Raw genomic sequence first — 72,089 nt, 5'->3', positions numbered from 1 at the left:
AATTACCTTTACATTTTTACACGGATCTTCAGCGATACTTCTGAGATACAGATTGAATAGAGCTCTGAGTAAAATATGGGCATGGATTTTAATTGATAACAAAGTCTAATGGGAAAGAAACTAGTCTGGCTGAAAACGTCAATTACAGATGAGCCCGTCTCTAACGCTGCATTAAGAGTGAATAACACTTGGTTTAGAGCATGTTAAAGGAACAATCTGGGATATTAGACACCACAACTTGATAGATGTTCCTGTTTGTTAGTCTGCTCACTCCGCACAACAGAACCAGACCTTCTTTTAATGCGTTGTCATTCAGTCTACGAGCAGAAAGAGTTCCATTTCCGTGGAGGAACAGGATGCCTTTGTTGAAGATCTTTTGCTAATTCCCTCTATTGGGTTGACACAATCAGTACCAGTGTGTCTTAAGCTCCAGGGAAGAGAACTGACTATGGTCCCAGTGTGAAGATTGTTACAGGCTGCACATAACATGTGTTGTGGAATGGAACTATGTCAGGACGCAAGGCAATCTAATCTTCACTACTTTGGCTGATGTCATAAGGCTGTCATAACTGCTACTTAAGGATGGACAAATAAATATACTCAAACTATAGGGGATAACCTTACCCTGGCGCAGGAGGCCTAGCTTTCTATAGGGGATAACCTTACCCTGGTCAGGAGGCCTAGCTTTCCATAGGGGATAACCTTACCCTGGTGCAGGAGGCCTAGCTTTCCATAGGGGATAACCTTACCCTGGTGCAGGAGGCCTAGCTTTCTATAGGGGATAACCTTACCCTGGTGCAGGAGGCCTAGCTTTCTATAGGGGATAACCTTACCCTGGTGCAGGAGGATAACCTTACCCTGGTGCAGGAGGCCTAGCTTTCTATAGGGGATAACCTTACCCTGGCGCAGGAGGCCTAGCTTTCTATAGGGGATAACCTTACCCTGGTGCAGGAGGCCTAGCTTTCTATAGGGGATAACCTTACCCTGGCGCAGGAGGCCTAGCTTTCTATAGGGGATAACCTTACCCTGGCGCAGGAGGCCTAGCTTTCTATAGGGGATAACCTTACCCTGGTCAGGAGGCCTAGCTTTCTATAGGGGATAACCTTACCCTGGTGCAGGAGGCCTAGCTTTCTATAGGGGATAACCTTACCCTGGTGCAGGAGGCCTAGCTTTCTATAGGGGATAACCTTACCCTGGTGCAGGAGGCCTAGCTTTCCATAGGGGATAACCTTACCCTGGCGCAGGAGGCCTAGCTTTCCATAGGGGATAACCTTACCCTGGTGCAGGAGGATAACCTTACCCTGGCGCAGGAGGCCTAGCTTTCTATAGGGGATAACCTTACCCTGGCGCAGGAGGCCTAGCTTTCCATAGGGGATAACCTGGTGCAGGAGGCCTAGCTTTCCATAGGGGATAACCTTACCCTGGTGCAGGAGGATAACCTTACCCTGGCGCAGGAGGCCTAGCTTTCTATAGGGGATAACCTTACCCTGGCGCAGGAGGCCTAGCTTTCTATAGGGGATAACCTTACCCTGGCGCAGGAGGCCTAGCTTTCTATAGGGGATAACCTTACCCTGGTCAGGAGGCCTAGCTTTCTATAGGGGATAACCTTACCCTGGTGCAGGAGGCCTAGCTTTCCATAGGGGATAACCTTACCCTGGTGCAGGAGGCCTAGCTTTCTATAGGGGATAACCTTACCCTGGTGCAGGAGGCCTAGCTTTCTATAGGGGATAACCTTACCCTGGTGCAGGAGGCCTAGCTTTCTATAGGGGATAACCTTACCCTGGTGCAGGAGGATAACCTTACCCTGGTGCAGGAGGCCTAGCTTTCTATAGGGGATAACCTTACCCTGGCGCAGGAGGCCTAGCTTTCTATAGGGGATAACCTTACCCTGGTGCAGGAGGCCTAGCTTTCTATAGGGGATAACCTTACCCTGGCGCAGGAGGCCTAGCTTTCTATAGGGGATAACCTTACCCTGGCGCAGGAGGCCTAGCTTTCTATAGGGGATAACCTTACCCTGGTCAGGAGGCCTAGCTTTCTATAGGGGATAACCTTACCCTGGTGCAGGAGGCCTAGCTTTCTATAGGGGATAACCTTACCCTGGTGCAGGAGGCCTAGCTTTCTATAGGGGATAACCTTACCCTGGTGCAGGAGGCCTAGCTTTCCATAGGGGATAACCTTACCCTGGCGCAGGAGGCCTAGCTTTCCATAGGGGATAACCTTACCCTGGTGCAGGAGGATAACCTTACCCTGGCGCAGGAGGCCTAGCTTTCTATAGGGGATAACCTTACCCTGGCGCAGGAGGCCTAGCTTTCCATAGGGGATAACCTGGTGCAGGAGGCCTAGCTTTCCATAGGGGATAACCTTACCCTGGTGCAGGAGGATAACCTTACCCTGGCGCAGGAGGCCTAGCTTTCTATAGGGGATAACCTTACCATGGTGCAGGAGGCCAAGCTAATCTCACAGGCCAAATGAATCCTAGCTTCTTCGTCACCAGGTCTGATGAATGTGGTATCCTCCTTGACATGCTGCACTATTCGGCAGGTAGCTTAGTGGTTAAGAGCATTGTGCCAGTAACCGAAAGGTCGCTGGTTCTAATCCCCGAGCCGACTAGGTGACAAATCTGTTGATGTGCCCTTGAGCAAGGCACTTAACCCTAATTGCTCCTGTAAGTCGCTCTGGATAAGAGCGTCTGCTAAAATGACTAATTATATTCTATATTTCAGACTTCTCCTGAGAGGAGAGAAGTTAACTGAGTTTAGCAACACCACCACCAGGCCCCGTGCAGTACGTCCCTTAATGGCACCCTGTCCCCTATGTAGTGCACTACTTTTCACTAGAGTTACATGGTCCCTGGTCAGAAGTAGTGCACTACTTAGGGAATAGGGGGCCATTTGAGACACAGACTGTACTCTTCGGACCGGGGGGAGTCGGTGTCGGACCTACACTCTAAAAAATGCTGGGTTGTTTGGTTGATCCAACTGGACCCAACTGCTGGGTTGTTTGGTTGACCCAACTGGACCCAACTGCTGGGTTGTTTGGTTGACCCAACTGCTGGGTTGTTTGGTTGATCCAACTGCTGGGTTGTTTGGTTGACCCAACTGCTGGGTTGTTTGGTTGATCCAACTGCTGGGTTGTTTGGTTGACCCAACTGCTGGGTTGTTTGGTTGACCCAACTGCTGGGTTGTTTGGTTGACCCAACTGCTGGGTTGTTTGGTTGACCCAACTGCTGGGTTGTTTGGTTGACCCAACTGCTGGGTTGTTTGGTTGATCCAAATGCTGGGTTGTTTGGTTGATCCAACTGCTGGGTTGTTTGGTTGATCCAACTGCTGGGTTGTTTGGTTGATCCAACTGCTGGGTTGTTTGGTTGATCCAACTGCTGGGTTGTTTGGTTGATCCAAATGCTGGGTTGTTTGGTTGATCCAACTGCTGGGTTGTTTGGTTGACACAACTGCTGGGTTGTTTGATTGACCCAACTGCTGGGTTGTTTGGTTGATCCAAATGCTGGGTTGTTTGGTTGACCCAACTGCTGGGTTGTTTGGTTGACCCAACTGCTGGGTTGTTTGGTTGATCCAACTGCTGGGTTGTTTGGTTGATCCAACTGCTGGGTTGTTTGATTGACCCAACTGCTGGGTTGTTTGATTGACCCAACTGCTGGGTTGTTTGGTTGATCCAACTGCTGGGTTGTTTGGTTGATCCAACTGCTGGGTTGTTTGATTGACCCAACTGCTGGGTTGTAGGTGTTCGGTCACTTAGTTGAGTTGTTTTCTTGAAAAAAAATAGCAAGGTTGGGTTATTGGTGCTGGGTTATTGAGATATGACCCAGTGGGTTAGATCAGAAGTCTGGAGGCATAGTTTAGTAGGGTCGTGGCTTTCAGATAGTTATTTCTAGCCACCCGTGAGAGTAAATGTCATTCCTGTTAATCTGTTGTGTTGTATAGTTCTCACATGTTAAGGTCAAACATTTACATTATTGTACCTTCAATGAGGCTTACAGAAGTGTAAAATGCACAAAATATATATTTGCAGTATGTTAACTTACCATGATGAACAGGAATGACATTTACTCTCACGGTGGCAAAGAAGAGCTATCTGAAGCCATGCCTCTAATAAGCCACGCCTCTTTGTAGATCCTTTTTAAAAGAAACATCCCGGGAGTTTTTTAAATTCTGGCTAGCCATAATATATTGTTAAAATTGTGTTGATTCAACATGTCAATCAGGTGTAGTAGCTCAGGAATAGCTGGGGGCCCTGAGGAGAGAATTGAGAACCACTGATTTAGTCAACAGTTCTCAATTGACACAAAGCCATACGTGAGTCTTTCACAAGACACTATCACTGGCCATTGTCATATTTAACATGTAATGACATAACACAACAGATTAGATCAACTGGAATGACACTCACATTCACCGTTGCACAAAAAGAGCTGTGCTCAAACCACGCCCCAACATTCTAATTAGCCACCGCCCCTGCATTTTAATTGTCACTAAAAGAGCAACGAACCATTTTGTGAACTGCAAAGAACCATTGAAGGACTCCACATAGAACCCTCTTTTCCTAGTGTGTAGCATAGCCTACATACAGCTAATCACCAGTCACCAATCAGTGTGGTGGAGCTAGGGGTTTACTGTACAGTGTGGTGGAGCTAGGGGTTTACTGTTCAGTGTGGTGGAGCTAGGGGTGGAGCTAGGGGTTTACTGTACAGTGGGGTGGAGCTAGGGGTTTACTGTACAGTGTGGTGGAGCTAGGGGTGGAGCTAGGGGTTTACTGTACAGTGTGGTGGAGCTAGGGGTTTACTGCACAGTGTGGTGGAGCTAGGGGTTTACTGTACAGTGTGGTGGAGCTAGGGGTTTACTGTACAGTGTGGTGGAGCTAGGGGTTTACTGGACAGTGTGGTGGAGCTAGGGGTTTACTGCACAGTGTGGTGGAGCTAGGGGTTCACTGTACAGTGTGGTGGAGCTAGGGGTTTACTGTACAGTGTGGTGGAGCTAGGGGTTTACTGTACAGTGTGGTGGAGCTAGGGGTTTACTGTACAGGGTGGTGGAGCTAGGGGTTTACTGTACAGTGTGGTGGAGCTAGAGGTTTACTGTTCAGTGTGGTGGAGCTAGGGGTGGAGCTAGGGGTTTACTGTACAGTGTGGTGGAGCTAGGGGTTTACTGTACAGTGTGGTGGAGCTAGGGGTTTACTGTACAGTGTGGTGGAGCTAGGGGTGGAGCTAGAGGTTTACTGTACAGTGTGGTGGAGCTAGGGGTGGAGCTAGGGGTTTACTGTACAGTGTGGTGGAGCTAGGGGTTTACTGTACAGTGTGGTGGAGCTAGGGGTGGAGCTAGGGGTTTACTGTACAGTGGGGTGGAGCTAGGGGTTTACTGTACAGTGTGGTGGAGCTAGGGGTTTACTGTACAGTGTGGTGGAGCTAGGGGTTTACTGGACAGTGTGGTGGAGCTAGGGGTGGAGCTAGGGGTTTACTGGACAGTGTGGTGGAGCTAGGGGTGGAGCTAGGGGTTTACTGCACAGTGAGGTGGAGCTAGGGGTTTACTGTACAGTGTGGTGGAGCTAGAGGTTTACTGTACAGTGTGGTGGAGCTAGGGGTTTACTGTACAGTGTGGTGGAGCTAGGGGTTTACTGTACAGTGTGGTGGAGCTAGGGGTTTACTGTACAGTGTGGTGGAGCTAGGAGTTTACTGTACAGTGTGGTGGAGCTAGGGGTTTACTGTACAGTGTGGTGGAGCTAGGGGTTTACTGTACAGGGTGGTGGAGCTAGGGGTTTACTGTACAGTGTGGTGGAGCTAGGGGTTTACTGTACAGTGTGGTGGAGCTAGGGGTTTACTGTACAGTGTGGTGGAGCTAGGGGTTTACTGTACAGTGTGGTGGAGCTAGGGGTTTACTGTACAGTGTGGTGGAGCTAGAGGTTTACTGGACAGTGTGGTGGAGCTAGGGGTTTACTGTACAGTGTGGTGGAGCTAGGGGTTTACTGTACAGTGTGGTGGAGCTAGGGGTTTACTGTACAGTGTGGTGGAGCTAGGGGTTTACTGTACAGTGTGGTGGAGCTAGGGGTTTACTGTACAGTGTGGTGGAGCTAGAGGTTTACTGTACAGTGTGGTGGAGCTAGGGGTTTACTGTACAGTGTGGTGGAGCTAGGGGTTTACTGTACAGTGTGGTGGAGCTAGGGGTTTACTGTACAGTGTGGTGGAGCTAGAGGTTTACTGTACAGTGTGGTGGAGCTAGGGGTTTACTGTACAGTGTGGTGGAGCTAGGGGTTTACTGTACAGTGTGGAGGAGCTAGGGGTTTACTGTACAGTGTGGTGGAGCTAGGGGTGGAGCTAGAGGTTTACTGTACAGTGTGGTGGAGCTAGGGGTGGAGCTAGGGGTTTACTGTACAGTGTGGTGGAGCTAGGGGTGGAGCTAGGGGTTTACTGTACAGTGTGGTGGAGCTAGGGGTTTACTGTACAGTGTGGTGGAGCTAGGGGTGGAGCTAGGGGTTTACTGTACAGTGTGGTGGAGCTAGGGGTGGAGCTAGGAGTTTACTGTACAGTGTGGTGGAGCTAGGGGTTTACTGTACAGTGTGGTGGAGCTAGGGGTTTACTGTACAGTGTGGTGGAGCTAGGGGTTTACTGTACAGTGTGGTGGAGCTAGGGGTTTACTGTACAGTGTGGTGGAGCTAGAGGTTTACTATACAGGGTGGTGGAGCTAGGGGGTTACTGTACAGTGTGGTGGAGCTAGGGGTTTACTGTACAGTGTGGTGGAGCTAGTGGTGGAGCTAGGGGTTTACTGTACAATGTGGTGGAGCTAGGGGTTTACTGTACAGTGTGGTGGAGCTAGGGGTTTACTGTACAGTGTGGTGGAGCTAGGGGTTTACTGTAGTGTGGTGGAGCTAGGGGTTTACTATACAGTGTGGAGGAGCTAGGGGTTTACTGTACAGTGTGGTGGAGCTAGGGGTTTACTGTACAGTGTGGTGGAGCTAAGGGTTTACTGTACAGTGTGGTGGAGCTAGGGGTTTACTGTACAGTGTGGTGGAGCTAGGGGTTTACTGTACAGTGTGGTGGAGCTAGGGGTTTACTGTACAGTGTGGTGGAGCTAAGGGTTTACTGTACAGTGTGGTGGAGCTAGGGGTTTACTGTACAGTGTGGTGGAGCTAGGGGTTTACTGTACAGTGTGGTGGAGCTAGAGGTTTACTGTACAGGGTGGTGGAGCTAGGGGTTTACTGTACAGTGTGGTGGAGCTAGGGGTTTACTGTACAGTGTGGTGGAGCTAGTGGTGGAGCTAGGGGTTTACTGTACAGTGTGGTGGAGCTAGGGGTTTACTGTACAGTGTGGTGGAGCTAGGGGTTTACTGTACAGTGTGGTGGAGCTAGGGGTTTACTGTAGTGTGATGGAGCTAGGGGTTTACTGTACAGTGTGGAGGAGCTAGGGGTTTACTGTACAGTGTGGTGGAGCTAGGGGTTACTGTACAGTGTGGTGGAGCTAAGGGTTTACTGTACAGTGTGGTGGAGCTAGAGGTGGAGCTAGGGGTTTACTGTACAGTGTGGTGGAGCTAGGGGTTTACTGTACAGTGTGGTGGAGCTAGAGGTTTACTGGACAGTGTGGTGGAGCTAGGGGTTTACTGTACAGTGTGGTGGAGCTAGGGGTTTACTGTACAGTGTGGTGGAGCTAGGGGTTTACTGTACAGTGTGGTGGAGCTAGGGGTTTACTGTACAGTGTGGTGGAGCTAGGGGTTTACTGTACAGTGTGGTGGAGCTAGGGGTTTACTGTACAGGGTGGTGGAGCTAGGGGTTTACTGTACAGTGTGGTGGAGCTAGGGGTTTACTGTACAGTGTGGTGGAGCTAGAGGTTTACTGTACAGGGTGGTGGAGCTAGGGGTTTACTGTACAGTGTGGTGGAGCTAGGGGTTTACTGTACAGTGTGGTGGAGCTAGGGGTTTACTGTACAGTGTGGTGGAGCTAGGGGTTTACTGTACAGTGTGGTGGAGCTAGGGGTTTACTGTACAGTGTGGTGGAGCTAGGGGTTTACTGTACAGGGTGGTGGAGCTAGGGGTTTACTGTACAGTGTGGTGGAGCTAGGGGTTTACTGTACAGTGTGGTGGAGCTAGAGGTTTACTGTACAGGGTGGTGGAGCTAGGGGTTTACTGTACAGTGTGGTGGAGCTAGGGGTTTACTGTACAGTGTGGTGGAGCTAGGGGTTTACTGTACAGTGTGGTGGAGCTAGGGGTTTACTGTACAGTGTGGTGGAGCTAGAGGTTTACTGTACAGTGTGGTGGAGCTAGGGGTTTACTGTACAGTGTGGTGGAGCTAGGGGTTTACTGTACAGTGTGGTGGAGCTAGGGGTTTACTGTACAGTGTGGTGGAGCTAGGGGTTTACTGTACAGTGTGGTGGAGCTAGAGGTTTACTGTACAGGGTGGTGGAGCTAGGGGTTTACTGTACAGTGTGGTGGAGCTAGGGGTTTACTGTTCAGTGTGGTGGAGCTAGGGGTTTACTGTACAGGGTGGTGGAGCTAGAGGTTTACTGTACAGTGTGGTGGAGCTAGGGGTTTACTGTACAGGGTGGTGGAGCTAGGGGTTTACTGTACAGTGTGGTGGAGCTAGGGGTTTACTGTACAGTGTGGTGGAGCTAGAGGTTTACTGTACAGTGTGGTGGAGCTAGGGGTTTACTGTACAGTGTGGTGGAGCTAGTGGTGGAGCTAGGGGTTTACTGTACAGTGTGGTGGAGCTAGGGGTTTACTGTACAGTGTGGTGGAGCTAGTGGTGGAGCTAGGGGTTTACTGTACAGTGTGGTGGAGCTAGAGGTTTACTGTACAGTGTGGTGGAGCTAGGGGTTTACTGCACAGTGAGGTGGAGCTAGGGGTTTACTGTACAGTGTGGTGGAGCTAGGGGTTTACTGTACAGTGTGGTGGAGCTAGAGGTTTACTGTACAGTGTGGTGGAGCTAGGGGTGGAGCTAGGGGTTTACTGTACAGTGTGGTGGAGCTAGGGGTTCACTGTACAGTGTGGTGGAGCTAGTGGTGGAGCTAGGGGTTTACTGTACAGTGTGGTGGAGCTAGGGGTTTACTGTACAGTGTGGTGGAGCTAGTGGTGGAGCTAGGGGTTTACTGTACAGTGTGGTGGAGCTAGAGGTTTACTGTACAGTGTGGTGGAGCTAGGGGTTTACTGTACAGTGTGGTGGAGCTAGGGGTTTACTTTACAGTGTGGTGGAGCTAAGGGTTTACTGTACAGTGTGGTGGAGCTAGGGGTTTACTGTACAGTGTGGTGGAGCTAGGGGTTTACTGTACAGTGTGGTGGAGCTAGGGGTTTACTGTACAGTGTGGTGGAGCTAGGGGTTTACTGTACAGTGTGGTGGAGCTAGGGGTTTACTGTACAGTGTGGTGGAGCTAGGGGTTTACTGTACAGTGTGGTGGAGCTAGAGGTTTACTGTACAGTGTGGTGGAGCTAGGGGTGGAGCTAGGGGTTTACTGTACAGTGTGGTGGAGCTAGGGGTTTACTGTACAGTGTGGTGGAGCTAGGGGTTTACTGTACAGTGTGGTGGAGCTAGGGGTTTACTGTACAGTGTGGTGGAGCTAGGGGTTTACTGTACAGTGTGGTGGAGCTAGGGGTGGAGCTAGGGGTTTACTGTACAGTGTGGTGGAGCTAGGGGTTTACTGTTCAGTGTGGTGGAGCTAGGGGTGGAGCTAGGGGTTTACTGTACAGTGTGGTGGAGCTAGGGGTTTACTGTACAGTGTGGTGGAGCTAGGGGTTTACTGTACAGTGTGGTGGAGCTAGGGGTTTACTGTACAGTGTGGTGGAGCTAGGGGTTTACTGTACAGTGTGGTGGAGCTAGGGGTTTACTGTTCAGTGTGGTGGAGCTAGGGGTGGAGCTAGGGGTTTACTGTACAGTGTGGTGGAGCTAGGGGTTTACTGTACAGTGTGGTGGCACATTGTATTGGTACCCTTGCTGAAAATGGGAAGGAAAGATTTAGAGCCCTATGGGATGAGTATAATAATTTATTATAATCCAAACCAAATCATATAAGAACCTATTTGTGCTCCAAGTGAATGGGTAGGCATACGCAGCTTTTATGTTAATTATTAAACATTGTCATTGTAACTCACATTATTAAACCTGCTTTTGTCTCAAGTTTGTTCCATGTATTAAACAATACAATGTTGGATTAAGTTTAATACAAGTTGTTTGGCATGTCAAGATACAGTTTGTGGAAATAACATATCTGGAATTATATACATCAACAAAAAAAAAGACATGTTTACCTCATTCCTCTGAAGTTGCAAGAAGTTGTTGAGATGGTTGGAGTTGAGCGCAGTGCTCAGGTCGACAGCAGCAGCGCACGGCTGTTTGTAGTTGTTCAGGTCGGGTGGAGAACTCTCGGATTCCGGTCTGAACGCATCGAAGGCATTGGTCTGGTGGGTGTCATTGAGGGACGTATAGAGCCAGTTCAGTAGTTGTGCTGGTTGGTACACAGCGGTACCCGTGTCTATGGCAGACATCATGTTGATCTTTGGAAAAGGAACGCACAGCGCGTCCTTGAGTTGAAGCTCCACCGTTATTTCTGCAGAAGCCCAACCAAATCACCTAAATATATATATGTTTTTTTTTAAATCATTCGACCTCTTCAAGCTGATAAAAAATGTAAATCCTTGCGTTCACCTCAAAGAGCTCTATGGGACTCCAATCCCTGGTTTATGGTCACGGGAGAACCGTGGTGAAGGCATGACAGGGCGAAAAGTGTGTGCCAGTCAAAACATTCGTGGACTCCCTTCCAGTACTATTCACAGCAGGCCACAGCAGGGATGAGCTCATTGCATATTTTCTCTCGGTCATTGGAGTGCGTCATTACGAATATAGGAGGTCCGATGCTTGGAGGATATGAATGGCATCGGCCTATTGCCGAGGAACAGTATCCCAACAGCAGTAATAATAGTAATAAAATACTAGTACTGAAGTAGTAATAAAATACTAGTACTGAAGTAGTAATAAAATACTAGTACTGAAGTAGTAATAAAATACTAGTACTGAAGTAGTAATAAAATACTAGTACTGAAGTAGTAATAAAATACTAGTACTGAAGTAGTAATAAAATACTAGTACTGAAGTAGTAATAAAAGTAAGTCAATTAATTTGTTGTAGGTCTGTTAGCCTAATCTTGCATTTCATATTTACACACCACTCGAAATGATCGTTCAAAGTGTGTCTCTTGAGTGGCACAGTAAGTTAGCCATTCGCATGACTGTGTAATAAAGGTGTTATATCAAATCCCCAGTATAAAATGTTCATGTAAATTAGAACTTTGCTAATTAGAAGAAAAAAACGTGTGACATTGGAATATACTGGAATAAACTTTGGCAAATTGCAATGAGTGACTTAATAGGTCTACCTCAAAATCAAATAAAAATCAAATTTTATTGGTCTCATACACATATTTAGCAGATGTTATTGCGGGTGTGGCGAAATGCTTGTGTTCCTAGCTCCAGCAGTTCAGTAGTATCTAACAATTCACAACAATACACACAAATCTAAAAGAATGGAATTAAGAAATATATAAATATTAGGACGAGCAATGTCAGAGTCTGGAGTATAAATATATATACAGTGAGGGAAAAAAGTATTTGATCCCCTGCTGATTTTGTACGTTTGCCCACTGACAAAGACATGATCAGTCTATAATTTTAATGGTAGGTGTATTTGAACAGTGAGAGACAGAATAACAACAAAAAAATCCAGAAAAACGCATGTCAAAAATGTTATAAATTGATTTGCATTTTAATGAGGGAAATAAGTATTTGACCCCTCTACAAAACATGGCTTAGTACTTGGTGGCAAAACCCTTGTTGGCAATGACAGAGGTCAGACGTTTCTTGTAGTTGGCCACCAGGTTTGCACACATCTCAGGAGGGATTTTGTCTCACTCCTCTTTGCAGATCTTCTCCAAGTCATTAAGGTTTCGACCCTGACGTTTGGCAACTCGAACCTTCAGCTCCCTCCACAGATTTTCTATGGGATTAAGGTCTGGAGACTGGCTAGGCCACTCCAGGACCTTAATATGCTTCTTCTTGAGCCACTCCTTTGTTGCCTTCGCCGTGTGTTTTGGGTCATTGTCATGCTGGAATACCCATCCACAACCCATTTTCAATGCCCTGGCTGAGGGAAGGAGGTTCCCACCCAAGATTTGACGGTACATGGCCCCGTCCATCGTCCCTTTGATGCAGTGAAGTTGTCCTGTCCCCTTAGCAGAAAAACACCTCCAAAGCATAATGTTTCCACCTCCATGTTTGACAGTGGGGATGATATTCTTGGGGTCATAGGCAGCATTCCTCCTCCTCCAAACACGGCGAGTTGAGTTGATGGCAAAGAGCTCCATTTTGGTCTCATCTGACCACAACACTTTCACCCAGTTCTTCTCTGAATCATTCAGATGTTCATTGGCAAACTTCAGATGGGCATGTATACAGTGAGGGAAAAATGTATTTGATCCCCTGCTGATTTTGTACGTTTTGCCCACTGACAAAGAAATGATCAGTCTATAATTTTAATGGTAGGTTTATTTGAACAGTGAGAGACAGAATAACAACAACAAAATCCAGAAAAACGCATTTGTCAAAAATGTCGTTTCTCTTTGCTTATTTGAGCTGTTCTTGCCATAATATGGACCTGGTCTTATACCAAATAGGGCTATCTTCTGTATACCACCCATACCTTGTCACAACACAACTGATTGGCTCAAACACATTAAGAAGCAGTGGTGTAAAGTACTACTTAAGTAGTTTTTTGTGGTATCTGTACTTTACTTTACTATTTATATTTTTGACAACTTTTACTTTTACTCCACAACTATCCTGATGAAAATAATGTACTTTTTACTCCATACATTTTCCCTGACAACCCAAAGTACTCATTACATTTTGAATGGTTAGCAGGACAGGAAAATTGTGAAATTCACGCACTTATCAAGAGAACATCCCTGGTCATCCCTACTGCCTCTGATCTGGAGGACTCATTAAACACAAATGCATCTTTTGTAAATAATGTCTGAGTGTTGGAGTGTGTCCCTGGCTATGCGTAAATTTAAAAAACAAGAAAATGGTGCCGTCTGCTTTGCGTAACATAAGGAATTAGAAATGATTTATACTTTTACTTCTACTTTAGATACTTAGCAATTAGATTTACTTTTGATACTTAAGTATATTTAAAACCAAATACTTTTAGACTTTTACTCAAGTAGTATTTTACTGGGTGACTTTTACATTTACTTGAGTAACTTTCTATTAAGGTATGTATACTTTTACTCAAGTATGACAATTGGGTACTTTTCCCACCACTGTTAAGAAGGAAAGAAATTCCACAAATTAACTTTTAACAAGGCACACCTGTTAATTGAAATGCATTCCTGGTGACTAACTAATGAAGCTGGTTGAGAGAATGCCAAGAGGTTGCAAAGCTGTCATCAAGGCAAAGGGTGGCTATTTGAAGAATCTCAAATATAAAATATATTTTGATTTGTTTAACACTTGTTTGGTTACTACATGATTCCAGATGTGTTATTTCATAGTTTTGATGTCTTCACTATTATTCTACAATGTAGAAAATAGTCAAAATAAAGAAAAACCCAGGAATTAGTAGGTGTCCAAACCTTTGACTGGTACTGTACAGCAATAGTTGAATAGGATAGGACTTGACTAGAATACAGTATATACATATGAAATTAGTAAAACATTATGTAAACATTATTAAAGTGACCAGTGTTCCATGTCTATGTACATAGGGCAGCAGCCTCCAAGGTGCAGGGTTGATTAACCAGGTGGTAGCCTGCTACAAAAGTATTACCACAGAGAGGGGCAAGCACATTTAGCCTGTACAATATACTAGAAAATAACAGTCGACTCACCATACAATTAAATACTTTCATTATAACTCCAGAAGTTGCATTAAAATTCTTGACTCAAGTTTCAGAAGCCTACTACTTCTCTCTCACTCATGAGATGACTGCCATCTACTGTTCATGTCAAGTATTGTAAAAATGTACAGATGGCATCGGATAAAAATTGATTTGAAATGTATTCAAAACGCATCGAAATGCCTGGTAAATTATATGTAAAGAAATACTGAATGTATACATGTTATACATCCTACATATAGCTAACCCCAACCAAGGCTAAATACTAGGCCTACATGGCAACAAAACCACAATGCAACTACAATGCAACTAATCCTTCCAGTTGTTACATGACTGTTCAGAATCTGCAGAATATAAAGAGCCACTAGGCTGTATTAAGAAAGGGGTCAACATGGTGCCCTCCATCACACAAGAACACAAAGGGACACACACACACAGAATTAACTATGTTTATTCAAACAGTCTTTCATTGACAGAAATTGTCTCAAGGCTTTTTTTTTTTTTACCTGTCTCCTCCCCTTCATCTACACTGATTGAAGTGGATTTAACAGGTGACATCAATAAGGGATCATAGCTTTCACCTGGATTCACCTGGTCAGTTTATATCATGGAAAGAGCAGGTGTTCCTAATGTTTTGTACACTCGTTGTACATGGGGCAGTCTCTAAGGTGAATCAAACCCTTTCCAATTACCACAACCCTTGTTATTATTCATTCTGAATCGGATATCAAAAGAACCAGATACAACAACTTCAATGGGGTGGCAGGTAGCCTTGAGGTTAAGAGTGATGGGCCAGTAACCTAAAGGTTGCTGGTTCAAATCCAAAAGCTGACTAGGAGAAAAATCTGTTGATGTGCCCTTGAGGGAGTCGCTTAAACCCTAGTTGCTCTGGATAAGAATGACTCAAAAATAAACATGCTCTGTGTTTTAGTGAACTACTATAGCAGGGCTGAGCGCTATGCAAAGAGTGGTTACAATGTTTTTAAATATTAATTTCACTTTATACTCTAAGACTTTTCTACATTGAAACCAAGTCCACAATGTTAAGCAGTGGGTTTGAAAAAATTTATTAAAAAAAGACAGGTTTCAATGTAGAAAAGTCTTACATTTTATGTCATAAAACCTATTATTTGTTAATCTGATTACAGTGCTCTTCTGCAATTATTCATTGTGTAAGCTTTATGTAAGGCAGGGTTATATTTACCGCTATACACAGTAGACAGTAACAAGACAGGGTTACATTTAACACTATAGACAGTAGACTGTAACAAGACAGGGTTACATTTAACACTATAGACTGTAACAAGACAGGGTTACATTTAACACTATAGACTTTAACATGACAGGGTTACATTTAACACTATAGACAGTAGACTGTAACAAGACAGGGTTACATTTAACACTATAGACAGTAGACTGTAACAAGACAGGGTTACATTTAACACTATAGACTGTAGACTGTAACAAGACAGGGTTACATTAACACTATAGACAGTAGACTGTAACAAGACAGGGTTACATTTAACACTATAGACTGTATCAAGACAGGGTTACATTTAACACTATAGACCAGGGGTCTTCAATTCCGGTCCTGGAGGGCCGAAACACTTCAGTTTTTTATTTATACCTGGTAGTTAATTGCACTCACCTGGTGTCCCAGGTCTGAATTAGCCCCTGATTAGAAGGAGAGGATGAAAAACAGAGGTGTTTCGGCCCTCCAGGACCGGAATTGAAGAACCCTACTATAGACTGTAACAAGACAGGGTTACATTTAACACTATAGACTGTAACAAGACAGGGTTACATTTAACACTATAGACTGTAACAAAGCAGGGTTACATTTAACACTATACACAGTACACTTTGTAAGAAAGTGTTTTTTGAAATGCGTAAGTCATAAAACCAGTAACCTTGTGTTGTTGTCCTGGTTCCCTGGCGCTCACTGTAGGAACTGATATCCCGTAAAATCCATGTATGCAATCATTAAATCAACTACTTTCAGCATTTTCATTGAAAATAATATCCCCCTTTTCATGAAGTAGATTTTATTGAATGGCACTCATTCTATTACACTCCATTCTAACCAAACCTGCATTACCAGTTCATATCAGTAGGTGTCACTATGCACTAGCTAGTCGAAAAAGACTGCTGCCTGTCTCTATTTGTGAAGTTATGTGGTGCTAGAATCCATCAATTCTCTCTTGCTGCATTAGCCATCCATCTGCTATGTTTGGACAAATGTGTTCCTATTGTCTGAGTAGACTGCTCTGTGGCAGAACTTGTAGATTTTTTACTTTTAAGACAGTGAAATTTGCACCACAAACATTTGTGAAACATCACCAGCAGTGGAAATCAAATAATATGCCAACAAACGTTATGGACTAACAAACTGGCTGCCTAACCTTTTTCAGGAACTTCAGTATCCCTTGGCTTTGGGTAGCAGCAGCAGATCGTTTCATCTTATTTATCCTGTGCCAAACACCATTTATTCAGTGAGTCAAAATTATTAACGTTAGCTGCTGGCTGCATGATTGCGAAAAATAGAGAGAGAGAGAGAGAGAGAGAGAGAGAGAGAGACTGAGTATTACCCACGAAGATCTCCTCCACCGTACGAGCCCAAGGGGGCGCAAAACCGGACAGGAAGATCACGACGTGACCCACCCCTCCTAGAGACGGCATGGAAGAGCACCAGTAAGCCTGTGACTCAGCCCCCGTAATCTGTCAGAGGCAGAGAATCCCAGTGGAGAGAGGGGAACCGGCCAGGCAGAGACAGCAAGGGCGGTTCGTTGCTCCAGTGCCTTTCCGTTCACCTTCGCACCCCTGGGCCAGACTACACTCAATCATAGGACCTACTGAAGAGATGAGTCTTCAGTAAAGACTTAAAGGTCGTGACCAAGTCTGCGTCTCTCACATGGATAGACCATTCCATAGCAATGGAGTTCTATAGGAGTAAGCCCTGCCGACTGGGGGTGCGATGGAGTTCTATAGGAGTAAGCCCTGCCGACTGGGGGAGCGATGGAGTTCTATAGGAGTAAGCCCTGCCGACTGGGGGAGCGATGGAGTTCTATAGGAGTAAGCCCTGCCGACTGGGGGTGCGATGGAGTTCTATAGGAGTAAGCCCTGCCGACTGGGGGTGCGACGGAGTTCTATAGGAGTAAGCCCTGCCGACTGGGGGTGCGATGGAGTTCTATAGGAGTAAGCCCTGCCGACTGGGGGTGCGATGGAGTTCTATAGGAGTAAGCCCTGCCGACTGGGGGTGCGATGGAGTTCTATAGGAGTAAGCCCTGCCGACTGGGGGTGCGACGGAGTTCTATAGGAGTAAGCCCTGCCGACTGGGGGTGCGATGGAGTTCTATAGGAGTAAGCCCTGCCGACTGGGGGTGCGATGGAGTTCTATAGGAGTAAGCCCTGCCGACTGGGGGTGCGACGGAGTTCTATAGGAGTAAGCCCTGCCGACTGGGGGTGCGACGGAGTTCTATAGGAGTAAGCCCTGCCGACTGGGGGTGCGATGGAGTTCTATAGGAGTAAGCCCTGCCGACTGGGGGTGCGATGGAGTTCTATAGGAGTAAGCCCTGCCGACTGGGGGTGCGATGGAGTTCTATAGGAGTAAGCCCTGCCGACTGGGGGTGCGATGGAGTTCTATAGGAGTAAGCCCTGCCGACTGGGGGTGCGACGGAGTTCTATAGGAGTAAGCCCTGCCGACTGGGGGTGCGATGGAGTTCTATAGGAGTAAGCCCTGCCGACTGGGGGTGCGATGGAGTTCTATAGGAGTAAGCCCTGCCGACTGGGGGTGCGATGGAGTTCTATAGGAGTAAGCCCTGCCGACTGGGGGTGCGATGGAGTTCTATAGGAGTAAGCCCTGCCGACTGGGGGTGCGATGGAGTTCTATAGGAGTAAGCCCTGCCGACTGGGGGTGCGATGGAGTTCTATAGGAGTAAGCCCTGCCGACTGGGGGTGCGACGGGCATAGACACAGAACAAAAAGACTGAACAACTGGGTCGCGTCTCTGGTAACCCAACGAACGACCAGCCGGGTTGGGTAGCAACCCTAGATTTGTGTCGGGACTATATCTTGTGAAAGGATGAAATAGTACAAATAAATACATCAAAATACATTTTAATGAAAATATTTAAAACATTATATGAATATGTTGGTAACCCGTTGTAGAAAAGTGATAATGCCCTCGAAGCCGACTTCGTCTCGGGCCTAACAACATCCGTGCCAATATATCCTCCAAACACCAGCTTCTCGGGCATTATCACTTAATTAAAGAACTTGTTGTGCTTCACCTTAAGGCCAATGTTTGCTTTATAAATATTACTTAAGGTTCTGAATTCAGAAAAACATGGCACAAGGCCAATAAAATTACCCGTGGTATAAAACAACAAAAATATGTTTGGAGATTTTATTTACCAATATGAATAATCTAATATTAGAATGAAACAATCAAGGCCTTTAAACACTTGGACAATAAATATAAAAAGTAAATGTACTGTATTTCATTGTGTCTGACAGAGATGACATTACTCCAGTTAGGTCATTTATTTATTTATTAAGTGGTTCCTATACATTGCGTCGTGTTATAGCTGATACTTTGGTCTATAAAAACATATATTTCAAAGGTTATTGTTAGAAAAATGTGTGAAAAAAAAGTTGTGATTGTCCCAACTTTTAAGAATCACTGAATTCATTTTTTGTTTTGCCATATTGTTGTACCTTGCCTGGAGGGAGTGTCAAATCAAATCAAATTTACATTTACATCATTTAGCAGACGCTCTTATCCAGAGCAACTTACAAATTGGTGCATTCAACTTATGATAGCCGGTGGGACAACCACTTTTTTTTATGGGGGGTGGGGGAAGAAGGATTACTTTTATACTATTCCAGGTATTCCTTAAAGAGGTAGGGTTTCAAGTGTCTCCGGAAGGTGGTCAGTGACTCCGCTGTCCTGGCGTCGTGAGGGAGCTTGTTCCATCATTGGGGTGCCAGAGCAGCGAATAGCTTTGACTGGGCTGAGCGGGAACTGTGCTTCCGTAGAGGTAGGGGAGCTAGCAGGCCAGAGGTGGATGAACGTAGTGCCCTTGTCACATGCATCGAATACAACAGCTGTAGACCTTACAGTGAAATGCTTACTTACAAGCCCTTAACCAACAATGCAGTTTTAAGAAAAATACGTTTTAAGTAAAAAATAGATAAGTAAAAATAAAGAAATAAGAAAAATAGAAGGAAAAAAATAATAATTAAAGAGCAGCAGTAAAATAACAATAGTGAGGCTATATACAGGGGGTACCGGTACAGAGTCAATGTGTGGGGGCACCAGTTAGTCGAGGTAATTGAGGTAATATGTACAGTGGGACAAAAAAGTATTTAGTCAGCCACCAATTGTGCAAGTTCTCCCACTTAAAAAGATGAGAGAGGCCTGTAATTTTCATCATAGGTACACGTCAACTATGACAGACAAATTGAGAAAAGAAAATCCAGAAAATCACATTGTAGGATTTTTAATGAATTTATTTGCAAATTATGGTGGAAAATAAGTATTTGGTCACCTACAAACAAGCAAGATTTCTGGCTCTCACAGACCTGTAACTTCTTCTTTAAGAGGCTCCTCTGTCCTCCACTCGTTACCTGTATTAATGGCACCTGTTTGAACTTGTTATCAGTATAAAAGACACCTGTCCACAACCTCAAACAGTCACACTCCAAACTCCACTATGGCCAATACCAAAAGAGCTGTCAAAGGACACCAGAAACAAAAGTGTAGACCTAAACCAGGTTGGGAAGACTGAATCTGCAATAGGTAAGCAGCTTGGTTTGAAGAAATCAACTGTGGGAGCAATTATTAGGAAATGGAAGACATACAAGACCACTGATAATCTCCCTCGATCTGGGGCTCCACACAAGATCTCACCCCGTGGGGTCAAAATGATCACAAGAACGGTGAGCAAAAATCCCAGAACCACACGGGGGGACCTAGTGAATGACCTGCAGAGAGCTGGGACCAAAGTACAAAGCCTACCATCAGTAACACACTACGCCGCCAGGGACTCAAATCCTGCAGTGCTAGACGTGTCCCCCTGCTTAAGCCAGTACATGTCCAGGCCCGTCTGAAGTTTGCTAGAGTGCATCCAGAAGAGGATTGGGAGAATGTCATATGGTCAGATGAAACCAAAATATAACTTTTTGGTAAAAACTCAACTCGTTGTGTTTGGAGGACAAAGAATGCTGAGTTGCATCCAAAGAACACCATACCTACTGTGAAGCATGGGAGTGAAAACATCATACTTTGGGGCTGTTTTTCTGCAAAGGGACCAGGACGACTGATCCGTGTAAAGGAAAGAATGAATGGGGCCATGTATCGTGAGATTTTGAGTGAAAACCTCCTTCCATCAGCAAGGGCATTGAAGATGAAACGTGGCTGGGTCTTTCAGCATGACAATGATCCCAAACACACCGCCCGGGCAACGAAGGAGTGGCTTCGTAAGAAGCATTTCAAGGTCCTGGAGTCTCCAGATCTCAACCCCATAGAAAATCTTTGGAGGGAGTTGAAAGTCCGTGTTGCCCAGCGACAGCCCCAAAACATCACTGCTCTAGAGGAGATCTGCATGGAGGAATGGGCCAAAATACCAGCAACAGTGTGTGAAAACCTTGTGAAGACTTACAGAAAACGTTTGACCTGTGTCATTGCCAACAAAGGGTATATAACAAAGTATTGAGAAACTTTTGTTATTGACCAAATACTTATTTTCCACCATAATTTGCAAATAAATTCATTAAAAATCCTACAATGTGATTTTCTGGATTTTTTTTCCTCATTTTGTCTGTCATAGTTGACGTGTACCTATGATGAAAATTACAGGCCTCTCTCATCTTTTTAAGTGGGAGAACTTGCACAATTGGTGGCTGACTAAATACTTTTTTTCCCCACTGTACATGTAGGTAGAGTTAAAGTGACTATGCGTAGATAATAAACAGAGAGTAGCAGCAGCGTAAAAGAGGGGGTGGGGGGGAAATGCAAACAGTCTGGGTAGCCATTTGATTAGCTGTTCAGGAGTCTTATGGCTTGGGTGTAGAAGCTGTTAAGAAGCCTTTTGGACCTAGACTTGGCGCTCCGGTACCGCTTGCCGTGCGGTAGCAGAGAGAACAGTCTATGACTAGTCTTTGGCAGTTTTTTGGGCCTTCCTCTGACACCGCCTGGTATAGAGGTCCTGGATGGCAGGAAGCTTGGCCCCAGTGATGTACTGGGCCGTATGCACTACCCTCTGTAGCGCCTTACGGTCGGATGCTGAGCAGTTGCCATACCAGGCAGTGATGCAACCAGTCAGGATGATCTCTATGGTGCAGCTGTATAACTTTTTGAGGATCTGAGGACCCATGCCAAATCTTTTCAGGCTCCTGAGGGGGAATAGGCTTTGTCGTGCCCTCTTCACGACTGTCTTGGTGTGCTTCGACCATGATAGTTTGTTGGTGATGTGGACACCAAGGAACTTGAAGCTCTCAACCTGCTCCACTAAATCCCCGTCGATGAGAATGGGGGCGTGCTCAGTCCTCCTTTTCCTGTAGTCCACAATCATCTCCTTTGTCTTGATCCCACTGAGGGAGAGGTTGTTGTCCTGGCACCACACGGCCAGGTCTCTGACCTCCTCCCTATAGGCTGTCTCGTCGTCTCCCGTCTGGACTATTGCAACTCGCTGTTGGCTGGCCTCCCTGCCTGTGCCATTAAACCCCTACAACTCATCCAGAATGCCGCAGCCCGTCTGGTGTTCAACCTTCCCAAGTTCTCTCACGTCACCCCCCTCCTCCGCACACTCCACTGGCTTCCAGTTGAAGCTCGCATCCGCTACAAGACCATGGTGCTTGCCTATGGAGCAGTGAGGGGAACGGCACCTCTGTACCTTCAGGCTCTGATCAGTCCCTACACCCAAACGAGGGCATTGCGTTCATCCACCTCTGGCCTGCTGGCTCCCCTTCCTCTGCGGAAGCATAGTTCCCGCTCAGCCCAGGCAAAACTGTTCGCTAATCTGGCACCCCAATGGTGGAACAAGCTCCCTCACGACGCCAGGACAGCGGAGTCACTCACCACCTTCCGGAGACATTTGAAACCCCACCTCTTTAAGGAATACCTGGGATAGGATAAAGTAATCCTTCTAACCCCCCCCCCCCCCAAATTGTAAAGTGGTTATCCCACTGGCTATAGGGTAAACGCACCAATTTGTGAGTCGCTCTGGCTAAAAGCGTCTGCTAAATGACGTTAATGTGCCCTTGAGCAAGGCACTTAACCCTAATTGCTCCTGTAAGTCGCTCTGGATAAGAGCGTCTGCTAAATGACTAAAATGTAAAAAAATGTAAATGTCGTTGTCGGTGATCAGGCCTACCACCGTTGTGTCGTCAGCAAACTTAATGATTTTGTTGGAGTCGTGCCTGGCCATGCAGTCATGAGTGAACAGGGAGTACAGGAGGGGACTGAGCATGCACCCCTGAGGGGCCCCTGTGTTGAGGATCAGCGTGGCGGATGTGTTGTTGCCTACCCTTACCACCTGGGGGTGGCCCGTCAGGAAGTCCAGGATCCAGTTGCAGAGGGAGGTGTTTAGTCCCAGGGTCCTTAGCTTAGTTATGAGCTTTGAGGGCGCTATGGTGTTGAATGCTGAGCTATAGTCAATGAATGGCATTCTCACGTAGGTGTTCCTTTTGTCCAGGGGTGAAAGGGCAGTGTGGAGCGCAATAGAGATTGCATCATCTGTGGATCTGTTGTGGCGGTATGCAAATTAGAGTGGGTCTAGGGCTTCTGGGATAATGGTGTTGATGTGAGCCATGACCAGCCTTTCAAAGCACTTTATGGCTACAGACGTGAGTGCTACGGGTCAGTCGTCATTTAGGCAGGTTACCTTTGTTATGTGGGCAGCTTGTCTCTCCCTTTTCTGTTTCCCTTCCTCCTTGTTTTGTCCCCTCTTTGTCTGTTGTATCTGTATGTGTGTTTGTCCCCATTATGTTGGTGCGTCTGCCGGTGTGTGTCTGGAGTGGATCGGGGGCCGTGCTCAGGATCTGCCTCTCCTGTGCAGCTGCGGGTTGTTTCCAGTGATTCCTGCCTACGCAGCTGCATCCTATTCTCTCATCAACCTGCACTACTAATTCCTGGGCATGGCTCTCCACCGGCGCCAGATCGTTGTTCTTACAGCGGTAACTTGGCTCACCAGTAGAGTTAAATTGTCTTTGTCTTCAGCCTGGCTCTTTACTCTCCTTAACCTGTCGTTTGTTTTGTCTTCAGTTCAGACATACCTCCCAACCTGCCTGCCTGCCTGCCTGCCTGCCTCAGCCTCTCCTTCCTCCGGAGCCGACTAGCCCACTCTGTTCCTTTTCTTCAGTTGTTTTTGGACTAAGACAAATTGAACTTTTATAAAAATAATTTTTGTTTCTTCCACTCCCTTAGTCGTGTTTTGTTTTTCTGAGTGCTGGGTTTAACCCTAGCGTAACAGAACGATCTGGCCATGGACCCAACAGAGAAACAGCACGGGGCAAACCAAGACAGCTTCCAACAAGCTATCCAGGCTCAAGGAACGTTGCTAGGACAGCATGACCAATTGATTCGGACTCTTTTGGAAAATAATCATCAACTGCTGAACCAGGTGACTCAGTTAACAACACAAGTCTCTAAATTGTCTGTTATCAGTTCTCCATCTCTCTCTGACCCCCAGTTTGATGCACCCCAAGTTGTTTCCTCTGACATTATGCAGGCTTCGTTCCACCGGGAACCCCCTGTCACGTCGCCTGAACCGTTCAATGGAGAATTGGACAAGTGCCGGGGATTTTTGCTTCAGTGTGACTTGATTTTTCGGCAGAGACCACTGTCGTTTTCTACTGATTCCTCTAAGGTACATTATGTTCTGGGGCTATTAAGAGGGAGAGCTCTGGTTTGGGCTGAGGCTGTGTGCTCAAATCAAACTTTGACTGGATTGACTTTTGCTGATTTTTCTGCTAAATTGAAGACTGTTTTTGACCATCCTGACCATGTGGGTAATTCCTCCAAGATACTTTTTAATTTGAGGCAGGGTTCTAACAGTGTGGCTGAGTACTCTATTGAGTTCTGGACTTGGGCAGCGGACTCCAAGTGGAACAATGTGGCACTTCAAGGAGCATTTCTAAACGGTTTGAATGAAGCCATTAAGGATGAACTGGCTGCTCGTGACGAGCCACATGATTTACATTCTCTCGTTTCCCTGTCCATTAAGCTAGACAACCGGTTGCGGGAGAGGCGTCGGGAGAGAGGCGGTCGGCCACATCTAGGAGGACGAGTTCCCCAGCCTTCAACCACTCGAGTCTCGCCTCCCCGGAGCCGGCAGCTTCTTGTTCCTGATCCCATCCCGAGCACAGAGGAGGAACCAATGCAAGTGGGTCAAGCTCGACTACCTCCAGCAGAGCGGCAACGGCGCCTCCAGGCGGGTGAGTGCCTGTACTGTGGAGACGCCACACACATTCTGGCTACATGCCCTAAGCGACCAAAAGACAAGGCTCGCTCGTAACGGTGGGTCTACTTGCGAGCCCAGAGTTAGATCCTGAACCCATCATTCCCCGATTACAAGTACCTGTAACCTTACGTTTCCAGAGTCATTCCCTGCCACTCTCAGTTCTCATAGACTCAGGTGCAGAAGACAACTTTATTAGCCACCAGTTCGTTACACAAGCTCGTATCCCCGTGGAGCCACTACCTACCCCCATTCGAGTCACAGCCCTTGATGGGCGCCTCCTCGCGGAGATAACTCATCAAACCACCCCCGTTTCCCTAGTGATTTCTGGCAATCATTGTGAAAGCATTCAGTTAAGAGTTATGTCTGGCTCAGCTACCTCCCTAGTCCTTGGCTTCCCCTGGTTGGCTCTTCACAACCCACAAATTGATTGGACACGTCACACCATTTTCAGTTGGAGCACTAACTGCCATTCAGAGTGCCTTAGGTCAGCGGTTCCCCCCACTAAGTGTAACCCAACTCATCCCTCAGCTCCTCCCGATCTGTCATCTGTCCCCAAAGAATAACATGACTTAGCTGAGGTTTTCAGTAAGGACAAGGCTCTGTCTCTACCACCACATAGGCCTTATGATTGCCCTATTGAACTGCTTCCTGGTGCTCCCTTGCCCTCTAGTCGCTTATACAATCTGTCCCGACCGGAAAGAGAGGCAATGGAGCAGTATATTGGTGATTCTCTGGCCTCGGGCATAATCTGTCCCTCGTCGTCTCCTTTGGGTGCAGGTTTCTTTTTCTTTGAAAAGAAAGACAAGTCGTTACGCCCCTGTATCGATTTCAGGGGTTTAAACAACATAACTGTTAAAAACAAGTATCCCCTTCCACTCATCAACTCAGCTTTTGAACCTCTGCATGGCGCCACAGTTTTCTCCAAGCTCGACCTCAGGAACGCTTATCACCTTGTCAGAATCCGAAAGGGAGATGAGTGGAAAACCGCTTTCAAGACTCCACTGGGGCATTTTGAGTATTTGGTCATGCCCTTTGGGCTCTCAAACGCCCCTGCTGTATTCCAAGCCATGGTGAACGATGTTCTTAGGGATTTTTTGAACCGTTTTGTCTTTGAATACCTGGATGATATTCTTATTTTTTCCAAGTCACCCGAGGAGCATGAGTCACACGTCCGTCAAGTCCTTCAACGGCTCTTGGAGAATAAGCTGTACGTCAAAGCAGAAAAGTGTGAGTTCCACAAACAGTCTACATCGTTCCTTGGTTTCATCATTGAGAGCGGGCAGGTGAAGGCGGACCCCGAGAAGATCCGGGCAGTGACGGAAATGCCCACACCCACCACCCGTAAGCAACTTCAACGATTTTTGGGCTTTGCTAACTTCTACCGTAGATTCATTAAGGGTTTTAGTAAAGTGGTGGCACCCCTTACTAGACTCACGTCCCCAAAAGTCCCTTTTCTGTGGTCCCCTGAGGCGGAGCAGGCGGTAGGGGTTTTGAAGGAACTGTTTTCCACCTCCCCCGTGTTGATACACCCCAATACCTCTCTGCAGTTTATTGTGGAGGTGGACGCGTCTGACTCAGGTGTGGGAGCAGTCCTCTCCCAGCGCTCCCCCACTGACCAAAAGCTTCACATTTTTACATTTACATTTACTTAGCAGACGCTCTTATCCAGAGCGACTTACAGGAGCAATTAGGGTTAAGTGCCTTGCTCAAGGGCACATCGACAGATTTTTCACCTAGTCGGCTCGGGGATTAGAACCAGCGACCTTTCGGTTACTGGCACAACGCTCTTACCCACTAAGCTACCTGCCGCCCCTGTGCTTTTTTCTCCAAGAAATTGTCACCCACAGAACGGAATTACGACGTTGGAAACCAGGAACTGCTGGCGGTCAAGCTAGCACTGGAAGAATGGCGGCACTGGCTGGATGGAGCTGAACTGCCGTTTGTGGTCTGGACAGACCACAAAAACTTGGCTTACGTCCAAGCCACTAAGAAACTCAACTCACGCCAAGCCAGATGGGCCCTGTTTTTTAGTAGGTTTAATTTTATTCTAACATACAGACCGGGGTCAAGAAATGTTAAACCAGATGCTTTGTCCCGCCAGTTTGCTGACCCTTCGGAGACCAGCGAGCCTGAGGCAGTCCTACCTTCCTCATGCGTCGTGGCGGCAGTACAGTGGGAGATCGAGTCTCTTGTGAAGACTGCACTTGCCACGGACCCGGGACCGGGTGATGGACCTCCCAACCTACTCTTTGTTCCCGAGACGGTCCGGTCTCAGGTGTTGCAGTGGATTCACACCTCCCGTTTTGCTGGTCACCCTGGGATGAGACGCACGTTGACGCTGCTTAAGAGACATTTTTGGTGGCCTTCAATGGAAACTGACGTTCGGGCTTTTGTGGCAGCCTGTTCAACCTGTGCTCGGGGCAAAGCCTCCCATCAGTCCCCTTCGGGGCTGCTGCTACCCCTCCCAGTTCCCAGCCGTCCCTGGTCCCACATAGCCATGGATTTTGTCACCGGCCTACCCAAGTCTGAAGGTAATGATACTATACTTACCATTGTGGACAGATTCTCTAAATCTGTTCACTATATAGCATTACCAAAATTACCGTCTGCCAGTGAGACAGCGGACCTCCTAGTCCAACATGTATTCCGTCCCCATGGAATACCTGTGGACATTGTATCTGATAGAGGCCCACAGTTTACTTCCCGTGTTTGGAAGGTTTTCTGTTCTGCTTTGGGTGCTTCCGTTAGTCTGTCCTCAGGGTTTCATCCCCAGACCAACGGTCAAACAGAAAGAGCCAATCAAGACCTCGAAGCAACCCTTCGTTGTGTGGCTGCTCAACATCCATCATCCTGGGCCAAACATCTGCCTTGGATAGAGTACGCCCACAACTCCCTCACCACCTCTGCCACCGGCCTTTCACCCTTCGTAGTAACCATGGGTTATCAACCCCCTCTGTTTCCTGCTCAGGAGAAGGAATTGGCTGTTCCTTCGGTTCAGGAGAACCTCCGCCGCTGCCAGAGAGTGTGGAGCGACGCTCGGGAAGCGTTGCTTCGGACCACCGACAAGAACAAGATGACAGCGAATAGGAGCAGGACTCCCGCACCTGTGTTTCATCCTGGTCAAGAAGTTTGGCTGTCATCAAAGAACGTACCTCTTCGTACCAAATCACGCAAGCTGTCTCCTCGGTACCTGGGTCCGTTTGTGGTGGAGTCCATCGTTAACCCCGCTGCGGTTCGTTTGAAGTTGCCTTCAGCCATGAAGATTACACCCTACTTTCCACGTCTCCCAACTGAAACCTGTGTCCTCCAGCCTTTTGTGTCCGCCGGCAGATACACCTCCACCTGTTCGCCTCATTGACGACCATCCGGCCTACACCGTCAGTAGGCTCCTGGACTCTCGGAGGCGGGGTAGGGGTCTCCAATACCTAGTCGATTGGGAAGGTTATGGACCAGAGGAGAGGTCTTGGGTCCCTAAGCGTTTTGTGTTGGATCCTCAGCTGATCACGGACTTCCATCACGACAACCCTGACAGGCCTGGTGGGTCGCCAGGTGGCGACCATTGAGGGGGGGTACTGTTATGTGGGCAGCTTGTCTCTCCCTTTTCTGTTTCCCTTCCTCCTTGTTTTGTCCCCTCTTTGTCTGTTGTATCTGTATGTGTGTTTGTCCCCATTATGTTGGTGCATCTGCCGGTGTGTGTCTGGAGTGGATCGGGGGCCGTGCTCAGGATCTGCCTCTCCTGTGCAGCTGCGGGTTGTTTCCAGTGATTCCTGCCTACGCAGCTGCATCCTATTCTCTCATCAACCTGCACTACTAATTCCTGGGCATGGCTCTCCACCGGCGCCAGATCGTTGTTCTTACTAGAGCGGTAACTTGGCTCACCAGTAGAGTTAAATTGTCTTTGTCTTCAGCCTGGCTCTTTACTCTCCTTAACCTGTCGTTTGTTTTGTCTTCAGTTCAGACATACCTCCCAACCTGCCTGCCTGCCTGCCTGCCTCAGCCTCTCCTTCATCCGGAGCCGACTAGCCCACTCTGTTCCTTTTCTTCAGTTGTTTTTGGACTAAGACAAATTGAACTTTTATAAAAAGAATTTTTGTTTCTTCCACTCCCTTAGTCGTGTTTTGTTTCTCTGAGTGCTGGGTTTAACCATAGCGTAACAACCTTAGTGTTCTTGGGCACAGTCAAACCATGAAACAAGTCTCAGAAGTGCCAGAGGAGCCCCACTTTCAAACAACATCTGTTTCAACATAAAGGAAAACTGTTGTCCATAGGGAGGATTTAAGATTGTCATTGGGAGTTTTTTTGGTCTTATTAAGTCATAGATTATGGAAAACTAACCTAAGCACTACATATCTTACCGCATAACGACGCCATCTATTTTCTTTTGTGGGTCACAAAGCAATGCACAATTTTAATGAGACATTTAGGAAACAGTTTTATGCTTTATCAATTTATTACATTAATTACATTACTATACTGATCAACATAATATTTATTAAACAAAACATTAACTACATTACTGTATTGATCAACAAAATATGTATTCAACAAAACATGAATTACATTACTGTACTAATCAACTAAATATGTATTCAACTAAACATTAACAACATATGTATTAAACAAAACATTAACTACATGACTGTCAACAACATATGACAACAGATGATACATTTCCATTGATCATCCTTGAGATGTTTCTACAACTTGATTGGAGTCCACCTGTGGTAAATTAAATTGATTGGACATGATTTGGAAAGACACACACCTGTCTATATAAGGTCCCACAGTTGACAGTGCATGTCAGAGCAAAAACCAAGCCATGACGTCGAAGGAATTGTCCATAGAGCGCCGAGACAGGATTGTGTCGAGGCACAGAACTGTTTGGCTGCATTGAAGGTCCCCAAGAACACAGTGAAGAATAGTGAAGGCTGGCACATTTTCTAAATATACTGAACAAAAATATAAAAACAACATGTAAAGTGTTGAAATAAATAAATTAATAAAAGATCCCAGAAATTGTACATGTGCACAAAAAGTTTATTTCTCTAAAATGTTGTTCACAAATTTGTTTACATCCCTGTTAGTGAGCATTTATCCTTAGTCAAGATAATCCATCCACCTGACAGGTGTGGCATATCAAGAAGCTGATTAAACACCATGATCATTACACAGGTGCACCTTGTGCTGGGGACAATAAAAGGCCACTCTAAAATGTGCAGTTTTATCGCAAAACACAATGCCACAGATGTCTCACGTTTTGAGGGAGCGTGCAATTGGCATGCTGACTGCAGGAATGTCCACGAGAGCTGTTGTCAGAGAATTGAATGTTCATTTCTCTACCATAAGCCACCTCCAACGTTGCTTTAGAGAATTTGGCAGTATGTCCAACCGGCCTCACAACCGCAGACCACGTGTAACCACGCCAGCCCAGGACCTCCATATCCGGCTTCTTCACCTGCGGGATCGTCTGAGACCAGCCACCCGGACATCTGATGAAACTGTGGGTTTGAACAACCAAAGCATTTCTGCACAAACAGTCAGAAACCGTCTCAGGGAAGCTCATCTGCGTGCTCGTCGTCCTCACCAGGGTCTTGACCTGACTGCAGTTCGGCGTCGTAACCGACTTCAGTCGGCAAATGCTCACCTTCGATGGCCACTGGCACGCTGGAAAAGTGTGCTCTTTGTGGATGAATGCTCTGTTTCAACTGTACCGGGCAGATGGTAGACAGCGTGTATGGAGTCATATGGGTGAGCGGTTTGCTGATGTCAACGTTGTGAACAGAGTGCCCCATGGTGGGGTTATGGTATTGGCAGACATAAGCTACGGACAACAAACATAATTGCATTTTATCGATGGCAAATTGAATGTACAGAGATACCGTGACGAGATCCTGAGGCCCGTTGTCGTGCCATTCATCCGCCGCCATCACCTCATGTTTCAGCATGATAATGTATTGCCCCATGTTGCAAGGATCTGTAAACAATTCCTGGAAGCTGAAAATGTCCCAGTTCTTCCATGACCTGCATACTCACCAAACATGTCACCCATTGAGCATTTTTGGGATGCTCTGGATCGACGTGTACGACAGCGTGTTCCAGTTCCCACCAATATCTAGCAACTTTGCACAGCCTTTGAAGAGGAGTGGGACAACATTCCACAGGCCACAATCAACAGCTTGATCAACTCCATGCGAAGGAGATGTGTTGTGCTGCATGAGGCAAATGCTGGTCACACCAGATACTGACTGGTGTTCTGATCCACTCCCCTACCTTTTTTTTAAAGGTATCTGTGACCAACAGATGCATATCTGTATTCCCAGTCATGTGAAATCCATAGATTAAGGCCTAATGCATTTATTTCAATTGACTGATTTCCTTATATGAACTGTAACTCAGACAAATCTTTGAAATTGTTGCATGTTGTGTTTACATTTTTGTTCAGCGTACATTCAGAACAAGAGGTACACTTACTTAGTAATGCTACACTACAGACTAAATAAGGTTTTTCTATATCAAATAGGTGCATTTTGATGTTTTGGCCCTTAAAACCATGTAACAACAAATCCTGTAAAGACCATACAATGCAAACAATTATCCTCAGAGAGCTCTGGATGCAGACTCTGTTATCGACCTGCGGTTGGGGCAACTCCCGGACATTACCTGGATTAGTTGGTGTGAAGAGTGTTGTGAGTTTTAGCGTTCCCATTGGGCAGAATTCTCTGAATTTATGCCATCATGGCTGATTGAACGTTTGCAATAGGGCTACATGAGTGGTGAGTTTTGACATTAATAGTTCCATTTTAATGATTTGATTCTTTAAACATTAGATTTTCTCTGATTTTGGGAGTCAAATATGAGGTTACCTAAAATAAAGAAACACATGCTGTTACCTCAGAATGATGATAAATCTCCCGTTGTTATCCTCCTAGATACTTCTGTGATCCCTGTGAAAATAACCACTGCTTATAACTATAAGTTAACTATAACTATAAGAAATCTAAGGTGTGTCAAATAAATGATATCCAGCTCAGGGCTCCAGCTCAGGGCTCCAGGTCAGGGCTCCAGGTCAGGGCTCCAGGTCAGGGCTCCAGCTCAGGGCTCCAGGTCAGGGCTCCAGGTCAGGGCTCCAGGTCAGGGCTCCAGCTCAGGGCTCCAGGTCAGGGCTCCAGGTCAGGACTCCAGCTCAGGGCTCCAGCTCAGGGCTCCAGCTATGCATTAGGTTTGCTAACTTTCTAGCTTCTTGGTTACAGCAGAGACATTCAATCCAGTCCTGGATCAAGATCTCCGTTTCCCTAATTGTTTTGTGCCATAAATAAATAAATATACAGTATACCCCAGTATGGTACAGAAACAGTATGACAATCTGAATACCGCCTAACCCTAGTGTTATCGTCACTCAAAGACCCTTCAGGTAAAATAACTCCTGATTTTTAAGCATTTAAAGTTAGTGCGTAAACACTGAGCTATTACCCTCATTGCTGACATGAATCCAGATCTGTCTTGTTTAAAGCTCAACCAGTACGTCTGAGTAACATAAGACAGTGATAATAGATGGAATAATGAGAGATAGAGGAATGTATTACAGCAAATAGAAATGACCAAAGCAGTGCAATGGCATGAACAGACTACAAATCATGTACAGATCAAAACAAGACCAAGTGTTTTACATACTTAGAAAACTGTTAACGGGACCTCAACTGTTCTGGAGTCCAAAGATTAGAAGACGTGGAGACGACAATCACATAATTTGAAATGATCTGATGTACAGACGTAGAGGGAAGAAGGAACCTGAAATGATCTGATGTACAGACGTAGTGGGAAGAAGGAACCTGAAATGATCTGATGTACAGACGTAGTGGGAAGAAGGAACCTGAAAGCAAAATGAATCAGATGAAAGAGATGAAAAGTGAAATGCATCAAATTGAAAAAAGAAAGGGAATCATACAGATACGCTGGTTTAAAAGTTAACTTTCGTCCTGATTAAAATCCAATAAATAGCTTACATTGTACAGTAAATTCAATTGAAAAAAACTTTAGATTAAAATAAAATGTGCAATTATGCTTCCTGCCACAATGCTCTGCAGGCAGCGTGACGCAAGTAAACAATGATCATTTTACCATCTGTGTGTTCATGGTCTCAAAAGACAGAAATTAAAGACATTTAGCAGAACAGCGTAATAGATAAGAGATACATTTTAAAGTGTCATCAAATACCTTTATTTGCTTTTGGCTGTCAGTTACTGTCTCTTCAGGGATGTTGTGGCGGGAAAATCCTGAGGGCCAGTTGAGATGATGGGAGGCATGATTTTCATAACCTAAGCACGAATGCAAAACCAGCTAGCATAACGGCCGCAATATTTCACTAATGCAAAAGACACATAAACTGTGATCACAATTAGTCCAATTTTAAATAGACGGCAAGATTTGTGAATTGTAACAGAGTTTGTCAACAGCATGATACAGGTGGCGCACGCAAAGGCAGATGCAAGGGGCGCTATTCAGAACGCTCGTCTTTTTATCTCACCGTTGTTTGTTCACAGCGTGTCTTTGCATGAGGAAAAGGTTGCCCAAGGTGCGTTTCAAAGTGTGTCCAGGTCTCTCTTGCAAAAGCGATTTGTCTCAATGTGCTGTGTTTAGGGTTGTGGATCACGGTCTCCTCTTTCACTCACCCCATCAGGGAGCTCACGTGCCTTGGTTGAGGGAAGACATGGTCTCAGCCCTGGGGGGAGCAGTGGAGAACGCATGGCAGTCTGACATTCTATGGAGTTCAAGGTGAGTCCATATGTTGAAGTACATCAAGCAAGACTCAAATACATCCATAGCACAGACACATACAAGACAGCTGGGAATGGGAGCCTTAACAATGTCACTGAGGGACACGGTCTGGTATGTTCAGATCTAGAAGCTAATTACAGAGGCTCAAGGCTGAAGCTAGGCACAGGTGTGAAGTTGTGGGAGTCAAGGGGGCTCCTACAGTTTACAGGAGAAAATACAGGGCATTAACCCCATGCACACACAGGTCTCGAAGGAGCTAACTTTCTTTCCAGTTATGTCAACCACCACATTACAACCTCGTAGACAGCTTCACACTTTCACTGTCTCGAAGGAGGTAACTTTCTTTCCAGTTATGTCAACCACCACATTACAACCTCGTAGACAGCTTCACACTTTCACTGTCTCGAAGGAGGTAACTTTCTTTCCAGTTATGTCAACCACCACATTACAACCTTGTAGACACAGCTTCACACTTTCACTAATGTCTTCTCACATCCACCGTTCCAATAATCACATTATTGTGTGCATATAATCATACACAATGTCTGTTGCAATTGAGACCCCAAAAAACTATTTCTGAATAATAACCTTGCCTGGGACATTGTGGCACGCAGGTCAAAACGTTTGTTACTCACCTGATATTGTATTGACCACCAAATAACGTAATAACTTAGTACATTATCCGGGAAACAGTTACATATCAGTTCAACCGTTTTATTAAATTAACTGGCTTTTTATGACATTATCCGATTTTATTACATTACAAAATAATAAGTTATTACATTACCCGGGTTTTATTACATGATAAAATAAGTTTATTACATTATCCAGTGTTATAACGTTATCCATTGTCAAAGGGCAGGATAATGTTGACGTTGGCCTAATTTAAACTATACATATACCCTTATGATCGTCTAGAACTTGTTCATATCAGTGTTGTAACCAGGCCTTAAGACTGACTTCATGTAAACATTAAACAGAGGATGCTATTAAACTATAGAAAAGGCTATTTATCAAGGTAGCTTTAGTGGTTAAGAGCGTTGTGCCAGTAACCGAAAGGTCACTGGTTCTAATCCCCGAGCCGACTAGGTGAAAAAAATCTGTCGATGTGCCCTTGAGCAAGGCACTTAACCCTAATTGCTCATGTAAGTCGCTCTGGATAAGAGCGTCTGCTAAATGACTAAAAATGTAAATGTAATTGTTTCAAATGGGATATTGTCTTTTGAAGGTGAACATGTTAACTGGTATGTGTCATGGTGGAAGCAGATGCATAACGCACCTAATGCACTCAAGCACATTGTGGTCAGTTGGAATCCAAGAACAATTTGACAGGTTTATCTTTGTCCTCAAGGATAAAGGAAAGGAACAATGACGCATAAACAAGATGGGGCCTAGGGTTATACTTACCGTAGCTGTTGCTCTGTGACAATGGAAAGGACCGTGACCTTGCCTTGGCGAACAAAGGAGGACAGCTGCAGTTGTCTTGCAATGATTTCAGTATACGCGTCAGATTTTTTTTTTTTTAAACCTTGTTTCTATTGAACATTGCCATACTAATAAAGGCATTTTTTATGAATTGTATGAAGAGAGCCTTGGTCCTCCTTTCATTATGATGAACAATTCACCCCTTTTGACCAAAGAGCACCTTCTGTCTACCAACATCTACTACTGTGTACCTTGGTAGCGCTTCCCTTCCTCCTCTTTCTATTACACAGTATAATTGGTATGAATAGTACGGGGGCAAGAAACAACCCAACACCTTTATACTTGCCTTTCTTCTTCTTTCTTACTAGCACAGATTTGCCCGATTAGCTGCTTTATTGAGGAAAGTTTGACTTACTATGACTGTGGTTGTCAGACTTAAGTAAGTGACTTTGAACAATAGCGTCTGCTAAATGACTAAAATGTAAATTAATCTGCACACCGAGTTCAATTCGGTCCTAGCAAGTACTGTTGATTTGCCGCACCTGGAGGAAAAAGGTGTGCTGTCCTGAATGTTGCACTTTATAGAAAATGCTTCAAGAGAATCATACATGTTCTACTTAATATATATCTATCTGCATTTATTAAAAAGCACAATTATATGATAAAACACAATCAACATGAGATTCTCAATCTCTCCTTGCGCAAACATACATACCGTACATGAATGTACATTGTGTCTGAGACTGACCCGTGGAGGAGGGTGCTAAAACGGGATCCGAAATGTTGTCAACACGAAGTCATCTCATAAAGTGACAGTCCAAATTAGGAGTTACGCACCCTGGGTTTTTTTTTGTTGTCCCCTCCTCTGTCCTCATTGATAGCCCGTCTTCTACACACCTCTACTTCCAAATACAGATATTTTTAAAATAATCGGAGTAACTTTTGCAAGGCCCTTGTCCATATAGGGCTGAACAACACCCTTTATAAAGAGGGATGCAGGGTCTGGAGAGAAACAGACCAGGGAGACAGAAGGCACCGGACTGTCATCCTAAAGGTAAGCACATAGAGGCAGTCTGCAACAACTATGATTCCCACAAGGCACAAATCAGCAAATACACAGCTGGTCAGGTGATTGATGTTGGTCTTTGTATTTGTCTATTTCATTCTCAGTAGAGATCCTTTCCACCAAACTCTTCCAAGAGGTGACCACTGACCAACAACCGGTAAGGATCGTTAACTTCCACACTAAGGTTGTAGAGTGTAGACACTCTCTTGACTAAGGCACAGGCCTACATATATATATTTAAAGTCATGGGATGCATTTGCTTGGTTATTTAAGTTATTGATGTGAAAACGTTTTTTTATAGGGTTTTACAGCAGTACATTTTGCCTTAACTGCATCTGCAATTAACTGAATTTGGGCCATCAAAAGTCTGACCGTAATTAAGGTGATTTAATTCGTAATTAATTACACAAGAGCATGTGTTGAGGATTGAAGATTGCAGTCTCTCTAGCTTGAGATGAACTTGTTATTCAGCCAGGATACCAATTGAGAATCCCAGCCTAGAGTAACACTTTACTGAAGCCAAACAAATATTATTAAGACATGATCATTATGCATTATAAGACTTGTCATAAGTGACTATGAACTGCTTATAATATATAAGTATCGTTGCGAACGGCGGGGCAGGGAAGCAAACCCGGGCCGCTGGTATGAAAGGCAAACACCCTACACATCGTGCTGATAGGGTTAACTCACTTAAGAGGGAATTGTAACATGGCTCATATTAGTGAGGGTCGTTACACTGCCCCCTCCGAACAGGAAAGGCGCATCCCAGGGCTTCGACCACATCAGCCCCTTCCGAACAGGAAAGGCGCATCCCAGGGCTTACACCACATCAGCCCCCTCACACATCTGTCCGTGCGTTCCGATGGCCTCATGGCTGACATCCCACTTCTAACACCAATGTTAACCTACTTGGTGGGAATTGTAACGTGGCTCATATTAACGAGGATTGCTACAGTATCCTCTTACAATAAGCCAGAGCTATTACCAGTCATTTAGAACCTATTATAAATTGCCACATAGAAAGACAACATATATGTTATAAGTTGATTTATGAAACATTGTAAGGCTCATACATATAACAGTAATAATAATACATTATAACTGTACACCATAATTCATTCACACAAAATAAACCATGTCAGCATCTGTGAAATGCAAGCTCATGCAAATCTCATTCAAAATGGAATTTGCTTATACAGTATTAACTATTACCTAATGATTCTAAGACTAAAGGTCTAATCCCTGTGAAGTAAATAAACTGTCTTCGTTAGCAGTAGAAAAGTACCATTTAATGAATGTACTCAACAAAATCACATTGTCATGACGATATAAATGGATGGATGTGTTCTAAACAAGTATGCCCGTGCCATCTATTGGCTGATTTAGTATGCCCGTGCCATCTATTGGCTGATTTAGTGATCCGGAGTTCAGGTCATTGTTTTTAAAAGCGTTATGAAATGTGATAGTGTGTTATCCCCTGTCTCCAGTGACGAGCACCTTGTACTGTAGGTATGACGAGTTCCTTCACAATTTCCTGATTTCACAGACAGACCACTTAGAAGTTTTAAAGAAATAGTTATTTTACCCACTGATGGAACATAGGCTTTTCACCAAATTGACAGGAGTTTCATGATTGCTTATACAGTTTTAACTATTACCTAATGATTCTAAGACTAAAGGTCCAATCCCTGTGAAGTAAAAAGTAAACAATCTTCTTTAGCATGTATTCAACAAAACCACGCATTTAGTGTGAAACAAAACAAAAAGGACCATCAAACTGCTGATCAATTCAGACTGCACAAGATACATACTATTTCAAACTATCCTGGAAACACAGTTTTCACTATTTCATTCAACAGATCATTTTCAGGATTTACCAACTAATGCTAATGTCAGAATGGGATATTTTGGAATGAAACTGTGGATGTATGTAGATATTTTCTGTTCCTCCCTGTACAGATTTCAGGATGGGGGACATGGCGATGGAGGAGTTCGGGGCGGCAGCTCCCTTTCTGCGTAAACCAGACAAGGAGAGGATGGAATGCCAGACTAGACCCTTTGATATAAAGAGGGAGTGCTATGTGCCTGACCCTGAGGTTGAGTACGTCAAGGGCACAATCACCAGCAGAGACGGGGACAAGATCACAGTCGATACGGAGTACGGGAAGGTAAATATATCAAGAAAATGTTTTAAACATGGATAGACAACAGGAACAATATGTACTCTATATAATGATTTATCCATTGTACTTTGAATATAAAATGAACCAAACTGTGGAAATGTAATTTACTTTCAGACTGTTGTCGTGAAGGAGGTCGACTGTCATCCCCAGAACCCGCCAAAGTTTGATAAAATTGAAGACATGGCGATGTTCACCTTCCTGCACGAGCCCGCTGTGCTGTTTAACCTCAAAGAGCGTTACGCAGCCTGGATGATCTACGTAAGTAATAACCTGCCCGCTGACATCTCCATTATATCAAAACATTGATTCAAATGAATATAATTTTAAATCTGCACCTCTCTCGTCTTCCACAGACCTACTCAGGGCTGTTCTGTGTCACGGTCAACCCCTACAAGTGGCTGCCAGTGTACGATCAGTCTGTTGTCACTGCGTACAGAGGCAAGAAGAGGACTGAAGCTCCTCCTCACGTCTTCTCCGTCTCTGACAATGCCTACCAGTACATGCTGTCAGGTAAAATGCAACTGCTGCTTTCTAAGTACATTGAAAACATCAAACTATAGTTGGAAAATGACGTATGCTATTTACTGATATTCCTTTTCTTTCAACAGACAGGGAAAATCAGTCTGTCCTCATCACGTAAGTACATCAACCAAAGGTTTATATCAATTTGAGTCTATTTACAATTAGGAGAAATGTCGTAAACAAACAATATTTATATTTCCAATCGCAGTGGAGAATCCGGTGCTGGAAAGACTGTGAACACCAAGAGAGTTATCCAGTACTTCGCCAGCATTGCTGCTGTTAGCGGAAAGAAAAGTGCAGCAGAAGAAAAAAAGGTAAACAGAACGTTCGTCCCAAATGAAACACACTTCCTGTTGACAAAATCAATGAGATATTCATTACAGAGATGTAACACTGTGTGGGTGTTGGTTTGTAGGGGACCCTGGAGGATCAAATCATCCAGGCCAATCCTGCCCTGGAGGCTTTTGGTAACGCCAAGACCATCAGGAATGACAACTCCTCCCGATTCGTACGTTTTTTTCCCTCTTGTTTGAGAACACGTCATTATTATAAAATCACCCCATTACCTTGTGTATATGGGCGCATTAATTAATATGTTGGTAAAATCTCATAGGGTAAATTCATCCGAATTCATTTTGGAGTCACTGGGAAACTTTCATCTGCTGACATTGAGACTTGTAAGTAAAAGTTCAATTTGATCAGGTTTGAACAAATCTCTTTGATAACAGATTCATAAAATACACATGTCATTTTTCATGCTTATCAGATCTTCTGGAAAAGTCACGTGTCACTTTCCAGCTCAAGGCTGAGAGAGACTACCACATCTTCTATCAGATCCTGTCCCAAAAGAAACCGGAGCTTCTAGGTGAGTATTAGAACATTCAACTAGGTACTGAACACTATAAGTTCAGTGTCTCTCAACCTCAGGTCTGTGGACCAGCACCAGTCCTTGGGATGTTACTGATCTTTGTCAGTAAATTATCTGCCACAGTTTTCAAAAAAAAGGTTGAGAAACACCGCATAGTAAACAGTACCATAAACTGTGCTGTTCAAATCTTTTCAGAGATGCTACTCATCACCAGCAATCCCTATGACTACGCCTTCATCTCCCAAGGAGAGATTACTGTAACTTCCATTAATGATGCGGATGAGCTAATGGCTACTGATGTAAGTAAATGTTAATGGAAATTTACATTTATCTTGACTTGTTCATCTGTCCAACTTTCTCCGCAATACAAAAAAATTTACTATTATCCGGAACTAGGATGCCTTCGATGTGCTGGGCTTCTCCCAAGAGGAGAAGAACGGCATTTACAAGCTGACTGGTGCCATCATGCACTATGGCAACATGAAGTTCAAGAACAAGCAGAGGGAGGAGCAAGCAGAATCTGACGGCACCGAGGGTGAGCGCTGAGGATTTAAAACCTCTCACTTTAATATACAATCATCTTTGAAAATTCCGACGGTCAGAATGCCTCCTCCCAACCATAAAACCTCGCCTTTCCAGATGTTGACAAAGTTGCATATTTGATGAGCCTGAACTCTGCTGACCTGATCAAGGCGCTGTGTCACCCAAGGGTCAAAGTAGGAAATGAATGGGTCACCAAAGGTCAGAGTGTCGACCAGGTGAGTATAATTTTTTTAAATACATTTCCAGGAGCTAATAATTGTGAGCATAAAACTTCTGTATAGAGTTGCTAATATTTTCCTGAGTGATTCCCCATTGAGCGTGATGTTTAGTCCAGGGCTAGAACTAATCTGTGTCTGGGAAACTGTTCCCATGTGTTTATGTTGAGGCAATTTCTTTGCAAATTTATTTTCTTCATATTTTGTAGGTGTACTACGCCATTGGTGCGCTGTCCAAATCGATTTACGAGAAGATGTTCCTCTGGATGGTGATAAGAATCAACCTTTCTCTGGACACTAAGAACGCTCGTCAGCATTACATTGGTGTGCTGGACATCGCAGGCTTTGAGATCTTTGATGTGAGTGTATGATGTAGACTATAGTTCCATATAAAAGGCCACGTCACAAAACGGATTTATCTAAAACATTACAGCTGACAAAATAAAGTCACTGCCAACTTCCCTTCCAGTTCAACACCTTTGAGCAGCTGTGCATCAACTTCACTAATGAGAAGCTGCAGCAGTTCTTCAACCACCACATGTTCGTGCTGGAGCAGGAGGAGTATAAGAAGGAGGGTATCGTCTGGGAGTTCATTGACTTCGGCATGGACTTGGCTGCCTGCATTGACCTCATTGAAAGGGTTGGTGTCATCCGTTTTTCAGTAGTTTATATGAAGGGTCCTGAGTTATCTTTGGAGATTTCAAACATTTAATGGAAGTACATTTAAAATGAACATTACAAGCGCAATCTTCAATAGACAAATGATTCTGATATTTATTCACTATGCTTTTCCCTTAGCACTAATGTATTTTCATTCCTTCCCCTAGCCCATGGGTATCATGTCCATCCTTGAAGAGGAGTGCATGTTCCCCAAGGCCAGTGATGCTACATTCAAAGCTAAGCTGTACGACACCCATCTGGGCAAAAATAACTGCTTCCAGAAGCCCAAGATCGTTAAGGGTAGACCAGAGGCCCATTTCTCCCTGGTTCACTATGCTGGCACTGTAGACTACAACATTGGTAACTGGCTGGTGAAGAACAAGGACCCGCTGAATGAGACTGTGGTCGGACTGTTCCAGAAGTCAAGCCTTAAGTTCCTGGCCAACCTCTATACGGGCTATGCTGGTGCAGAAGGAGGTACTATATGTTTCTGTCTGCAAAGACTACAAACCACTAAAGTATAACAATTGACATGATAGTAGTAATAATAGTATTTTTATTTATTTATTATTATTTCATTATCACACAGGTGAAGACAAAGCAGCTGGGGGAGGAGGAAAAAAGAAAAAAGGTGGTTCCTTCCAGACTGTGTCTGCGTTGCACAGGGTAAACTTTTCAATTCATATATTTCTGATGTTTTTGCATGGCAGAATATTAACAAATGTATTATATTTGCAACTGTGGATTGGAATGTTAGCATTACATCCTCATTCTCTGAGACTCACTGATGGAGAATTCTACATGTGTCATACTCACAGGAGAACTTGGGTAAACTCATGACCAACTTGAGGTCTACTCACCCCCACTTTGTGCGTTGCCTCATCCCCAACGAGACCAAGACTCCTGGGGCCATGGAGAATCCTCTGGTCATGCACCAGCTGCGCTGCAACGGTGTGCTGGAAGGCATCAGGATCTGCAGGAAGGGCTTCCCCAACAGGATCCTGTATGCTGATTTCAAACAAAGGTAAAAAATAAGGTTATACATTTTCTTTATAAAATAAATGCAGCTGCTTGCCTAACCACGTGTTCCATTATTGAAGATAATTGTTTTGTGATTTTTAATTCAGATACCGCATCCTCAATCCAAATGCTATCCCTGAGGGTCAGTTCATGGACAACGTGAAGGCAGCAGAAAAACTGCTGGGCTCTCTGGACATTGACCACACCCAGTACAGATTAGGCCACACTAAGGTAAGTTCTCTAAATAGATGGAAGGCAATATGGCCTGTTGGATCAGGAGAGAAAAGTAGGAGCAACATATTGCCATACCAAACTGAGTTATACCCATAGAGTACTACTAGAGAGCTGATCTCCTGTTTTTGCAATGGCTAATATTCCTACAACATTTACATTTTAGCAGACGCTCTTATCCAGAGCAACTTACAGGAGCAATTAGGGTTATTATTATATTATTATTATTAAGTGCCTTGCTCAAGGGCACAGCGACAGATTTTTCACCTAGTCGGCTCAGGGATTAGAACCAGCGACCTTTCGGTTACTGGCACAACGCTCTTAACCACTAAGCTACCTGCCGCAACAGAACAACAGGTGTAGGCTACATATGGACATTGCACAAACATCACCCAGCTTGAGTGAGTTCGTGTTCCAAAGACAAAACATGTTCTGCTGTAAATATCATACTGATGTGTTTAAAAAGACAGTAGAACTACACTTACCTAACAAATCAAAGTACAACTTCAGCTGTCTAACCAGGACTAAAATAGCATTATATTTGTCTATTTGGCATTCTATTTGTCTAGACTACTTTAGTCTGTGGCTTGCTAGCATTATGTTAGGGATAATCAACGAGGGGCTTTGCATTCTATGGAAAATAATGAACGATGTGGAAGGTGTGTTCCACGACACGCTAGTGGAGGGAAACTGACCTTCCACATTATTTTCCAGAGAACACATAGAGCCCTGAGTTGATTATCCCTTTTATACCACGGCTCTAATTTAACACATTTGGCCGCTAGAAAAGTAGCTAGCAAATTGACTAGATAGCTCTACAGTGGTTGTCATGGTAACCAAACAAACAGACCTGCTAGTTTAGCTAACCAAACCATCAGTCCTAGCTTGTTATTATGAAAATCTAATTCAACAATGCCGATACTGTTTTAAATTGGAATTTTTGCTTTCAAAAGTTGCTCAAACATAGAACATGTAAAAATGAACTATAGCCATTGAATTCTACCGTGTTGATATACTGCGTGTTATAGGGAAATAACGCATGCACTAGAATGCCCTTCAAGCCAATCAGAAACGAGTATACAACAATGCCATGGTATAACAAATTATGTTGTATAACCAAAAGTAGCTACTGGCTAGCTAGTACCAGCTAATGTTACCTACTTAGCTAAAGGTACTTGCCAACACCAGTGTTTTGACGGTTGACAGGCAGCAGAAATGACCGTGTCGGATTTAATCCATTCCTGGACATCTGGCAATGTTGTTGAAATGCATTGGAAGTTTGCACTAACTTTATGGAAACCCATTTTCACTACTATTTGCCGAGCAAAATGTGCGTGCGCAACTATATGAGGACTTGACAACCATGTCCACATAGCAGCTGGGGACGGACCATGTCTCCGGGCAATTGGAGTCATTAGAAATGTATTCCATACCCAACCCTCCAGTAAATCGTGACAAACTAACAAAACTCAGTTTTGGACGAGACTGATTTTATGACAAAAATTATCCTATTTACACTTTGTTGTCAATTCTGACACTATAATTAATGTTTCTGACTCATATAGATGCCACATCAACGACCGTTTAAAAACAGAGAAGTTGGTTTAAGGGGCAGTTGACCTTTTAAAGTAGTGAATTTATTTTTCTTATATTTTCATGAGTGTATTATTGGCAGTTGGTAAATAAACTGAAAAGGTGCATACCACCTCCTGAGCTAGATTCCATTCAGATCAGCAGGAGGGGTCAGCCAATGAATTATACTCCTGAGCATTCAATAACAGCAGGTGGCAGTAAATCCCCAACCTTGGCTTTATACCTCTAGAGGTATAAAGCCAAGGTTGGGGATTTACTGCCACCTGCTGTTATTGAATGCTCAGGAGTATAATTCATTGGCTGACCCCTCCTGCTGATCTGAATGGAATTTTGTGATCCATCCTTTAAAACGGCAATCTGCAATTGCTACATACATTTCTGGACGTTTATATTAATGTTGTACACCCATTGATTCTTGAAGACTAAAATGTATGAATGCCTCATGAGCTTAGTTCAATTGCCCCATTGGTAACCCAAAATATAAGCTTCAAACCTTTGTTATGGTTGGAACTGAGGCTTGCCCCTTTAACCCATATTAAGTCACAACATTGTGAAAGCCCTCATTGGCACTGCCCTACTTAAAAAGGCTTTGGGCCCTGTGCACCCTCAATGGTCCTCTGTAGCTCAGCTGGTAGAGCACGGCGCTTGGTCTGGTAGTGATATATATGGATATAGTGGTCCTCTGTAGCTCAGCTGGTAGAGCACGGCGCTTGTAACGCCAGGGTAGTGGGTTCGATCCCCGGGACCACCCATACGTAAAAATGTATGCACACGTGACTGTAAGTCGCTTTGGATAAAAGCATGTGCTAAATGGCATATTATAATCAAACTCTATGGCAATAACTATTTTTTATTTTTTTTGTCATTTAGCAGACGCTCTTATCCAGAGTGACTTACAGTTAGTGAGTGCATACATATTATTATTTTTATTTTTTTCAAGAACTATTGACGGATACAAATATGTGCTTGTCATAGCGCCACCATGTGGCAGATCAGCATCTGGCTCCTTAAAAGCAATTACAAGTGACAGGCCACACCCTCATGGCAGTTCATTGTGCCCATGCTATTAAAGATAGACTATCCGTACATGTTTTAAAGACATTGGTCCTTAGATGTTATATACTAAACGTCATACGAATTTATCAAACTTCATAAAAGTAACATTTAGGTGTTGTTAATAAAATTCAAACTGGGGCTGAATTTTCAATTCAATTGCTCATTTCAGGGCCACCTTGTGGTCAATTTATCCCATGTTCATTTGGAGGTAAGAATTTAAGAATCTAAACACCACCTCCAGGTTTTGTAAATCTGAAGGACACCACCTTAAAGTTATTTCTTGTCGAAGGGAGGGGGGAAAAATCAATGGAACCAAATACAAGGCAATCCAAACAGCACCTTACAGTGGGGAAAGAAAGTATTTAGTCAGCCACCAATTGTGCAAGTTCTCCCACATAAAAAGATGAGAGAGGCCTGTAATTTTCATCATAGGTTCACGTCAACTATGACAGACAAAATGAGATTTTTTTTCCAGAAAATCACATTGTAGGAATTTTTATGAATTTATTTGCAAATTATGGTGGAAAATAAGTATTTGGTCAATAACAAAAGTTTCTCAATACTTTGTTATATACGCTTTGTTGGCAATGACACAGGTCAAACGTTTTCTGTAAGTCTTCACAAGGTTTTCACACACTGTTGCTGGTATTTTGGCCCATTCCTCCATGCAGATCTCCTCTAGAGCAGTGATGTTTTGGGGCTGTCGCTGGGCAACACAGACTTTCAACTCACTCCAAAGATTTTCTATGGGGTTGAGATCTGGAGACTGGCTAGGCCACTCCAGGACCTTGAAATGCTTCTTACGAAGCCACTCCTTCATTGCCCGGGCGGTGTGTTTGGGATCATTGTCATGCTGAAAGACCCAGCTTTCATCTTCAATGCCCTTGCTGATGGAAGGAGGTTTTCACTCAAAATCTCACGATACATGGCCCCATTCATTCTTTCCTTTACACGGATCAGTCGTCCTGGTCCCTTTGCAGAAAAACAGCCCCAAAGCATGATGTTTCCACCCCCATGCTTCACAGTAGGTATGGTGTTCTTTGGATGCAACTCAGCATTCTTTGTCCTCCAAAGTTGAGTTTTTACCAAAAAGTTCTATTTTGGTTTCATCTGACCATATGACATTCTCCCAGTCCTCTTCTGGATCATCCAAATGCACTGAAGCAAACTTCAGACGGGCCTGGACATGTACTGGCTTAAGCAGGGGGACACGTCTGGCACTGCAGGATTTGAGTCCCTGGCGGCATAGTGTGTTACTGATGGTAGGCTTTGTTACTTTGGTCCCAGCTCTCTGCAGGTCATTCACTAGGTCCCCCCATGTGGTTCTGGGATTTTTGCTCACCATTCTTGTGATCATTTTGACCCCACGGGGTGAGATCTTGCGTGGAGCCCCAGATCGAGGGAGATTATCAGTGGTCTTGTATGTCTTCTATTTCCTAATAATTGCTCCCACAGTTGATTTCTTCAAACCAAGCTGCTTACCTATTGCAGATTCAGTCTTCCCAGCCTGGTGCAGGTCTACAATTTTGTTTCTGGTGTCCTTTGACAGCTCTTTGGTCTTGGCCATAGTGGAGTTTGGAGTGTGACTGTTTGAGGTTGTGGACAGGTGTCTTTTATACTGATAACAAGTTCAAACAGGTGCCATTAATACAGGTAACGAGTGGAGGACAGAGGAGCCTCTTAAAGAAGAAGTTACAGGTCTGTGAGAGCCAGAAATCTTGCTTGTTTGTAGGTGACCAAATACTTATTTTCCACCATAATTTGCAAATAAATTCATAAAAAATCCTACAATGTGATTTTCTGGATTTTTTTTCCTCAATTTGTCTGTCATAGTTGACGTGTACCTATGATGAAAATTACAGGCCTCTCTCATCTTTTTAAGTGGGAGAACTTGCACAATTGGTGGCTGACTAAATACTTTCTTTCCCCACTGTATGTTCTCTGTATATCTTTATTAGGTGTTCTTCAAGGCTGGTCTCCTGGGTACCCTTGAGGAGATGAGAGACGACCGTCTCGCTCTCATCATCACTGGCCTCCAGGCCCGAGCACGTGGTCTACTTGCCAGGGTTGAGTTCCAGAAAATTGTTGACCGCAGGTTGGAAAAACAATAGATAGAACTTCGGCAGACAACATGGTGGAGGTGGGAAAGGTTGCATAACAAGCTAATTTTATAACATTTCACAGGGATGCCATGCTTGTGATCCAATGGAACGTTCGTGCATTCATGAGTGTCAAAAATTGGCCCTGGATGACGATGTACTTCAAGATCAAACCTCTGCTGAAGACAGCAGAGACTGAGAAAGAGATGGCCAACATGAAGGAAGAATTCCTGAAGCTTAAAGAGGTTTATGCTAAAACGGATGCCCGTAGGAAGGAGCTGGAAGAGAAGATGGTCTCCCTTCTCCAAGAGAAGAATGACCTGCAGCTCGCTGTCCTTACTGTGAGTAAAAGCTACTTTGCTATCCTTTGTCAAAATGGCCTTTGTAGTTCTCAGCCTGAATGAGGCCCAAACCCAAACCAGCCCCTAGCACCTACCAACTCGCTTGGGGCTCCCTCTGTTGCCAAATTTGCTGACGAAACTCAAAGGGTGACTTCCGGAGCGGCGAGGGGGATCAACTAACCTGATAAACTACAGGACACACTCGTGACTTCAATGATGCAATTCATTTAAAAATGTATAATAATGAGACAAGCATGAAAATCGAATTCATAAATTCTTACAAAATATAACAAGATACAAGATTAACGAGATACAAACCTCTGTAACAGTTAAACATTTCAATTTGTTACATGTTTCACGTGTTGTAAATAAGACACAAGCAAATGCACGTGTCATATCATTAGGCATGCCTTTCCATTATATCATATGAAATTGTGCAAAGGCTGAACATATTCCGGCGCGTGTTGGGATAGCACTTCACCCTGGAGCCTACAGCATAAGCTGGTCAAAGTGGCTATCGGAGGGTCTCTAGTTAGCCCCTACCCCCTTTGATCATTTTCACTCCCTCAGCTTTGGGACACCTGTGAATATGGCAGAGGCAAATCGAGGGCTTAGGGGAAGGGACTGGTTTGGGATTCAGCAAGATGCATGGAAGGGGGAAGAGACATGATTTGATCAAGCCAAAGGTCATACAATTACTGGAGCAATTGGACATCCATTGTAGTGTCAGAATATTTTCCAACCAACCAAATTTCTGAAATGTGTAGGATTTATATATATATACTTACAATATATTGACACGTTGACAGTCAGAAGACACTCTTGGTGATGCTGAAGAGAGATGTGAGGGGCTGATCAAGAGTAAGATCCAGCTTGAGGCCAAAGCCAAAGAGCTGACAGAGAGACTGGAGGACGAGGAGGAGATGAATTCAGAGCTGACTGCCAAGAAGAGGAAGCTGGAGGATGAGTGCTCAGAACTCAAGAAGGACATTGATGATCTGGAGCTCACTCTGGCTAAAGTGGAGAAGGAGAAGCATGCCACGGAGAACAAGGTCAAAGCTTCTCATTCATTCTAGGGTTGTTAAAACTCCAAATAATTGATGTGGATGACAGTGTAATGACACTGCTCTGTTTCTTTAGGTTAAAAACCTGACTGAGGAGATGGCAGCTCTGGACGAAACCATTGCCAAGCTGACCAAGGAGAAGAAGGCTCTGCAGGAGGCCCATCAGCAAACGCTGGATGACCTGCAGAATGAGGAGGATAAGGTCAACACGCTGACCAAGGCCAAAGTCAAACTGGAACAGCAAGTTGATGACGTGAGAATCAAATTGGAATTGACAAAAAATATCCTAAAAATGGGCTACAGTAAATTATTTACTCAGAATATTGTTTAATATATATTTTACCAGTGGTGTTTCAGAGTATGGTGTTTGTAACGCCAAGGTAGTGGGTTCAATTCCCATGTGTAAAATCTATGCACGCATGATTAAGTCCCTTTGGAATAAAATGTCTGCTAATTATTATGTATATTATTATAGTATATTATATTATTATCAGCTTGAAGGGTCTCTGGAGCAAGAGAAGAAGGTGAGGATGGACCTTGAGAGAGCCAAGAGAAAGCTGGAGGGAGACTTGAAGTTGACCCAGGAGAGCCTAATGGACCTGGAGAACGACAAGCAGCAGATGGAGGAGAGGATGAAGAAGTAAGATCACAACTAAAATACAACTATTTACATACTGGTATTATTTTATAGCAGAAAAGATCACAACTCCCAAAAATCATTAAAAATAGACATTTCAAAGAAATATGCTTTTTTACTCATCAGGAAGGACTTTGAGATGAGCCAACTCAACAGCAAGATTGAGGATGAGCAGGCCATGAGTGCCCAGCTTCAGAAGAAACTGAAGGAGTTGCAGGTATTTAAATATTATTGTTACAAATAGAATCTTTCTGTTACACTTGTTCATGTTCTGCTCTTACCAGAAAAGTTTAATTTCCTCCATTTCAGGCCCGCATTGAGGAGCTGGAGGAAGAGCTGGAGGCCGAGAGAGCTGCCCGTGCCAAGGTGGAGAAACAGAGGGCAGACTTGGCCAGAGAGCTGGAGGAGATCAGTGAGCGGCTGGAGGAGGCTGGTGGAGCCACTGCTGCCCAGATTGAGATGAACAAGAAGAGGGAGGCGGAGTTCCAGAAGGTGCGCAGAGACCTTGAAGAGGCCACTCTGCAGCACGAGGCTACAGCTGCCTCTCTGAGGAAGAAAAATGCGGACAGTGTGGCTGACCTGGGAGAGCAGATCGACAACCTTCAGAGAGTGAAGCAGAAGCTGGAGAAGGAGAAGAGTGAGCTCAAGCTGGAGCTGGATGATGTGGTCTCCAACATGGAGCAGATTGTCAAGACTAAGGTCGGTGGATTCATCATTATGAAATACAAGCATTTTCTGAGATCAGATAGTTATCGCAAAATGACACTGTACATGCTCTTCAAATCAAATCAAATCAAATCTTCAGAGAGATGATCTATGAAGGTTGTGCTGTGTTACCTAAAAAAAAACGTGTTTTCAGACAAACTTGGAGAAAATGTGCCGCACTCTAGAGGACCAGATGAGTGAATACAGGACGAAAGCTGAGGAAGGACATCGATCCATCAATGATTTCACCATGCAGAAAGCAAAGCTTCAAACTGAGAATGGTATAATAACTTAACATGAACATTCACATAAACAGCCACAATGAATCGCCACATCCACAATAACAGACTAATCAAAAATCAATGAAAACAGGTGAACTTGCCAGACAACTGGAGGAGAAGGACTCTCTTGTCTCCCAACTGACCAGGGGTAAACAGTCTAACGTTCAGCAGATTGAAGACCTCAAAAGACAACTGGAGGAGGAAGTCAAGGTATTTATACAATAAATGTAGAATCTATTATCCAACTACATTCATCCTCCGGCATAACGACATTTTTTATTTATTTTTACATTTATTTTCCAGGCAAAGAACGCACTTGCCCATGCAGTGCAGTCTGCTCGCCATGACTCCGACCTGCTCCGGGAGCAGTATGAGGAAGAGCAGGAGGCCAAGGCTGAGCTGCAGCGTGGCATGTCCAAGGCCAACGCTGAGGTGGCTCAGTGGAGAAACAAGTATGAAACTGATGCCATCCAGAAGACCGAGGAGCTTGAAGAGGCAAAGTAAGGATGTTTTTCTTACTTTCTCTTACTTTCATGGCTATTCAACCTTGTCTGAATGAGCGATACTAAAAAGTTTATGATGAATGATACATGAATTACCTGATATAAAAACATTATATATATAGAGAGAGAAAAAAAAAAGTCTGCTGTTCTGAAATGTTTCCTATCTATGTCAATCTAGGAAGAAGCTGGCTCAGCGTCTGCAGGATGCAGAGGAAGCTGTGGAAGCTGTTAACGCTAAATGCTCCTCCCTGGAGAAGACTAAACACAGACTCCAGAATGAGATTGAAGATCTCATGGTGGATGTGGAGAGATCCAATGCAGCTGCTGCCGCTCTGGACAAGAAGCAAAGGAACTTCGACAAGGTGTTATTATGGGATACACAAGTCTTCTTAACTTTCATTATAATACACGGTAATCATATGCTGTTTACTCAAACCATTTACAATACCTGTGTGATTCCACTAGGTCCTGGCTGAGTGGAAGCAGAAGTTTGAGGAGTCCCAGACCGAGCTGGAGAGCTCCCAGAAAGAGGCCAGATCTCTCAGCACTGAGCTCTTTAAACTCAAGAACTCTTATGAGGAGTCTCTGGATCATCTGGAGACCATGAAGAGGGAGAACAAGAACCTGCAAGGTCAGAGCGTCAGTATTATTGGCCTGCATTTCAGGCAATCATTTAAATATTATTACAGAGATTTGTTATCACAAGATTCTGATGTGCAATTGTTTTTTCCCCCACAGAGGAAATTTCTGACCTGACTGAGCAACTTGGTGAGGGAGGAAAGAGCATCCATGAGCTGGAGAAGGTCCGTAAACAGCTGGAGCAGGAGAAGGCTGAGATACAGACTGCTCTAGAGGAAGCTGAGGTGAGACTGGAAGATATTTACTGATAGGGATAGACACAATTTACTGCTGGTAAAATATTAGAAGATTTTACATACAATGTGTGTTGTGTTCCCATAGGGCTCCCTGGAACATGAGGAGGGCAAGATCCTGAGGGCACAGCTGGAGTACAACCAGGTCAAAGCTGACATTGAGCGCAAACTTGTGGAGAAGGATGAGGAGATGGAGATGAATAAGAGGAACCAGCAGAGAGTGGTGGATAACCTGCAAAGCTCCCTGGAGTCAGAGACTCGTAGCAGGAATGAAGCTCTCAGGCTGAAGAAGAAGATGGAGGGAGATCTCAATGAGATGGAGATCCAGCTCAGCCAGGCCAACAGGCAGGCAGGAGAGGCCCAGAAGCAACTTAAGGGTCTCCATGCCCATCTGAAGGTAACACTTCCACAGCATTTAATCAAAAACACCATACCTACTACATTTTTATTATAATGATGAAGCCAAAAAAGACTTGTTAAACAGATCTGGGGTCTTTCTGGGACCTCTTTCTAACGAATCTAAGAAACAAATCTAAAATCCTCAATTCTCTCCACAGGATTCTCAACTGCAGCTGGATGATGCCCTACGTGGTGGTGACGACCTGAAGGAGAACATTGCCATTGTGGAGAGACGCAACAACTTGATGCAGGCTGAACTGGATGAGCTGAGGTCCCTGGTGGAGCAGACGGAGAGAGGCCGCAAACTGGCCGAGCAGGAACTGCTGGATGTTAGTGAGAGAGTTCAGCTGCTGCACTCTCAGGTAAGGCACCGATGGGACGACGACAATGGATAGCCTTATTAAATATACACAACTTGAAAAAATGTTTAAGATACTATGAAAGTAATTCCTCAAACATACGTGTAGAACACCAGCCTGTTGAGCCAGAAGAAGAAGCTGGAGGGCGACACATCCCAGCTTTCGACCGAAGTGGAGGAGGCTGTGCAGGAGTGCAGAAACGCTGAGGAAAAGGCCAAGAAGGCCATTACGGATGCTGCCATGATGGCCGAGGAGCTGAAGAAGGAGCAGGACACCAGCTCTCACCTGGAACGCATGAAGAAGAACATGGAGCAGACCATCAAGGACCTGCAGCACCGCCTGGATGAAGCTGAACAAATCGCCATGAAGGGGGGCAAGAAGCAGATCCAGAAGCTGGAGGCCAGAGTAAGTATTTGAGACTAACCTACCTTCTCTTCTATAAATTACAAATTATTTTTCATATTTCTAGCTTCAATGTTGAATGTAGTAGTAACACCATAATAGGAAATAGTGTTAACATCCATCATATCTTTCTAGGTGAGGGAGCTAGAGACGGAAGTGGAAAGTGAGCAGAGGAGGGGCGGCGATTCTGTGAAAGGAGTCCGTAAATACGAAAGACGCATCAAGGAGCTCACCTACCAGGTACATCAAAGTTACACTATGAACATGGCTCAGAATAAAATGGTTCATATATGACCATCTTTTTTCCCCCTTGATTTTCTGGTTCAGACTGAGGAAGACCGTAAAAATTTGAGCCGTCTTCAGGACCTGGTGGACAAACTGCAGCTGAAGGTCAAATCCTACAAGAGAACTGCAGAGGAGGCTGTAAGTACGAAACCTTCCACCATCCAACTGATGCATCTGTCATTTATGAATTGTTGCGTTTGCCAGAGACTAAATCATCCATATTTTTCTACAGGAGGAACAAGCCAATTCCAATTTGGGCAAGTTCCGCAAGATTCAGCATGAACTGGATGAGGCAGAGGAGAGGGCTGATATTGCTGAGTCTCAGGTCAATAAGATGAGAGCCAAGAGTCGTGATGTCGGTTCCAAGGTCAGTAGTTGCTGTTTCAATCGTCTATTAATTATAATTTTCAGATTCCCTCATGGCTGAAGCCTTAACGTTGAATACTTTTAAGGCTTATGATATCATATAGCCATAATACCATTAACCTCTGAATATCTAAATGTATATTAATTAATTTGCTGGTATCCATTGTGTTGTAAAACTACACAAGACAGGATCAAGTCTAAATGTAATAGCTTGCTGCTAATGGTCCCAATGGTTTCATAGATACGTTTTCTGGAGAGAAAAAAAAGGCCCCACTTTACATTAAATGTATTCATTCCCATGGTAGTTTTATAAGTAGTTACAGTGTAATAACAGTCAAAGATGATACTTTATACTACACCTGTTGCAGATTTTTACATTCATTAATTTGATAAAGAAATTCAAATTAAAGGACAATATTAAAACTTTGATATTTCAACCTTGTGTCTACCACAGCCTTTAGTAATTTCCGCCGTAGCAAATCACTAAAGCTTATGATGTCATAGGGTAATTGCCCAATTATACAGTATGTAATAACCACTCCACTCTGCAACATTGATATTCATTACATGCTTTGATTTAAATAATTTAGTATTCAGTAACAATATGTACCTACACTGCAGATTACACTGAAACATTGTACCTACCTATGTAGGTAAATGAACTACAATTGACATTGGACATTTCTAAAGAAACTGGGACCAAAAAGAGAATGTTACATTGCATTTTTTTAAACAGATTTTCTGTAATACCTACTGCTTAAGAATGAAATGAATCTACAGTTCATTTTACTTTAATTGTTCATTGGACAGTATTGCAACTATAAATGTTTTGCAAACGTTTTATTGATTACATAGTAGATCTAAGGAGAATCAGGACATGTTTGGTGTCTGTATAGGGACAACATGATGTTCATAGTTTATTCCAAGTGTATACTACTTACTTGTTGAAGTTTATTGTAATTTTAACTAGAGCACATTGTACATGGCAATATATAAAGGTTTTCCTGTAGGATTACAATTTTCTTAGAACCAATCTATCTTCTCTGTCACAGAAAGGAAAGGATGAGGAGTGAGGCCAAGAGTTGTGACCCTGTTCCCAGGTCAGTTGCTTTGGTTATCATTTGCACACTTCCTGGTTTTAGTGGTCACTTACCATGCAATTGCATCGTTGTTGGAGATGTTTATTGTAATAAGGACTGTAGTTGAAATTAAAGCAATAGCCAAAGTAATTGAATGTTAATTGAATTATTTGATTTGACATCATTGCACCTTTAAAAGTTTCGTAAAATCTTAGTTAATTTGCTTAGCAAACACAGTTGGTGTAATGTTAGGACCATTTCATGAACAGTGTTTTAGTGCATGATATTTAGTGTATTCCATACCTTAATAAACACTCATTGGAGTTGCCCCATTGTGTAATTTACATTTCAAGACCCAAAGTATATCATACAAATGTTTCCAGAATATACAGTTCATTTTCACAACCTTTATCCATCTTCTGTCACAGAAAGGGCATGATGAAGAGTGAAGCTCTCGGATGGACCTTTCTGAAAATCACCTGACTGTAGTGCTTTCGTTTTTCTCTATTCTCCATGTAACATGAGCCGAATAAAGACAATTGAAATTGCATCTCTGTGTATTGCTTGTGATATGTTACCTTGTGTGCCAAAGGGTTTTCATGTCTGGTATAGACATAAGGTTTTCTATCCATATCGGGTGAACTGTTTAGAAATTACAGCACTTGTTGTACATAGTTCCCCCATTTTAGGGGACCAAAAGTATTGGGACGAATTCACTTATGTATATTAAAGTAGTAAAACGTTACATATTTGGTACCATATTCCTAGCACGCAATGAATACATTAATAATTTGAATAATGATTCTTGAAATATGTTATTTTCACTGTGTTTCAAATATGAGCTAACCTAAAATAAAGAAACACATGCTTGTAACCTCCGAATGATGTTAAATCTCCCATTGTTATCCTCCTAGATGCTTCTGTAGTCCCTGTGGAAAGAAAATACTATCCTCAGACTATATTGAATGTGATCTAATGTTACAAGTGCATCCACATCCAATATTATTTTACATATAATAAATAAATTAATTTGGTATATTACACTTATGTATTGTGCAATACATTGATCTTTATTACAGGCATGTGTAACAGTATAGAGCCCTTCAGTGGACACATCATAACACCCATAACACCTTGCGGTCAAACATGGAAATGGTTCCAATAGATTTTCCCCAATGAATTTTTCCCCATAGGGGATTTTAGAACCACTTCAAAAAAGGTCTGTTTCATGTAGGCTTTCCCTGGCGTGACCTTTTGATAACCGTGTAAATCTCTCTCGGGCAAGGTGACTTCAGCTTTAATTACTCTTAAGACACGGAAATGCTAATTACAATCAAAGTAGACATCATGCAAGACTACAAATCACGGCAAGATCCCGCACGTCGTCTCTAGCTGACACCTTTGCTCTCAGCTAGCTAGCTACTAGCTACCTTCATCCAAAACGAAATATATACTCTACACTTTCATTTACTGTCCCATATTTTATTTAACTAATATCTGTTGGCTTATTTATGCATTTGGTCTCGTGTCTTGTACAGAATACTATCCTAGTAGCGGTCAGATATTTACAATGTGACATCATACTAGACTATTTTTTTGCGAAGAAGCTAGCTAGCTACCTATCTACCTAGATGATATTAGCAACATACCCTTATTTTACCAGATCCTCTTCTCCTTCACCCGATGGAAGTCTAAACGCAGCTATATCAACACCCTTCTTGTCAATTTAACAGGCCTATGTTGCTGCTGTCAATTATGAGCAGCACATCTACCTCTGCATTCAGTCTGAACCCCAGAATAAGCAGGAGGACGACAGCATTACACAGGTGGGGGAAAGGCAGCAAAAACAGCACACCACAACACTTTTAAAGGTGTTACTGAGTCTAGATGTTATCCAATCAGGAGAAGAACAAGTGATGGAAGCAGCATAGGATAAATGGGTGAAGGTAGGGTGGGTTTATAGAGATCAGATGGAGAGTTCCAAAGTGTCCGAAGTTGAGGGACCAGGGGGCATAAAAGGCATAGTGTGGAATAAGGGGTAGCTAGAGGGATGGTTGGCCATGGAATAAACATAAAATGGGGTGCTGGTGTGTTAGCCTACAAAGCTGGAAGCTACCAGTATTTTCTTCCATTGTAAAGTGTTCTAGCCTGTAATGGACTAGCGTGTTTTGGACCCTACAATGATTCTCTACACAAAGACTGCTTGTTTTGTCACATAAACTATTCTAATTTTAACAACCAGGAAATGGCGGAGCGATTTCTGCATAGTGCACCTTTAAAAATGGAATTGTCAACTCAAACAAATGTATCCAATTTATTAATTACTAAATTTAGCTAACATTAGATAGTTAATCCAGAGTTTCTTACCTTTGCCTCGATTCGGCATCATGGCCCTGGTGAGTGACATGAAGCTTAAGACAGGCATTTGTAGTTCTGTATGATGAATTAGCCACATTAGCGGCTAATTAGGATTTCATTTGTGGGGGGTAAATACAGTGGTGGAAAAAGTAATCAATTGTCATACTTGAGTAAAAGTAAAGATACCTCAATAGAAAATGACTAAAGTAAAAGTGAAAGTCACCCAGTAAAATACTACTTCAGTAAAGTCTAAAAGTATCTGGTTTAAAATGTTCTAAAGTACAGTGGTGGAAAAAATACAAAATTCTCATACTTGAGAAAAAGTAAATGCTATACATCAAATTCCTTATATTAAGCAAACCAAATCCCAAAAATGTCTTGTTTAAAATTACGAACAGACAGGGGCACACTCAGACATAATTTACAAACGCAGTATGAGTGCCTGAGTGGCGCAGTGGTCTAAAACTGTGCCACTAGAGATCCTGGTTCGAATCCAGGCTCTGTCGCAGCCGGCCGCGACCAGGAGACTCATGGGCGGCGCACAATTGGCCCAGCGTCGTCCAGGGTAGGGGAGGGAATGGCCGGCAGGGATGTAGCTCAGTTGATAGAGCATGGCGTTTGCAACGTCAGGGTCGTGGGTTTGATTCCCACGGGGGGGCCAGTATAAAAAAAATGTATTCACTAACTGTAAGTCGCTCTGGATAAGAGCGTCTGCTAAATGACTAAAAATGTAAATGTAAATAGTGAGTCCGCCAGATCAGAGGCAGTAGGGGAGACAACACGTTATATTGATAGGTGTGTGAATTGGACCATATTGCTGTCCTGCCTGAGCATTCGAAATGTAAGAGTACTTTTGGGTGTCAGGGAAAATGTATGGGAGTAGAAAGTACATATTTTCTTTAGGAATGTATTGGAGTAAAAGTAAAAGTTGCCAAAAATAGTAAAGTACAGATACCCAAATAAACTACTTAAGTAGTACTTCAAAGTATTTTTACTTAAGTACTTTACACCATTGGGTAAATACAGGCAAATATATTGATACAAGTCACCTTTTCCGAGAGATTTACACTGTTATCAAAACGTCAAGCCAGGGTAAGCCTACATGAAAAACAGCCCTTATTTGAAGTGTATCTAAAATCCTCTATGGGAAAAATCAATTGGAACCACTTCCATGTTTGACTGCTAGGTTATTGGTATTATGACTCATACTGTGGTACTCTATAATATGCCATTTAGCAGATGCTTTTATCCAAAGCGACTTACAGTCATGCGTGCATACATTTTTGTGTATGGGTGGTCCCGGGGATCGAACCCACTACCCTGACGTTACAAGCGCCGTGCTCTACCAGCTGAGCTACTCTACTGCTCCCACCCTTGCCCCATCATGGGCTCCAACCAGGGACCCTCTGAACATATCGACAACTGTCAACTCATGAACTGAAGTATCATTAGCTGTCACTCCAAAAAAGCCGCGGACCTTGCAGAGCAAGGGAAATAACTTGTTAACTAGCCAGCTAACTTAGCTAGTTAGTTTAGAACTGATTCATTAAGACAAAACTCCACACACACATTTCGTAAAGAATCTCCATAATGTCCACGTTATATTACCAGGTTCACACGGGCAAACGGGACAATCAGATGGACTGGACGTCAATACACATTAGCTGTCTCTCCCGTTTGAAGATGAAAACGAAACTGAAACAATGCTAACGTTAGCTAGCCACCGAACACTGAAAACTAGCAAGGTGCTAACATTAGCTTGTTAGCTCGTAATGTTAGCTAGGTAACTTTTGCCAGCTAGCTACCTTAGGAAGACAAACTTATATAACATTAATTCCTGACACCACACAAAGACATCGTTTACACTGTATGTGACTAATATTGATGGCAACGTTTTCAGAGGTTACAAACTCCATTTAGTTAGTGACTTTTATACATTTAAAAGGGGGAGAGCAGGAGAAAGCATCCCTACCTCTCCAGTCTCCATCAGTCGGAAAATCTAACGGCTTTTACTCCCGCCGCGCGCAGCGCTGACGTCACACCCTAACAGAATACAGTAGGTTGCCCATGTATAAAACAAGAAAATACTAAATACAGACAAATATATATATATATATAATAATTAGAAAAAATATGAACAATTTCAAGTGCAATTGTATTCACTCAGAAAAAAAATCTCATTATAATGATTCAGGAAGATGTTATTATTTTTGTTATTAACTATGGATAATGTCTTACATTAACAAGATGATTAAATTCAATCAAAAATATTTGTGATTTTGGTATAGAATTCTGGCATTTTTGTTTGTGTATAAAGTATTTGGCAACAAGAATTTAAAAAAATCACAATCATTTAAATGGTCTTGTTGTCATAGCAATAGTGACATATTGTATCCTTCATGTCAAAAACATGTGCAGTGTTCAAAAAGGTAAATATGTATTCTGCTAGGTTTTCCCAAAAATCTATCACAGATTTACATTCATAGAACAAGTGAGTAAGATTTTCACCTTTTTCTCAGAAAACGCAGATATCATTAATATCAACAAATTTGGACAACATAGTATTACATGGATATATCTTCTGTATAATCTTAAAGTGCACTTCCTTAAATTTGTTTGGTATACAATATTTGTAAGGCATCAACCAAGCTTTTTTCCAGGCAATGTCAGGAATAAGCATATTCCAGAAAATGTTTCTTCTAGGCATAAATTGGTTCCATGAATGGAAAATGTGTCTATACTTGTGTTTGTTTTGTTAGACATGTATGATGTAGGGATGTAAGTTGTTGATAATTTTGTATAATGAATAATACAAAAATAAAAATTAATTTCAAAAGATTAAATAATTATAATTGGTTGGGCCACAGATAGAACAATTACCTCTTCTTCTTCTTCTTCTTCTCCTTCTTCTTCTTCTTCTTCTTCTTCTTCATTGGCATTTATCGGCAGTTGGCATCCAACGTTATGGTGCATTACCGCCACTTAATGTACTGGAGTGTGGGCCAGAGACAGGGAGAAACTAAATCCTACCTGCCAGCTCCGTTGCTCTTAAAAAAAGATAACAAAATATTTGAGACTATATCTAATGATGTTCTACTCAATGTACTCTTTAAACTAATTTCCTGTATCTCCTTCTCCCTCATACTAGATCTCAGCCTCTCTCTTTCCCTCTGATACTGCCCACACTGAAGCAATACATGCTCCACGGTCTCTGTTTCCTGGCAATAATCACATGTTCCTGTTGGATGCTTTCCTATCACATTTCAGGTCTTATTCAACCGGTTGTAAAATCTTGTAAAAATAGCCTCCTCTCTTCTGTCCCTTCCTGCCGTCCTCCCCTCCTTTCCGATGGTACTTGAAATAAATGCCTTCCCTTAGTATCTCCACTGCTCCTGCCATCTCTGCACCATCACTGTCCATATCAGGCTATTTACCTCTGCCTTGCTCATTGAAACTACAACATCAACTTCCCAACAACTAAGTGCTTGTTTAGCCAGTACATCAACTGCCTCGTTCCCCTCCACCCCCACATGGGCTGGGACCCAAGTAAATCTTATCTGTATACCTATTTGTCTAACCCTGCCATGGGTTTGTAATACATCATAAAGCAGGTATTGTCTGCTACTTGAGCTAAAGGACTGGAGACTCATCAACACTACGCATGAATCAGAGGAAATAACTACTCTGTCTGGCTTGACTTCCTCCACCCACTGCAAGGCCAACAGTATGGCCATCAGCTCCGCCGTATATATACAGCCAGATGATCTGTAATACGTTTCCTGACTTCCACCCGACATTCCTGCACTACAAATGCTGACCCAGTACGTCCTGTCCTTGGATCTTTTGAACCCTCTGTGTAAATGGCCACAAAATCCTGATACACAGTATCCAGATATCTCTTAAACAAATCAGATGGATCAACACCCTCCCTATCTTTGTGTAGTCTCTCGAACACTTCTAGATCAACTACTGGATACGAGAGTAGCCATGGTGGATTTACAGGAATAGCTACCGTTGGACTAAACTCCCTCGATACAGTCCCATCTCCTTCGCCTGGGTATTACCCACCCACCCAAAGCTCATGTTCTGTCTTCGCTCATGTTCCCAGCATGCCTGTAAAATCCCTTTCGCAGGATGAGACACCCCATGTCCATGTAGGTTGACCCAATAATTCATTGCACGATGCTGCCACCACCATGCTTCGCCGTAGGGATGGTGCCAGGTTTCCTCCAGACGTGACGCTTGGCATTCAGGCCAAAGAGTTCAATCTTGGTTTCATCAGACCAGAGAATCTTGTTTCTCGTGGTATTTAGGTGCCTCTTAGCAAACTCCAAGCGGGCTGTCGTGTGCCTTTTACTGAGGAGTGGCTTCCGTCTGGCCACACTACCATAAAGGCCTGATTGGTGGAGTGCTGCAGAGATGGTTGTCCTTCTGGAAGGTTCTTCCATCTCCACAGAGGAACTCTGGAGCTCTGTCAGAGTAACCATCGGGTCTTGGTCACCTCCCTGACCAAGGCCCTTCTCCCCTGATTGTTCAGTTTGGCCGGGCAGCCAGCTCTAGGAAGAGTCTTGGTGGTTCCAAACATCTTCCATTTAAGAATGATGGAGGCCACTGTGTTTTTGGGGACCTTCAATGCTGCAGAAATGTTTTGGTACCCTTCCCCAGATTTGTGCCTCGACACAATCCTGTTTCGGAGCTCTACGGACAATTCCTTCGACCTTATGGCTTGGTTTTTGCTCTGACTTGCACTGTCAAATGTGGGACCATATATATAGACAGGTGTGTGCCTTTCCAAATCATGTCCAATCAATTGAATTTACCACAGGTGGACTCCAATCAAGTTGTAGAAACATCTCAAGGATGATCAATGGAAACAGGATGCACCTGAGCTCAATTTCGAGTCTCATAGCAAAGGTTCTGAATACTTATGTCAATAAGGTATTTCTGTTTTCGTTTTGTTTTTAAATTTGCAAAAAATTCTATAAACCTGTTTTTGCTTTGTCATCATGGGGTGTTGTGTGTAGATTGCTGAGGAAATTGTTTTATTTAATCCATTTTAGAATAAGGCTATAACGTATCAAAATGTGGAAAAAGTCAAGGGGTCTGAATACTTTCCAAAGGCACTGTAAATGCTGGCCTGACAATTGCCAAATGTCATTACACTCTTTGGTGTTTTGTGTAACAGATACTGTATCTCTTTCCATTCAACACGGTTTGGAGGCTGGAAATATGAGTGGATGAACATGCGCAGATAGCCTAGTAAAGGAGGCCTTTGAAGTGATTGTTTGACAATCAGATGAAAACATCATGACTGGTTGTGTTTATGCCACAATAAAAGGTCATACATTTTAAAAGTTAAATTACAAATTTTTACTACTAGGCCCACAGAGATACTATTGAATTAATAGGGATTCTATTTGTAATTCTGTGATTAGGCCCATACATTTTTTTGGTGCACACGCAAGCACGTGCACATATAGGAGGTCCCGTCCCGGGAAGAAATTAATTATACTTTCATGAAAAGGGGCATGAGGAAAGCCCTACAATATTATATGTTTTTCTAAGTAGTGAGAATGCTCGGGTGCAGGCAATGTTGAAAAGTAACCTTTAAACATGTTGTACTTTTCTTAAATGTTGTTTTGTAATTGACTGAAACAAGCAGACAACAAGAAAATTGCATTTGAAAAATGTGAAGTTTTTGCTGTGAGCCATTGGGGTAATTTATGTAACCACAGGTTGTTTTCCCCATAGGCGGGCGGGGCCTTAACGTTCTAATACCGACTGGGACTATGCTGGATTACCATGGTAATGTAGAATGTTCGTTCAAATGATGCTAACTGATGTGGCTCATGCAATGGAATGTATTTTTTTGTAATGTCAGTTGAGTTGACTCAACAAATCACAGCACAGCTTGAAGGGTACACTTCCTGGTTTTACTTCCTGGCATGGGTCTAGGTTGAAGATGGGAAGGTTAGGACAACGCAATAATTCCATGCGGAAGCTTTCGAAAAATAAACAAATTCATGGGACCAGCGCCGTTGTTGGGTTCTACAGGATTAGCATTGAAAACGTGACCAGCGGTCAGGAAATCCAGTAATAAAGTGGATGTAGATTATTTAAAAAATGTCTAAAGGAATAGAATGACAGTAAAGCAGTTATGTTATGTGTTCGCTGAGTAGTTCGCTGAAAGTCACTACGATTAAGTTTGTTTTTCACTTTGATGGCAAACTTTCTGTGCTGCTACCATTCACTCCCAGTCATTCCGAATGCAGAAGTTGGGGACTTGTTGAATAGTGGCGCAAAGAGTTATTGGATACTAGAATCCTAACATTCATAACTTAAGTGTTTTTTCATAACATTTAATTTCAAACATTAACATCCCTAACACATAGAGTCCCCCTTGTAAAAACTAGCATGAGCTTCTTGAGGAAAGTGACATTTTTAATCATACTTTTAGTATGACTCCATGTGTGGCTTAAAGTAATGTACTTATGTGAGCTTCATATACTGTATGCTAGACAACAATTTCAAAGGGTTAATTTTCGCATCAAGGACACGCGGGTAGTTCCGCGAAATTAGTGCCTTTTGCATCCCTTTGATATTTTATATAGAAATTGTGCGCTAATATTGAATTTTAAAAGCCAGTTATTTTCAATTAAGTGCCTTTAATATAGACCACATAAAGACTTGCTAAAGTGCCAAAATTCAGCATTTTGACATGTCCCTCTGTGCACCCTCTTTGACATCCAGGAAGATTTGAACCCACTTAACCCCAACATTTCTCCAAGTTGTCACCATCGTTGTAAAGCCCTAGTTATTGTTGTTGCTTTGACAAAGTCATTTCTGAAGATCATTCTTTATTTAATGTGATTAGTGATTCGTTTTAAGGTAAAAAAAAAAAAAACTGTCCCTCATTTTAAAGTCAACCCTGTTACTTGAACTGAACTCTTTAAATATCGAGAAACTATTCCTTTTAAAATATGTTTTTCAAAAGAAACATTGAACATATAATAATCAAATCATAGTGTAAAAGCTGGTTGAACTCTATTTGGTCATTTTCTGGTGTTTTGTGGTGGAAAACTGAGTGGGTCAAGCACAACATGTCAACCCTGTTCAACATGAGCTCTTGATGACAGAATGTTAAAATTAGGTGAAATCAAAAGTTTTTCGTCACCAGGTAACGACCCATGCCATGTCAACAAGATGAGTTCCGGTGTCATACTTACAATAGCTGTCATTTTTATTTTCTGGTTTAAATTAGCTGTTTACACACAGAAATGCCATACATTGTTAATCTTTCACTTAAACATAGGGGGAGCAGGATATATTTTAGTTTTTTCTGTAAATCCAGGGGAGTATACAGGAAATGCAGTTTCTCTTTATTATAAAAGTGGCGGACCTTCTGCCATCAACATTCTGTGGAGGTATCTTCCTTTTTTAACAATATATTATGTGACATTTTTCCAATTTCAACAAAACATCAGCAAACATGGAAGGAGTGATATCAATGGTATTTTAGTCTGGAACAGAGTCAATAGACACAGGATACCAAAAATAAAAGCACATTCAAGGATGAAACTAGGATCCCAAGCTACAGGAAAATACATGTGAATTTGTATAAATCGTGGAGGAGTTATGTCTGGAAAAAGTACTAAATGTATCAACCTATTTCATTACCAATCTGCCATTGACCAAGGGATGTTTCTATAAAGACCTAATCAACTACCACACTCTGTTGTTGGACAGTTCAGTTGGAGACACCGGCATTGGGCTGCTTTTGCGTCGGTGTTTTGAACAGACCTGGGTTCAATAACTATTCGAAATCATTTTAAATACTTTAGCTGTGTTTGATTGAGCTTGCCTGTTGCAACCAATAGAAAAGCCCTAAACGTAAAAAAAAAAAAAAAAAACCTGCCTACCTGGCACTTTTAAGCAGGCTTAAGCAAACGCTGAAAGTATCTGAAGGATTTCAAATTGTATTTGAACCCAGGTCTGGTTTTGATTCCATGTTGTATGGTGGCGTCAGGAGTCAGGACCTTAGACCTCTTTCCCCTCCAGTTTTTTAACAACTCCTCTCCCTCCCAGTTTATCAATGAAGGCAGAGCTGTCTTTGGCGTCTGACATGTCGTTCACCTGCCACTCAAACTTCAGACCTGTGAAACACACGAGAACACAGACAGTCAGTCATTTCTCCTTTTTTTACGGAGTTGGGGCAATCTCACTCCTCACATATTTTTGTTTGTTTATTGGAGATTAAAAAAAAGAGGACAGTGTGCTGAAATAGGCCGGTTTCAAACCCATGCTGCAGAGGTGTATGTGTTCTGGAGGACCTGGCTTAGACTGCTAGACCACCTTAGGTCACTAGTCTAGAATTTCTGTGTCATTCATCAGGCTCATGAACGCTAGAATCCGCAGTTGAAACAATAACAAAATGGTTTTGGTAAAAAGCTGATGGATGGGCCCGGAGAAATGTAACGACTCAAATTCATAGACAGAGATTATGGATGCAAGGACTGACCATCCCATGGTATAGAAATGATAGTTTTATCCATATTTTGAGGATATACAGTGTTTGTTTAAATTTATGTTGTTTACAAACATTGGAGTAAAACAACCGTATATTTTGGGTTCTGATGAGGTACGATCGGTGGCGTGTCCAGGGTGTGGTCCAGGGTGACCAGGGTCCCCCTGAAAACTGATTGTGCAATTCTGAGATCTGATAGGTCGTCTCTGAATATATTGATCATTTTGACCAAGATACTTTGTAGGCTGATTGTCATTCCACTGATGGTGTTGTAGTTGATTGTCATTCCACCGATGGTGTTGTAGTTGATGTCATTCCACTGATGGTGTTGTAGTTGATTGTCATTCCACTGATGGTGTTGTAGTTGATGTCATTCCACTGATGGTGTTGTAGTTGATTGTCATTCCACTGATGGTGTTGTAGTTGATGTCATTCCACTGATGGTGTTGTAGAAGGATTTTGAAAATGAGAGCATCTTATTGGACAAGTCCAGGCAGTCTCCCTGTTTCAGTCAATTTTCTTCAGTTTGGTGGCTAATGAACATATCCCCCTGATGCTGGAAAGGGGATAGGCTGAAAGTCTTGAAAGATACCTGAGAATACCCAACCTCTTACCTTGGAACTTTGCTTTAATGTATTGCTTTGAGCTGGCGTATTTCATTTTCTTTTTGATAGTTGAGTGTTCTGGAGCCCTGCATTTTCAAACAGAAAAATACTACGTTTAGAAAGCGCTCCAAACGTTCTGCCTTGAGTCAATTTCCAAATCCTCTCTCTCTCACTCCCTCCACTCAATACGGCTGACATGGTAGTGTTATTCATGGTGGTACGGTACTCCATGGTTCAACCTACCACATGATGAAGACCAGGTCCTCCTTGGGGCTGTCCTTGCTCTCCCAGGAACAGTCGTAGAGGGCATAGCGGCAGTCCTCCGTGGGCATCATGTTGACGATCTTCCTGAATACGTCCTCCTCCCCGTTCAGGTCCTTCACCTTAATTGATTGGTAATTTTTATTAATTGATAACAAATTATATAGTGCTTTTCCAGATGTTCACGTTACTAACCCTAACCCCAATTATATAATAGTAAAAAAAATTGGACATTGCGGTTTCTGCATTTTGATGCATTAACATGACACTACACAATTCTATGGCAACCACGTTACCTCCCAATTACATTATACAGAATTGTATGAATTTTAAACAATGCTATGTGTCACTGAATTAGAACAAAGTAGCAAATACTCGTCATGACTGGATAAAAGGAATGCTTTAAGGCACTAACATGGTTAGTTGCCCGAACTCTCCGATTGCATACAAAATGGCACCCTATTTCCTATGGGGGCGGCGGGTAGCCTGGCAGGTAGGAGCTTTGGGCCAGTAACCGAAAGGTTGCTGGATCGAATCCCGGAGCTGACAAGGTAAGAATCTGTAGTTCTGCCCCTGAGCAAGGCTGTTCCCCGGGCGCCGATGACGTGGATGTCGATTAAGGCAGCCCTCGCACCGCTCTGATTCAGAGGGGTTGGGTTAAATGCTGAAGACACATTTCAGTTAAATGCATTCAGTTGTACAACTGACCAGGTATCCCCATTTCCTATATAGTGCACTGCTTTAGGAGATTTTTTTATGAGATTTAGGATGCAGTCCCTGATTTTTTTCTGTGATTCCTAGCATCCTATCTCCTTGACTCCATCTCAATAGTATGGGGGGAGAAGGTCCCTCCCCTTGGACCTTCTTCTCCAATGCATTTTGAGAACGAAGCGAGGAGAGAGGATGCAAGGAATCGAGGAAATAGACATCGAGAAAGGGCTTAAAATGCCTAAATATATGGTCCTCTGGATCTCAGTTGGTAGAGCATGGCGCTTGCAAAGTGCTCGATTCCCGGGAAACATCCATACGTAAAAAAAAAATGATGTGCGCATGACTACGTCGCTTTGGATAAAAGTGTCTGCTAAATGTCATATATTATGACATTTATAATGATATACTGTTATGTATGCTACCGCTGACCTTCAGGCAGTTGTCCTCGTCCACGACGATACATTTCCCGTCGTCGCTGATCTTGAAGAGCACCAGCTTCAGCTGCTCCTGCTTATCGGCCCCCTGGAGGCGAACTCTGATCTTGTCAAACGTGAGCACGACGTCGTCATGGACGGCTATTCCAGAGGCCTGGTCACAAAGGAGAAAATAACAGGAAGCAGAACACAACCTGAGACAGTTGTCCCCAAGCTCCTAAGAAATGTATCGTCTTGAAGAATCAATTTGAATATAAAAAGTAATTGAAATTACCATTGCTTGAACAGCAGGAAATCTTATGACCACATTAGGACCTTGTAACCTTACAGATTTATTTATATGCAGGGATTGACATTAAGGGTTGACCTTGGGCAACTGAACTGAGCAGTCGGGGCAAGTGAACCTGCTCTGTGGTTGCCCAATTGGGCGGGTGAAATGTATTCCTGAAAACAACCAAACTGCAAAGAATTCCATCAGCCTAAATGTATCTTTGTTGTTTCTTACCATTTACAGTAAGTGAAAGACTGACACGTTTTGGAATTACTGTGTGTAATTAGCTATTTTCACAATTTCGGGCAAGTGACCATAATCTTTGGAATACCAATCCATTATCCTGACTAGTGATGGGAAGTTTGGCTCTTTTTACTGACTCTGATCTTTGACTCATTTCGTTCATTTGAGTCAGTAATGCCCAGACCATGCAGGACCCCCTACCGGCGAAAGATGAACTGAAAACTCGAGAGTCATGATTCTACAAGCCTCTCAGTCACATGTTGTTCACCATAGGGGGCTTATTGGAGCCGCCATTTGTGACTGAGACTTTTTAAAATGTGCTTTAAACAATGTACATGTGTTGATTGTATGGAAAAAATACGATTATTTCTTGATACATTTGAAACGAGGTCTAGTTGTGGCCGCAACCGGACTAGATTGTGAAAGACTCTTGGCAGAATGCATTGCTTGACTGCCGTGAGGGTGGTAAGTACAGTCGTTTGCGAACTGCAGCATCCCACCCCGATTCGTTCTCGGGTTCGAGTTTGTTGTGCAGAGGCTGTGTATGTTTTGGTTCTACAAAGCTGTGTCCATCATTACATTAAATTATCAATTAATTGCCATCATTCTTGGACCATGCGATCAATTATCAGTTCTAAACATGTATTTTTCGTCTCTATGCTCATGATCTATTTCCCTGCGTGCAGATGACAGACAGTTGGTGGTCGGAGCACGTCTCTGGAGCCGCTGAGCTGGAGGAGCATGTATTCATCCTGCTGGAGGACTCATTGCGGCCAGCACTAGCAGGTCAAACTGTCAGTAAAAAGAGTCGTTCAAAAAGAATGAATCGTTCGCAAACTGCACATCACTACTCCTGACTTATCCAAGTGCCATTCAGGCATAAATGCCTATCCCTGATATGTAGATTGATGCTTTAGTGTCAGAAGCTAAAATTGGCATAAGAACAAGAGTTTGGCCTGTGAAAGTAGCCCCGATTTGTCACATGCGCCGAATACAAGAGGTGTAGACCTTACAGTGAAATGCTTACTTACAAGCCCTTAACCAACAATGCAGTTTTAAGAAAGAATACAAACAAAAAAAATCACACTAAAAATACAATATAAAATAATACTAAATAAAAGTAACAAATAATTAAAGAGCAGCAGTAATATTAAAAACAGCGAGGCTATATACAGAGGGTACTGGTACAGAGTCAATGTACGGGGGCACCGGTTAGTCGAGGTAATTGAGGTAATATGTACATGTAGGTAGAGTTAAAGTGACTATGCATACATAGATAATAAACAGAGAGTAGCAGCAGTGTAAAGAGGGGGGGGGGGGGGGGGGGTGCAATGCAAATAGTCTGGGTAGCCATTTGATTAGATGTTCAGGGGTCTTATGGCTTGGGGGTAGAAGCTGTTTAGAAGCCTCTTGGACCTAGACTTGGCGCTCCGGTACCGCTTGTCGTGCGGTAGCAGAGAGAACAGTCTATGACTAGGGTGGCTGGAGTCTTTGACCATTTTTAGGGCCTTCCTCTGACACCGCCTGGTATAGAGGTCCTGGATGGCAGGAAGCTTGGCCCCAGTGATGTACTGGGCCGTACGCACTACCCTCTGTAGTGCCGTGCGGTCGGAGGCCGAGCAGTTGCAATACGAAGCAGTGATGCAACCAGTCAGGATGCTCTCGATGGTGCAGCTGTAGAACCTTTTGAGGATCTGAGGACCCATGCCAAATCTTTTCAGTCTCCTTAGGGGGAATAGGTTTTGTCGTGCCCTCTTCACGACTGTCTTGGTGTGCTTGGGCCATGTTAGTTTGTTGGTGATGTGGGCACCAAGGAACTTGAAGCGCTCAACCTGTTCCACTACAACCCCGTCGATGAGAATGGGGGCGTGCTCGGTCCTCTTCTTTTTCCTGTAGTCCACAAACATATCATTTGTCTTGATCACGTTGAGGGAGAGGTTGTTGTCCTGACACCTCACAGCCAGGTCTCTGACCTCCTACCTATAGGCTGTCTCGTCGTTGTCGGTGATCAGGCCTACCACTGTCATCAGCAAACTTAATGATGGTGTTGGATTCGAGCCTGGCCATGCAGTCATGAGTGAACAGGAAGTACAGGAGGGGACTGAGCATGCACCCCTGAGGGGCCCATGTGTTGAGGATCAGCGTGGCGGATGTGTTTTTACCTACCCTTACCACCTGGGGGCGGCCCGTCAGGAAGTCCAGGATCCAATTGAAGAGGGAGGTGTTTAGTCCCAGGGTCCTTAGCTTAGTGATGAGCTTTGAGGGCACTACGGTGTTGAACGCTGAGGTGTTCCTTTTGTCCAGGTGTGAAAGGGCAGTGTGGAGCGCAATAGAGATCGCATCATCTGTGGATCTGTTGGGGCGGTATGCAAATTGGAGTGGGTCTAGGGTTTCTGGGATAATGGTGTTGGTGTGAGCCATGAGCAGCCTTTCAAAGCACTTGACATCGGCTACAGAGAGCGTGATCACACAGTCGTCCGGAACAGCTGATGCTCTCATGCATGTTTCAGTATTACTTGCCTCGAAGCGAGCATAGAAGTAATTTAGCTAGTCTGGTAGGCTCATGTCACTGGGAAGCTCGCGGCTGTGCTTCCCTTTGTAGTCTGTAATAGTTTGCAAGCCCTGCCACATCCGACGAGTGATACAATGTTATGTGCGTGCGTGTACGTGTGTGTGCTTTCTGCGGGAACACATGTACATAGCATCAGAACCGGTGTTGTAGTCGAGTCACTAAACCTCGAGCCTGAGTCGAGTCCCTAGTCTCCTGTGATCGAGTCCGAGTCGAGTCACGAGTCCCACTAAGTCTGAGTTGAGTTGCTTGTGTTTCCATTGCTCATGTTTCTTGGACCAAGCAAGTCTCTTCTTCTTATTGGTGTCCTTTAGTAGTGGTTTCTTTGCAGCAATTCGACCATGAAGGCCTGATTCACACAGTCTCCTCTGAACAGTTGATGTTGAGATGTGTCTGTTACTTTGGGCTGCAATTTCTGAGGATGGTAACTCTAATGAACTTATCCTCTGCAGCAGAGGTAACTCTGGGTCTTCCATTCCTGTGGTGGTCCTCATGAGAGCCAGTTTCATCATAGCGCTTGATGGATTTTGCGACTGCACTTGAAGAAACTTTCAAAGTTCTTGAAATGTTCTGGATTGATTGACCTTCATGTCTTAAAGTATTGATGGACTGTCGTTTCTCTTTGCTTATTTGAGCTGTTCTTGCCATAATATGGACTTGGTCTTTTACCAAATAGGGCAATCTTCTGTATACCCCCCCTACCTTGTCACAACACAACTGAATGGCTCAAACGCATTAAGAAGGAAAGAAATTCCACAAATTAACTTTTAAAAAGGCACACCTGTTAATTGAAATGCATTCCAGGTGACTACCTCATGAAGCTGGTTGAGAGAATGCCAAGAGTGTGCAAAGCTGTCATCAAGGCAAAGGGTGGCTACTTCAAAGAATCTCAAATATAAAATATATTTTGATTTGTTTAACACTTTTTGGGTTCCTACATGATTCCATATGTGTTATTTCATAGTTTCGATGTCTTCACTATTATTCTACAATGTAGAAAATAGTAAAAATAATGAAAAACCCTCGGATGAGTAGGTGTCCAAATTTTTGGACTGGTACTGTATATGAAAATAAGTGGCGACATGGATGATTGATGCTGAAAAAAGCGTGTATAGCGAGAAATACATGGGGTATAGAGAGAAATACATGGGGTATAGAGAGAAATACATGGGGTATAGAGAGAAATACATGGGGTATAGAGAGAAATACATGGGGTATAGAGAGAAATACATGGGGTATAGAGAGAAATACATGGGGTATAGAGAGAAATACATGGGGTATAGAGAGAGAAATACATGGGGTATAGAGAGAAATACATGGGGTATAGAGAGAGAAATACATGGGGTATAGAGAGAAATACATGGGGTATAGAGAGAAATACATGGGGTATAGAGAGAAATACATGGGGTATAGAGAGAAATACATGGGGTATAGAGAGAAATACATGGGGTATAGAGAGAGAAATACATGGGGTATAGAGAGAAATACATGGGGTATAGAGAGCAATACATGGGGTATAGAGAGAGAAATACATGGGGTATAGAGAGAAATACATGGGGTATAGAGAGAAATACATGGGGTATAGAGAGAAATACATGGGGTATAGAGAGAAATACATGGGGTATAGAGAGAAATACATGGGGTATAGAGAGAAATACATGGGGTATAGAGAGAAATACATGGGGTATAGAGAGAAATACATGGGGTAGAGAGAGAAATACATGGGGTATAGAGAGAAATACATGGGGTATAGAGAGAGAAATACATGGGGTATAGAGAGAAATACATGGGGTATAGAGAGAAATACATGGGGTATAGAGAGAAATACATGGGGTATAGAGAGAAATACATGGGGTATAGAGAGAGATACATGGGGTATAGAGAGAAATACATGGGGTATAGAGAGAAATACATGGGGTATAGAGAGAAATACATGGGGTATAGAGAGAAATACATGGGGTAGAGAGAGAAATACATGGGGTATAGAGAGAAATACATGGGGTATAGAGAGAGAAATACATGGGGTATAGAGAGAAATACATGGGGTATAGAGAGAAATACATGGGGTATAGAGAGAAATACATGGGGTATAGAGAGAAATACATGGGGTATAGAGAGAAATACATGGGGTATAGAGAGAGAAATACATGGGGTATAGAGAGAAATACATGGGGTATAGAGAGAAATACATGGGGTATAGAGAGAAATACATGGGGTATAGAGAGA

At 43.5% G+C, this 72,089-nt stretch overlaps 3 protein-coding genes across 10 annotated transcripts in view; 1 reads left to right on the top strand and 2 right to left on the bottom strand.

Moving 5' to 3' along the window:
* The window catches only part of LOC311101084 (zinc finger CCHC domain-containing protein 24-like), a gene marked incomplete at both ends in the record, with an annotated part of 63,361 nt that extends 52,889 nt beyond the window's left edge, over window positions 1–10,472 (bottom strand). Inside the window, one exon of the mRNA XM_084142138.1 lies at window positions 10,233–10,472. Within this exon, the coding sequence (XP_083998264.1) occupies window positions 10,233–10,472 (240 nt within the window). The remainder of the gene's footprint in view (window positions 1–10,232) is intronic.
* A 27,099-nt stretch (window positions 10,473–37,571) lies between these two features.
* LOC311101078 (myosin-7-like) lies at window positions 37,572–54,366 on the top strand (the record flags this gene model as incomplete). 5 transcript variants are annotated; one of them, XM_084142126.1, is made up of 38 exons in its annotated part: window positions 37,572–37,772; window positions 37,902–38,045; window positions 38,141–38,297; window positions 38,396–38,423; window positions 38,518–38,623; window positions 38,725–38,817; window positions 38,923–38,986; window positions 39,076–39,174; window positions 39,373–39,476; window positions 39,574–39,712; window positions 39,817–39,935; window positions 40,145–40,294; window positions 40,405–40,575; window positions 40,763–41,072; window positions 41,185–41,261; window positions 41,414–41,619; window positions 41,723–41,846; window positions 46,454–46,590; window positions 46,680–46,935; window positions 47,745–47,987; window positions 48,076–48,252; window positions 48,494–48,639; window positions 48,763–48,853; window positions 48,946–49,335; window positions 49,496–49,622; window positions 49,714–49,832; window positions 49,926–50,122; window positions 50,304–50,487; window positions 50,591–50,756; window positions 50,864–50,988; window positions 51,086–51,394; window positions 51,555–51,758; window positions 51,864–52,160; window positions 52,293–52,397; window positions 52,485–52,580; window positions 52,675–52,809; window positions 53,861–53,908; window positions 54,316–54,366. In XM_084142126.1, the coding sequence occupies 37 exons, from the start codon at window positions 37,572–37,574 to the stop codon at window positions 53,879–53,881; spliced, it is 5,817 nt and encodes a 1,938-aa protein (XP_083998252.1). The 5 variants fall into 5 exon arrangements, with proteins under 5 accessions (XP_083998252.1, XP_083998254.1, XP_083998256.1 ...); XM_084142128.1 differs by lacking the exon at window positions 53,861–53,908 and having other exon boundaries at window positions 40,763–41,060; window positions 54,316–54,336; XM_084142130.1 differs by lacking the exon at window positions 53,861–53,908 and having other exon boundaries at window positions 41,200–41,261; window positions 54,316–54,336.
* An 8,531-nt stretch (window positions 54,367–62,897) lies between these two features.
* LOC311101085 (cofilin-2-like) overlaps window positions 62,898–72,089 on the bottom strand; it is a 13,001-nt gene continuing 3,809 nt past the window's right edge. Inside the window, exons 2-6 of one of the 4 annotated variants that reach the window (XM_084142139.1) lie at window positions 66,776–66,934; window positions 65,618–65,757; window positions 65,384–65,460; window positions 64,289–64,398; window positions 62,904–64,045 (exon numbers count right to left, since the gene is read on the bottom strand). In XM_084142139.1, the coding sequence (XP_083998265.1) occupies window positions 63,968–64,045; window positions 64,289–64,398; window positions 65,384–65,460; window positions 65,618–65,757; window positions 66,776–66,934 (564 nt within the window). In that variant the 3' untranslated portion in view covers window positions 62,904–63,967. Of the gene's footprint in view, window positions 64,046–64,185; window positions 64,399–65,383; window positions 65,461–65,617; window positions 65,758–66,775; window positions 66,935–72,089 lie in introns of those variants that run through there. The other 3 variants (XM_084142141.1, XM_084142142.1, XM_084142140.1) reach the window with 3 other exon arrangements.

This window comes from Coregonus lavaretus (genome assembly GCF_964263955.1).
Source record: "Coregonus lavaretus genome assembly, chromosome: 25".
Classification (NCBI taxonomy): domain Eukaryota; kingdom Metazoa; phylum Chordata; class Actinopteri; order Salmoniformes; family Salmonidae; genus Coregonus; species Coregonus lavaretus.
This window is presented reverse-complemented; position numbering and strand designations above follow the sequence as displayed.